At 47.7% G+C, this 72,089-nt stretch overlaps 1 long non-coding RNA gene and 1 pseudogene across 1 annotated transcript; one reads left to right on the forward strand and one right to left on the reverse strand.

Annotated features, from left to right (window-relative positions):
• The first annotated feature begins 22,785 nt into the window (after nucleotides 1–22,785).
• On the forward strand, nucleotides 22,786–34,200 carry LOC149355239 (uncharacterized). Its single transcript, XR_016291483.1, has 4 exons — nucleotides 22,786–23,058; nucleotides 24,089–24,182; nucleotides 24,726–24,801; nucleotides 33,895–34,200. It is a non-coding gene; the product is annotated as an uncharacterized LOC149355239 (long non-coding RNA).
• Nucleotides 34,201–44,297: 10,097 nt separating this feature from the next.
• On the reverse strand, nucleotides 44,298–46,281 carry LOC149355240 (uncharacterized; annotated as a pseudogene).
• Between the last annotated feature and the right edge of the window lie 25,808 nt (nucleotides 46,282–72,089).

The following is a 72,089-nucleotide window of genomic DNA, read 5'->3' on the forward strand; positions in this document are numbered from 1 at the left end:
CGCTCCTGCGGCTTTGATCCGCCTGGTCCTGGGTGTGAAGAAAGAAAGGACGTTCGGGTTAAAAAACTTTCCCGGCGGCCATTTTACGGCCATGGGCCTTTTTGACGCACAAGTTCAAAGCCTTTTGATGGCTGGAGTACACCGCTGACTACAGGTTAGATTACCGAAGGCACCACAGTCCTTTTGCTATGGGGTTAAATGCGAAAACACCCCTGTACTGAAATCTCGATGCAGGTTGACGATCTGAATCTGGAGAAATCTTGCCGAATCTTACCGCTGCAGATTCCCTCATAAAACAGGCAAGGTAGATGTAGAGCGGTAGCGCTAGTCCCCTAGTAGCTCATGAGTTCAAAATTTCGCGACTTATGGTGCAAAACCAGCACATTCTTCGAAGTATACAGACAACTAATGACGCCATAATTAATAAACGTGACATCATACCTAGGTTATTTTTTGTGGAAGAAAAAAATCTACGCCTGTATCAAAGTTCAGGGCGACACACGAGCGGAAAGGCTTTCGTCACTTGATCTCTCCCCCACTTCTGTCTGCGCATGCGCTACGACGGAGGCACGCGTCGTGTGCTTCTCACGGCGCCGTGGCCCCAAAAGCAGTTCGCGCTGCTAGCGTGGGCTACAAGTTCAAGTCATGTGCTTGAGCATTCTACTTGAGCAACGTCGGGGGAGAAGGCTCAAAGAGTGGCGCCCTCTGCTTCCACTGCGGCGTTAACTGAATATGCATCTAGGTAATGAAGCTGCCGGATCGCTATGATGGCGTTGCAAAAGAAGTGACGAAGGTCTACACAGAGTCCTCCCCTCTTCTTGGCGTCTCGCCACGCTTGTTTTGTTCTCATTTGCTTTCGTTTGCATTTCTTCGCGGAGGGCAAGACTGCGCCGCTGCCATCTAGCACTGCGCGCTAGTGGTAGTGGCTTACGAAAAGTAAAATACAAAAACGAAGGACGGAATGTTGCCGGTCGTGGCTATTGCTTTAAAGGGCAACTCCGGCGATTTTTCAGCAATTTTATGTTAATGGCTGTTTTGTATTCCGAAGAACCTCCTGTAATGTGCACGATAAAAGGTTTTCAAAAGCAACCGCAAAATAATTTTTAAACAGCAAAAAACGCAAAACTCGAAACCGAAACCACAAAACCGAAACCGGAGAGGTGCTTTCGTGCGGTATTGACTGTGACGTCACTAGCGGGTTCGCCGCGCTGCGAAGTTCGGAGCCGCGCTGTCGACATGGCTGAAGCGCGGAGAACAGCTTTTCCTAGACCAGCGAGTCTTTAGAAGACGACTCATTAGACGATTTCGGACTGGAAGAGTCGCCTCTCAGGTATGATCCACTGCCGCGCGAGCTAGCCGAGTCACACCACAGGCCGCGTCACCTGCAGCATGGAGGCGGTCTGAACTCGGAGAAGTAAGTATTTTAGTCATTTCTCGTGCATGCATTTGTGACACAGTCGTCAGAACAAAAGTTAATGTGATGCTCCCGCTGATAGCTGTTCGTGTGGCGAGAGCCGGCCGACCCAGCCTGATGAAAGAATCTGCTGCCGAAACGTTGCCGCGGTGCACAACGTCCTTACAGGGGAATACATAGCCAAAAGTCCTCTCTTTGCGAAGCTTTGTCTCGACGGCGAGCTTTTCGAAGTGAATTCACGCCAGCTACAGTTCTACAATCCAACATACTTTGAGTACGCTCTCCGTGGTCCGCTTCCTCTTGACGGCCGCGCTTCGTTCAGCTGGCCGCTGCGATGGGCGGTTGTACTCGAATAACGTTGGCACCGAATCTGCCTTCAAGCCCCGGTTGAACGAAGCCTTAGCGAGTCCAAAGCTCCCTCGTAGGTGCACACTGTCTTCATAGCAATCTGGCGCGAAATGTTCCGAGCACAAGCGGGAGTGCTTCCCGGAGACCAGTTGACACGCCGGACAGCTCTCACCCAATTGTCGCGAAGGTTCTTATCGCTAGGAAACCTATGGTAGATCACGCCCATTGTCACAGATGAAGAATTTGTGCACATCAGAAGTTGCCGTACTCTGATGTGCGTACACATCACTCTGTCGTACACATCACATCAGGAGCGTTGAGATGGCGCGAAATTGCACAGGTGGTCGAAATAATTCTGGAGACCTCCACTACAGCACCACTTTCTTCCTTTATTCTTTCACTCCCCCGTTACGTCCCGGTTCGGGTGTCCGTTACTGCGTCATTTACTTTCCTCAAAATCATTTTTCAGTTTTCCCCTGCACTGCCAACGCCAGCGCGCGCCCGACTAGCTTGACACGCCGCCCCGCCAGTGACGTCACAGTACAGGGTGGCCTGTAGAAGTTGCTCCATCAATGGGTGCCGCTCGCGTCGAGGAGCGCTTGTCTTCAAAATTCGCTTGCGAAAAAACTACGCCGCATTCAGGTGCGAAATTTTACATGAGATATCAGACTACCATAAAGAATACAGTCTTAAAATTTCATTTCGATCGATGAACATGGAAAAATCGCCGGAGTTGCCCTTTAAGAACCGCAGCTGCGGCCGGCTGAAATGAAAGGAACAGGGAGAGGATTTTAAGGAACGTGGCAAGGATTGGGGCCTATACGAGAAGTATTTATAAAAAATAAAAGCCCAGCAAGTTCGCGCCGCTCGTGTGCGAGTGCCTGACTGTTCGAAGTACAACCGCGCGCGAGCGACCAGCGTATTTACACAGCATAAAAGGGCACTGTTTTATACACGTGCCAAGCCGCGCGGTCGTAGTGTCCTGTCGCTAAATAGTCGCGCTTGTGGCACATTTCACGAGCAGACGATGTGGTGCGCCAGCCCGCATATCGTCCGAAGTAGCAGGAACGGAGCGCGCACATGACGCGCTCACTATCTGGCGATGAGCAAGCGGGATGTCAAGCCCACCTGCTTGATGAATGCACAGAGGCACACAGGCTCATGGGTCCATACACTGCCGCACAGCCACAGGGCCGCCTAGAAACTTTCCGAGATGATGCCCAGCGCCCTATACGCAACGAGCATCTCGCGATGCGGATCTGCAAAAGCGGCACAGCGCAGGAGTAGGGGATCCAACACCTCGACTTCACCGCAATAACATGAACTTGTCGCCGAGTGAATGTCCGTGGCGCCCGTCTTTCCCCGGGTCACACGCAGCCGAAGCCGCATTAGACGGATCATCGTGTGCTGGAGACGCGACGCTGAAGAGCGCACGCCGACAAAGAAGATGCGTACTTCTTGCACGATGCATGGGTCCGAGTGTTTTTGACGCCATTGAGAACGACCAGATGACGTCAGGAGACTGCTAATAGGGATTCTCTAGGTTATCCCGGCCACCTTGGTTGATATCCCGACTCATAGTGACAACGAATACGCGTGCCCCGTAACATTAATTGGCAGACAAGAGTACACTCTCACTGGACTATACCCTGATGTGATCGGTGATCGGGACCAGGGTCTTCACCGCATTAGGGCGAAGCAGCCAGACTACGGAGGGAAGCCTTCGGGAGGAATAGCAAAGCTGGAAGGTTTATTTTACATTTTGTACAGTAGCAAGTAGACCAAAGTCAGAAAATGGGGGAGGATCATCTGGCACACCGCAGATTGCTGCTTAAATGCCGTTCACATTCCCCAGGCAGACCAGCTAGGGAATCTGATCTCTGGTTGAGCGTCCAATGGGCCGCCAGCGTCTTCTTAGGCTCCGCCTTCCCCACGTGGCACCGCACACCGCACAGACACACACACAAACGGGCAAGGAGGAACTTGGCGTCTCTCAGTCGCGAACTGTTTGACCAGGCCCAAAGGTCGTTGCTGCTGTGTGATGAGCTTGATCGATGGGGACGCGAGCGCTGACCGCTCACACCGGTGACCTCTTCAGGGACAAATTAGCCGTGTCGCCCCTCCGCTTGTCGGATCCTCAGGGCGCACAGGGTAATGAGTTGGCGGCGCCGTCGCCCCCGCTGTAGTCGCCACTGGGTCCCGTCCGTCGTTCCACGGTCAGTCCGGGAGAAGCGCCGCACTCAGCCTTCCCGGCGAAGGGGATTAGACGCCTTTGTGTACGCCGACGCCGTCGCCAGTAGCTGCCCCACGCAGTGTCTCTTTTGTCTTCCCCGAGCAGCAGCGCTTGGGTCGAAGTGGCCTGATGGCGCCCGGCTGGCTCGCCTGTTTCCGCTGCCAGTCCCCAGGAGCGCTGTCTGGCACCAGAGCCGCATTCAGCATCGCTGGCGAAGGGGATTTGAGCCTTTGTCCACCGTCGCCAGAAGCCGCCCCCAGGCACCCTTTTCCTTGCGTCTTCTCCGAAAAACAGCAGCGCTTTTGGCCGCATACCTGATGGCGCCTGACTGTCTCGCCGTTCTCCGCTGGCTAGGCCTCTGATCATTACAGTCCGTCCGCCGCCAAGAAGACGTCACGAAGTGGTTGCAGCTGATCGGTGCACCACGAATGTACGTCAGTGTCCGAGTCCTGCTCGACAGGTCGGCCAGGAAGCCCTGCACATCTTGCAGGTCCTCGAAACGGAGCATTAGTGATCAGGCCTACGCTAAGCCCATACCTCCAGCAGGGCAGCACACGGCAAACCTCAGAGAGCTGCCAGGTTTTCGGATAAGGTTAAACAAAGGCTGTAAATTTTGATACACACCACAGCCCTCGCTCGAAAGCGCATGCCTGGAAAGCTGGCCTACCGGACCTAGTTGAGCCAATTTTGTTCTTTTGTAATGGAAGCCACTCGCTTCCGAATTTTGATCAAAGAAAACCGCCCCAACTAGTCGACAAAGAGAACAAAACGGTGACGCTTCAGAGATGCAAATGCGGAGAAAACAATCCAAACTGTTTTTCTCGGGAACTTTAAGCACTTCCAATAGGGCCACGGAGAAAACACGTGCTGAGGCCCTCGCGTTTCATTTTTCTCGCCCTCTTTGTAATGGAGTTCAACTCGTAATTGCCACTAAAATTACGAACGTGCTTACTTCCCTTCATTTGCATGACCGCATAGTGCCGTCACCTTTGCTCAACCTTGCAAAGCTTCCCTCAATATCGGAGCCCAACTCACATTAATCCGTCTAATCCTTAAACAAAGAGACTCCGGGTGCTTATGCCAGTGTCCTACAATGGCCCGTCTTTCCAGTATTTCCGCGTGACAGCGGACGCTGCTATACATAAGCACTACCTGTGCATTGTCAAACAATTAGCATTAAAAGAAATGCAAGACCACTGCTGCAAAAGTTAACAATGACCATACCAAAACTAAACATACTCAAAACTTTTTCGGCAGCAGCAAAAAAAAAAGAAGCAGACAGCAGAGACTCATTCTCAGAATCTGCTAACTACCCCCGCCGCGACACGAAGGGTCCTATTCTTCAGCCGCGCTCGGCGCGGTCGCAGACTAACAGTAGCTTCGGCCGCCGAGACCCGACAAAAGCCGAAGGGCTTAAGTGCGCGTTCACCTCTTCGGGCTCCAGACGCCACGCGGCATTGATTTGTTCGGCACCCCGGTCGCGCGTCTCCACCACCTGAGCAGGATTTGAAAAGAATCCGGGAGGGGGACGATCTAAGAAAGCAATGACTAGGAGCATTCCCCCTTCGATTCAAGAATGGCCTGCGACTGAAACGCGTTCTGCTGCGTTTCTTAGCGCGGTAGCTGTGCATGCTTCCCTGCGCCCTGCTGCAAGTTTTCCGCGTCCTGCAACCGCAGGGTCGCCACAATGGGTCGGGTGGCCTTCGCTTTATCTGAACCCTTCCTGTCGGTCTTGCCCTTGTGCGGTGTCTATTGCACCTGGCGTGCCGCGGTGACCGTCTCGGCCGATTACACTGTTGGCCGGCATTTAGCCTTACAGTGTCTTCGGCCAGTACTTTCTCCTTTGTCTGGAGAGCACCCTTTGGTTTGGCTCTTCTTGCGCGCGGCCGCCTTCTGAAAACTGCCTTAGCAGATCGGCCCTGCGCGCCTCCCTTTCTAGCGGTGTCCTCACCCTCCGCGTCTTCTCTCTGACGCAGCACCGAGCCGCATTTCCCACTTGATTTTAAACAATGGGCTCGTGCTTTCGGCGAGTCACTGCATGTCGCAGTATCGAACTGTCTCGTCGGCACTTTACTCTTTCCTGAGCATAGATTGCTCTCCTGAGGTTTGCTGTTCGAGCTTACGACACTAACGCTCTGGCCTGCAACTGGACCTGAACCATGCTGTTCGCCTAACATAGCGTTTTTTTCCTGTGTGCTACCCTCTCGATCGCAGCAATCAACCTCACTTCTCAACAGAGCATCCGCCTCAGGGTTAGAGACGGCCGCCTTCTTCCCGGAAAGTGCACGCTCCTCTGGGCTCAAAACCGCCGCGCTGCACCTTTCCTTACTGCTAGCATTAGTGCCCACATTATCCCCTGAGCCCTCACGGCTTGCCGATATGCACTTTTCGCTAGCCTTAGTGCTTACACAATCCCCCGAGCCCTCGCGGCTGGCGGATCTGCACTTTTCTTCATTTCTAGCTTCAGTGCCTACACTATCCCCCGAGCCCTCGCGGCTTGCGGATCTGCACTGTTTGCTAGAATTTTGACCGAAGTCCTCGGTCCTCGCTGCCGAAGTGACCCTTCTTTCTGGGACCAAATCTGCCCCTTCCCGGCACTTCTGAGCAGCTGCCGTGTCTTCCGGCGACTGAGCGGAGCTCCAAAGTCGCTCGCGGACACTGTCGTGGTGTAGCCTACCACAGTCACTTTGGGTTTCGAGATCGACCTCTGCGGGAATTCGGACGTATCGGAGGAGCGCACTTCTAGCTTTCGCGTAGTTTTTCGCATCCTCGTCTGACAGGCGCGCTAATATGTTGGCGACTTCACACGGGAGGAAAGCCAGCAGCATAACGGACCAATAACCCTGGTCTAGCTGCTCCTCCGTGCAAATTCCTTCAAAATTTTTAAGGAAAGTCCTGATGTTATCGCCTGTCCTGAAAACACTTAATCGAGATCGAATTCCTTGCATTTTGATCAAGTTAAGTTCACGTGTGATTTCCCGCAGCTCTCTTTCCCGCTCTTTTCGAGCTACTTCATCCCACTCTCGCATCTTTTGATCGAGCCGTTTTTTCTCGATCTCCATTTGCTCTTCGCGCTTCCTCTTTTCTTCATCCCACTCTCGCGCCTTTTGATCGAGCCTTTTTTTCTCGATCTCTCTTTCATGCTCTTCGCGCTTCCTCTTTTCTTCATCCTCTCGCTTCTCTAGTTCCCGTGCCTTCTCTAATTCCTCCCGAATGTCCTCCCAACATCCGACTATCTCCTCCGCGTCTGCACCGCTTGCCTCAATTGCCTCAATTAAGAGCGGTTTCCTACGGATCGACCCACAATGGATGCCCAATTTCCCGCAAATCAAAACCAGGTCCGGTTTGCGCAGCTTTTTCCAGTCCATGTCTGCTCCCAGGCGACGGCTAGTCTCTACTAGTGGTCAGAGAAGATTCCCAGGCAATCTCTGGAGCCACATTCCATTACCTAGGTTTACAAATGCCAAAGATGTACAACCTGGCAAAACTCAAAAGAGACAAGACCGTGCACTTACCCATACTGGAGCCAGGACGCCGCGCAGACCATCCCACAGCTGCCAACCAGTTGATGTGATCGGGGATCGGGGCCAGGGTCTTCACCGCATTAGGACGAAGCAGCCAGACTACGGAGGGAAGCCTTCGGGAGGAATAGCAAAGCTGGAAGGTTTATTTTACATTTTGTACAGTAGCAAGTAGACCAAAGTCAGAAAATGGGGGAGGATCATCTGGCACACCGCAGATTGCTGCTTAAATGCCGTTCACATTCCCCAGGCAGACCAGCTAGGGAATCTGATCTCTGGTTGAGCGTCCAATGGGCCGCCAGCGTCTTCTTAGGCTCCGCCTTCCCCACGTGGCACCGCACACCGCACAGACACACACACAAACGGGCAAGGAGGAACTTGGCGTCTCTCAGTCGCGAACTGTTTGACCAGGCCCAAAGGTCGTTGCTGCTGTGTGATGAGCTTGATCGATGGGGACGCGAGCGCTGACCGCTCACACCGGTGACCTCTTCAGGGACAAATTAGCCGTGTCGCCCCTCCGCTTGTCGGATCCTCAGGGCGCACAGGGTAATGAGTTGGCGGCGCCGTCGCCCCCGCTGTAGTCGCCACTGGGTCCCGTCCGTCGTTCCACGGTCAGTCCGGGAGAAGCGCCGCACTCAGCCTTCCCGGCGAAGGGGATTAGACGCCTTTGTGTACGCCGACGCCGTCGCCAGTAGCTGCCCCACGCAGTGTCTCTTTTGTCTTCCCCGAGCAGCAGCGCTTGGGTCGAAGTGGCCTGATGGCGCTCGGCTGGCTCGCCTGTTTCCGCTGCCAGTCCCCAGGAGCGCTGTCTGGCACCAGAGCCGCATTCAGCATCGCCGGCGAAGGGGATTTGAGCCTTTGTCCACCGTCGCCAGAAGCCGCCCCCAGGCACCCTTTTCCTGGCGTCTTCTCCGAAAAACAGCACCGCTTTTGGCCGCATACCTGATGGCGCCTGACTGTCTCGCCGTTCTCCGCTGGCTGGGCCTCCGATAATTACAACCCTGAGCCAAGCAGGCCATTTGGCGCTTCGAGGCTTCAAAACTTGATAGCAAGGACGCCCTCTGCGCATATTTTTTGTGGAGACTTCAAAGCTCGCAATGACATTCGAGGCAGCTCAAATACGTGTGCCCGGGGTGCCAAGCTGTAAAACTTCTCTTAACACATTCAATTGAGCCGCTAAATCATGGCAGCATAAACTACCTTCGAGGCCTGACAAGAGCCAGCAGCATCGACCTTGCATCTGTAACAAGTTGAGTTGCCCACAGCTTTGGCTGGTGCGCCGATCTGGAAACACGTGGAGGAGTCCATTACCCAGTCCTCATATCAGTTGTCCACTTGCAGAAGGCCATAAGAAATTTCTTATAAAATCAACAAAGCAGGATGCATACAAAGACGCTGTAAGCAGAGGAATTACTGCCACGACTCGGAATGAGGAATTGGTATCGACAATGGCTCACCTCCTGAGGGCAAGTGCACGAATTGCAGGTAAAATGATAGGCAAGCTTCAAATGAAGAGGCATTTCAAAGGCTGAAAGGAAAGCTTCGCGCGCAAAAAACCTTGAAGAGCTTTGCGCCTTCCGACGGGCACAAAGTCACATACGACACTCCCTGGATAAACTCATTCGGCAAAGAATGCGTCACTTTTCTTCTACGCTGGATGTGGGCCGACCAGCAACCAAAATTTCGCAGATGGTTAGAGGTATGTACTCTCCACTCGAACCGCTGTACCCTTTCGCTGCACTCTCTATGCGAGAACGCAAATCCCCAAAAGAAGTCTGTACAGAATACGGCAGAATACGGCAGTGGGGTCACGGCCTTCGACGCTCTCCGGAGATGGTCAATCAGGCATCACACAGGTGGGAGTGCGAGCGTTGGACCTGCCTTTCACAATTTAATGCTATCCACAGCTATCGCGAAATCAAGGAGACGCACCTCTACGGGTCACGATGAAATGACCTATGACGATAACGGAAAGCTACCCCACAACTACCGTTTTCGCCTCCTGGAATATTACACTTCTTCCTGGGTGACTGGTGAGCAGAATGGAAGCTGGCGAAAATTGTGAATGTTTTGAAACCTTGCAAGCAGCAAACAAGCTGTGCGTCTTTCCAACCCATCGCCCTACTCAGCTGCGTAGGTAAGCTTATGGAGCGAATGATCTGTAAACGCCTCACTTGGTTCCTCGAAAGCCGCAACGAGTATCCCCAAGAAATGAACGGATTCCGTCAAAATATGTCTGCGACTGATAATGTCATCGCCCTCGTCTCGAGAGTAGAAGAATACCTTCATGCTCGGTGCACCTCGACAGCCGTCTTCATTTTCATCAAGAGGCAGCTTCTGACTCTCTTTCTCCATGAAATCCTCGCAGCCTTGGCCAGTCTTGGACTCGCAGGAAAGCTATACAAGCGGATTGGATGCTATTTAAAATAACGGCATAACTTCATGGCCACTCCAAACGGTCCAACACTCATTCACGCATTAGAGAGGGCCGTACATCAGGGAGCGGTGCTCAGCCTTTTCATTCTTACCCTTATACAATAGCAAGCAACCTTCCGCGAGGAGTACACATAACGATATATGCAGAAGATATCTGAATCTGGAACGCGTCACTTTCGCACTATATTGCGCTGCAACGTCTTCAGAAAGCGTTACTGCACACCTCGATGTACCTGGCTCCCTGGGGTGTTCGCTTCTCGCCAGAAAAGTGTTGCCATGGCTTTTACAATAAAAACGATGACCCAATTTTCGCTCCTCCTTTGTGGATGGTCACTACCTTGTGTACGATCTCCGCGATTCCTAGGTGTTGTGGTAGACAGTAATCACTCGCGGTCACCTTAGATATAAAAAAAAAAACTACTCGAGAGGATAAATGCAGCATCGCAAGTTTTTAGGCACATGGCGGAACACGGTTGTGCAGCAACTGCCGATGAATGGCTCTGCTTGGTTCTGCCTACGTTGAAGAAACCTTGCGGTACTGGCTACCGGTGCTTCAAAGATTATCTCCAACAAGCAAGAAGACTCTCGAGGCCGTGTATAACAACTGCCTGCGGATACGCTTAGGCCTCCCAACGGATTTCTCTGAATCAGGCATAGCAGCGGAAGCAGGCTGCGTCCTGCTAGATTTGACTGTCTCCCAGGAATATGCGTACCCTTTCCCGCCATATCCGCCAAGGGAAGAAGCATTTCCTACACCGTGTCCACTTAATTTACTTTAACTCTGGCTTTGGCCAAGTTGTCCAGTTCCTGCCCCTCCCTACTATTGCCACACAAACTACCACCTCTGACCATTCTTTCTGGACACTCTCGCTTCCAAAGGTGAAGAGGGTTGTTCCAGATGTGAATGCAAAAAGCCGCATGCCGCAGGCGCCGCTTCAACAAGCTACTCCCGCCTACTTAATCGACGATTATACGCAGCATACCCACATCTCCACCGACGGTTCAAGTACTCAAGCAACTTCCTCCTCTGGCCTTTATATGCCTTCAGTAAGCCCATGACCTTTCTTACTGGCTGCAGATATCGTCTACATCAGCTGCGCTTCACGGCATTAAAGGAGCTGCCTTCCATATCCTGCGCCAAACCCCCGGCCGTTGTGTTAACTTTACCGACACCAAAGCATCACTGCAGGTTCAGTCAAACCAGCTGAAGAAAACCAATCATCAGTTCGTTTCTATTGACAATGGATATCTGCATCATTTGGCTATTGCCGCAGGCCACTCCATAATATTTCAGTGCATACCAGCGAACTGTCGTATTCTGGCCAATAAAAACACAATTGAAGCGGCCCGTAAATGCCTGGAGCCAACATCGGAGATACATTCAGACTTTCTTCACGATATCTCATACGTCCCAAATGGCTAAAAGATTTGCTTCCGAAAAAAAGTATCGGCTCTCGAGCTTGCCGAAACATCACTACGAATTTCTTCACTCAATCGACCCACATCTCAGATCAAGACTTCCATCTAGTATTCCTCGCCATCTGCAAAAACTTTATCACCGACTTCGCCTGAGCGCTGCATTGACAAACACTTTGCGATACCCTTTCGGTGAAATGAACACTCCGCTTTGTGAAAACTGCGGCTCGATCGAAACTTTGGTGCATATCCTGCTTGAGTGTCCAGCGTTTGCTGACGAGCGTGCGTACTATGAATATTGCAGGGAGAAGCCCTCCCCACTGGAAACAATAGACAGTGTTGACCAGATATTTAGGGGAATCCCCCAAGGTGGAGTAGTTATAGATCAATTATAGATCGAGTTATAGATAAATTCGCTCTCGCCCTACCATAAGCTTGCCGTCCCGGTTAGCTCAATTGGTAGAGCGACTGCTCCGGTGTAGCGGTGGTCCCGGGTGCGAACCCCAGACCAGGACGAATTTTTCTTTAACTACGAAGTTTCTGTGAAAGCTGTATAGCTTTCCTTTGTGGCCGTATGGCTTCGCTCGGGTGGACGTCAATGAGTAATTACTCCCTTATTACAAATCTACTCCACCTTGAGGGATTCCCCTAAATATTTGGTCAACACTGTTCCCACTTCGAGTTATACATCAATTCGCTCTCGCCCTACCATAAGCTTGCCGTCCCGGTTAGCTCAATTGGTAGAGCGACTGCTCCGGTGTAGCGGTGGTCCCGGGTTCGAACCCCGGACCAGGACGAATTTTTCTTTAACTACGAAGTTTCTGTGAAAGCTGTATAGCTTTCCTTTGTGGCCGTATGGCTTCGCTCGGGTGGACGTCAAAGGGTAATTACTCCCTTATTATAATAGACAGTGTTATAGGTCCCAGCCATGCCCTATGTAACACAGACATGCAATGACCTTTGTTTACATATTTAAATGACGTCGGATGCCTTGACGAACTCTAAATTCAGCCTGCATGTTATCCTCATGCAATCTTCACGCCGTGAACTTTGTTAGCCCATTTATAAGACTATGCACTTCATCATCGCATATGTTACATCATTACTCTCCGCTGCACCGTAGTATGCATTTAATGGTCGCATTTTCTCTTATCCGCTTTTTGTTCTTTAATTTTACCTTATTCGCACCATTCACCTTAGGTATTTATCTCCCAAATTTCCTGCGCCGTGCAGAGTAGCCTGCCAGCGATTTTTAAACGCCGCCTAAATTTTCTTCTTTTGCATTCAAGGGCTTCTCTCTCTCTCTGGAACGGACGATGCAGATCCCGATTAGCCCTGCCTGCGTAGGTATTCCTGTCCACGGGGGTCTCGGACTTTATACAGATACTGATCCCATAGAGTCTGTGCAAGTTGGTCCCTATTACCCTTGAAATTTTGAATTGCTCGTTGCAGATATTTTTGTGCGCGTCTTAGTTGGCCATATGAAGCTGCGGAGCAGCCTCTAAGTATTGCGACTGGACATTTGCCTAGCACCAGAGTTACAACGATCCACCCACTTAGAATCGCTGAGCTGGGCAGCATACTCAGCCGCCTTTTGGGGGAGGTCGTGTAACTGCATGAGCGCCCTGTTATGTTTCTGACATCGCCATCTCTTAGTGAAGCTGCGCCGCGCTTCCCAAATATGAAGGAGATAGTTGTCCACATCCGTCACCTTACCTGTGAGTTGTGTTTGCTTCTCGTGTTTGTGTAGGGTTTGGAGGAGAGTGTGGGACCAGGAAGAATAGTTGTTTTGGAGAAGACTGTACGGGGGCAGGGAATGACGGAAGGCCACCCAGCCTGGCCTGCGCTATGGTGAGGGGTAGGGGCGAGTGTAAGTGGTAGTGTTCATGCAGTGGTCACTGCCATGGATGACCTCGGTGTTAATCCAGTCGGCGCTTCTTATGTTGTGGGTGAGGGTAAGATCGGGACAGGTGTCCCAAGTTACAGAGATACCCACACGTGTTGGATAGGCGGAGTAGTATGGAGAGTAATACCCAGTGTGAAGATCAGTTCCGCAAGCTTTCTGGCATGCGACTCCTCCTTGCCATACCCCACAACCCAATGGGGGTGTAAAAAACACCCGCAATCAGAAAGGGGTCGCGACTTGCAACCTTTTAGCGCTTTGCTAAAGATGTCCGAGAACGTAATGTTCTTAAGTTTAAGGGGGCAGTAGGGTGCTTCACCTAAGACTTTACACAATTTCGAAATTGACTTTTTGAGTTAGAAGAGCGCATTTTGTCTTAGCATTGTCAGCGGCATACTACGTTAGAATACAGCTAAGATGTGCGAACTACGAGAATGGCTAACAAATATTGAGTAGTTAACTTTTTATCTTTTACTGTTAGGCTCAATTATTGAGAACCCTGTAGTGCACCGTTATTATTATCTATATGAGTTTTTAGAACTTCGGAAACGGAGTTACCCTTGGCGCTGCGGACCAACAAATTTTGGCTATTTCAGAGTTACATGCACTGGAGAGGTTGCTTTGCCTACAAGCTACTCGAAAGCGCATGTATTTTGGCGCGATGTCGCCAAAATTTGCCCTGAGGCTCGGGTCCCTCAGGGCGCACCACTGGGCCCGCCGACGACGACTGCGCAGAAGGTGGGTCTGCATGTGCAGAGCGTAACATTTTGTATTCAGCAGCTAGCAGAGCTGCCTGCGCGCGAAGCGCCACCACCTAGCGGCAATTTTCCGGAATTGTCCAGAATTTGGCAGGAACTGATGTTTGTTGCAGGTGGGAGAATTTTTTCTTGGGTACGGTATGCCTCATTCCGGAGCTTTTTCGGTTCCTTGCATAAATTTTAACAAGGAGTGTGCAATAAGAATCACACTAATGCCCTACGTGCTGAAACGCCATATGCCGTAGAAGGCCCGGTAATCGCAGAAGATAAAAAGATAGTGACGGGTATGCTGTAAAAATGATAGTTACGGGTTTTTGCTACCTAACAACTATTGCTTTTGGTTCAGGCATGCACTGAGTTACTGAGCGGTACAATACTATTTCATTAACGAAATAGTAAAAAAATAAAGGAAGGCTGGCTATACAGTAAAGAAGTAGGGAACTATGCGTTTATTAAAATAAGATCACGCCAGCGCCGAGAACTGCTTGGGGGCCGCCTTGAGGATTGAAGCAGACGACGCGGCTATAGGCGCGTCGCCTACTGCCCACGGCGCCCCGGCAGGAGGAAAGCGTACCGCGACGCCGGAAAGCGAACGTCCACCACATCGGCTCCAGCGATTTTCACCCGGAAGGCCGGAAATTTTCTGCGCACCTCGGAAACTTTGCTGCCATCTTTCTAAAGTTGCCCGGACTAGGAAGAGACCAATTACACCCAGTAAGGACCTTTTGGGGGCATTTCATGCTCGATTTCCGATTCCTTCCCGTGGTAGCTCCGCTTAGTCTAACGAGAGCTAGCGCCAGCATCGCCTTGGACGGGAATTTGCCGCCGCCGCCGGCCAAATCTGCCGCCTCTACTTTCCGGGGTTACAATCCGTCTACCCTGTCATGGACCCAAATCACCCCTGGCGCTGCTCACGACGCTGCGGAATCGCCTTACGCTGTTTCTGACGAGAGCCCCTAGACGTTGCTTGCGATGCGCATGAGTGGCCCACGCCCCAAAGTGGCTGCCCCTGCCGCCTCCGAAGCTGACGTTGCGGCTGGAATTACTCCTGCTACAGAGGCCGGCGCGAGCGTTCAGCCGGTACAGGTGCCGTCGCGGCGTCCGCGCAGGATGCTTTGCTTCGAGAAGGGAGATATCACTGCAGTGGTGAAACCGGGGCCACCGTTGACTTCCGCCCGAGCAAGCGAGCAAGAAGCGAGCAAGCGAGCATCTCGTTTAACCGTAGTTTCTGCATCAAGTTGAGGTAGCGGGCGAGTTGCAGCTTGGCTTTTAAACACATATTATTGTTGACCACAAGGTCACTGAACCTAAACTGCAGATCTAGGAAAGGGGAACGTTTCCGAGGGAGCGATTATTACTTCCCGGCTCTGCTGAACGCGCCACGAGTGAAACAGCAGCATTGTGCGCGCATTTTGCTGGGTTTCCAGTGCACAATGATTGAGTCACTATCCTGTGGTCACATGCCTCGCAGTGGTCGGCCACTGCGCTTCACTCATTTTGACATCAACTTTGTGCTGCTTCCTCGTTTCCTTGGAACACTTTCTTGCCCCAACCCACAACGCCGGGTACTGAGAACAGGATTTTTAGCACACAACGCTTTGAGCCTTTTCTTTTGGATGGCGCTCTTTCGGGCGAGCCAGTGCACGTCCGGTGGTGGTAATTGATTTAAGCATTGTTCGCAGCCCTTCCTTTCCGAGAATACGAGGCGAGGTTGTGCAGGCGCTTTTTACGCATGGCCTGTATATGCGTCTTTCACGCTGGCGTATGCTTGTGCTAGGCGTAGAATTTTTTGGTTGTGTCTTTTTTGGTTTAAGGTGATACGTAGAATGAACAAACTGTAGTACCCTTTTCTTTGGAAGTCAGTGAAAAAATAGTCGTCATATTTTTTCAGCATCACGGAAAGCTGTGATCTGCACTCATCGCAGCGCCGAATCCGCATCAGTAGCTTCTCCAGTCCTGGAAGTGTCGTCACGACCTCTGGACCAATCACGGGCGGCGGCGCGCCGCACGGAGTGCCCCGCAACACAGGCCGCATATTTGTGCTAAAAAAGGCAATTCGCGCTTGTTTCTGCCTTATTCGGGTTCGATATTCGAGCATAAAGCATGACAAACTATAGGACGCCACTGCCAGCCTGATTTTCAAAAAATGTGTTTCAGTCTCCCTTTAACGGGTTGAATGACCGCTTGCGACTAAAAGGGATACATAATTTTTAAGCGTTCTAATTAGGGGTGTGCGAATATTCGAAATTTTCGAATATAATTCGAATATTATATTTTTAGTATTCGCATTCGATTCGAAATCCAAGTATTTGTGTTGTCTCGAATATTCGACCCGACGCGAATATTTGTATCTAGTCGAATATTCATTGTGAGCACCGGCGTTCATTTCGGTCCGCAAGCCCTATTGACAGAGACATAACAACAAGGCGGCGCCCAGAGCAATGCGCATTCCTTCCTCCAAGGGCCATGCCGTAGCTGACTGCGCTGGTGAGCTTCTTTGTGGCTATACCTGCGAAGCTGGTATAGTCAGAGCTGTGCACGAAGTACCTCGCAATACGTGCCAGTTCAGTGCCAAGTGAGAGGGCATTTTCTGTGGCTGGAGGAGTCGTTTCAGCTAGAAGGGAACTACTTCTGCCTGATCATGTGGAGCAGCGGGTTTTCCTTCACGACAACCTTTTATGTTCATCCCAGGAACGAGCGTTCGTGCTGATGGCAAGCTAGCCTTAATGCTGTGTACCAACCATTTTCTCTGATATTTCCACTCTTCTAAGAATAATTAGGGGTGTGCGAATATCAAATTTTTCGAATACGAATCGAATACGAATACTTGGTTACGAATATCGAATCGAATATCGAATAATCAAGGACAGATGCATTTAACCACTACAAAACATTATTTGAGCAACCAAGAACATCACAGTTCTACTATCAGTGATGAAAAATGAACACAAAAGATGTGTGTGGCTGCACAAAAAGTATCAAAGTCTCGAACATTACTCATAAAAGAGTGCAAATATCAGAGAAGATGGCTAGTACACAGCATAAGTACAAAAGCGCGTTGCTGGGATGAACATAAAAGGTTTTCGTGAAGGAAAATCGTCTGCTCCACACGGTCAGGCAGAAGTAGTTAGTTCCCTTCTAGCTGAAGCGACTTCTCCAGCCACAAAAATGCCCTCTCACTTGGCACTGAACTGGCACGTATTGCGAGGTATTTCGTGCAGAGCTCTGACTATACCAGCTTCGCAGGCATAGCCACAAAGAAGCTCAACAGCGTAGTCAGCTACTGCATGGCCCAACGTTACGCATTGCTCTGAGCGCCGCTATATTGTTATGTCTCTTTTGATAGGACTTGTGGACCGAAATGAACGCCGGTGCTCGCAAAAGAATATTCGGCTGGGTACGAATATTCGCGTCGGATCGAATATTCGAAACAACACGAATACTTACATTTCGAATCGAATACGAATACTAAAAATTTACTATTCGAATTATATTCGAAAATTTCGAATATTCGCACACCCCTAAGAATAATGTTTGAGACCGATACTTTTTGTGCAGCCACACACACCTTTTGTGTTCATTTAATCATCGATAGTTGAACTGCGATGTTCTTGGGTGCTCAAATAAATGTTTTGTAGTGGTTAAATGCGTCTGTCCTTGATTATTCGATATTCGATTCGATATTCGGAGCCAAGTATTCGTATTCGATTCGTATTCGAAGAATGATATTCGCACACCCCTAGTTCTAATGCAATTTGCGGTTGTAACGGCAGAGGGGCGTCATCCATCACCGATGTGTCTGGCGTCATGAAATGCACGCTAACTTTGATGCTCTTAGCAATTACAGCCGTGAAATGTGCCGCCCTGCTCTTTAAACTGTTGTGCGAGTCGGGCATCGTAAACTTTTGGCCCCGGATGGACCTCTGAATCGCGCATGCGCACAGGAAGCAAACTGGGCGCTCTCAGAGCAGGCGAAAGGCAGTTGCGTTTTTGCGGCGTATCTCTCATGTGGCCGCGTCTGGCGCAGAGCAAGCGCCATGGGCCACAAGAGCTCGGTTGGCCGGTTTGTGGAGTCGAAACAGCAGAGCCCTTACAACCGGCTTTTAAAAAGTGGCGTAACGCTCATCCCAAATTCTTTATTTCCTCCATGATATACAGTCGTGGACAAGTTTTTTGGGGGCGCGTATTTGCGAGTGAAAAATAAATTCTTCTTTGCCTCACTAGCCATTCAGACCGAATACATTCCGATGAATGGAGCGCGCATGCCGTCTCATGCTTCTAGGCTTTTCAATGACCTGCTTTGCCGGACCACGTGGCGTTAATTTTTTAGTCCGCGGCACCGCATTCCGCGAACTTTTCGCCATGACAGAAAAGCCTTTCTAGACAGTGTGATTAGAATGGATTTGCTTTTAAGTCGGCAAGCGCGGCTTTTGAAGCATCTGTGCAATATATTCGAAATGCTGGCGATGCACAACAATTAAGACAGAAATCAGGGCTCGAAGAAAACCTTTTGTGGTCTGTACTTTGTCGGAGGCTGTACAGCAACCCCCTCCCCACCAACCTCTCCTGACGGTGCCCTTGTCGAAATCCCTGATTTTACACATAAGGTTACGTTGAACATACTAAAAACTCCTGGTTCGCCCTTGAAATAAACTCTAGCATGAACGGCACGCCGCACATCACCGCCAAGCGGAGAGGAATGGCGCAGGAACCTCTTTTTCAAACTCCGATCAGAACCATTTGGATAGTACAAACAAGGGCAGCTGTATATTCTTTCCACCCCAGAGCACCATAGAATTCTATTTGATTATAACCGTATTAGAAGAATTACAATTCTTTTCAGAAACCAAAGGCTCATGAAATAGAATACATTAGAAAGCGCGTTCTTGACATTAGTTTTAAAGCGTTGGTAATTAATTCAACATCCGGCCGAAACAAATGACGCTTGGTAGGCACAAAAAGGTCTCCATAGCGGACACGCAGGCCCAAATATTTTCAAGTAGTGTCATTAGAACGCGCATTTGGCGCAGCTCAGAGGGCTGCTAAATTCGACTTGGAGATAGCGACGCCACTATTACTCGGAAAAGGGCGGTAATAATGATATACCTCGTTCGTAAAAATCATTAAAGTCCCATATCTGTTGTTCAGACTTATGTAGTTGTTATAAACGCGGATGTGTTCTTTTGCAGCCAGCCTTGGGTTAAACGTTAGGAAGTCTGCGCTCACCTGTACCTCGTGGAACGCCGCGTTCCGAGGACAGACGTCGACTGGTTTGTGGACAGCAGCTGCCCTTTCGGCTTTCTCCTTCCTCTGTTTGCGCACCGCCCGGCGAAGAGCCTCGTTTTCTTCACGGACTCGAACTACCTCTTCCAACAATTCGAGCTCTGCGTACAGCATCCGCAGCTGTTGAAGCCGCCAGCGCATGCGCTCAGCATCCCCGAACTCGCTGGACTGCAATGTCGGGTTGCTCCCTTCTTGCCGGACGCCATGCTCTGGGTTCCAGGCGAAATCGTCTAGACTGACGCCTCGATGCTCGTGAGGGTGGCTGGGGCAGGGGCGCTCCGAGTCTAAAGGAGCTGGTCGTTCGGACTGCAGCACACTTGTGCTTCGTATAGCACCCTCTATCACGGATAGGGTTCCATGATTTGGCATAGGCAACTGCCAGTCTGCGGTATTCCTTGGTGCTAAGAACAGATCATAGCTGTTACCAGGTGGTGGATAAAAGAAATCCTCCTCTAAAAACGCTATGTCTGCTTGGTCTTCCGAGCTTGTTCCAATCCAGGGGTCGGCAGGAAAGGAAAAGGTGGATTCTTGACCATTGCGTAGTAGACGAGTGGGTATAGCCATTTCTATCCTGCTGCATGGCCCTGGATCAAACGAAAGTGCAAATTCATGGTTATTACCATGTAGGGGGGTGGATGTGGTGAAACCTAGGCTGTTCATAGGCAGCTCCACCGTTTCGTAGTTTTGTGGAGTTCCTACTTGTACCAACTGATAGTAATGAAATTCTGGGCTTTCGGTCACTCGACTTGGCTCATGCTGTAACAAATTCGCAGGATCGAGCAACTCTTCGTGGGGAGTTCCGACGCAGTCGATGCGACTTCGCCGACGCGATGGGGAATGGTCAGTCACTTCTCCCGGAGATAGCATTACCTCCTCGACATCTGCCCAACAGTAGGGGCCCTGAGCGGGTTCGTAACCATTTTGTTCTAGGTTCGCGATCTCTCCCTCTTTTTCCATTCCTGGCTGGGCACTACGAGACCACTGCAGCCTTTCATCGGGTTGCTTTTCGTTCAGGCGCTCATTATTTCTTTTAGATTTCTTCTTGTTGGAAGACTTTCGGATAGGTATGTTGAGATCCTCGGTTGCAGTTCTTTGAGCAGCGTCGTCCGTGTTGTCTACTTCATCCGAAGACTGCTCACAAAGCTTTGATTGTTCTGGTTTCTTCTTTTTCGAAGCAGAATATTTCGAACCCATCCCAAGCAAATCGGCTGGTTCTTTCTTCTGCCGTTTTATCTCCTGAGCCGTTAGCTGGTCGCATTTGGGATGGGCTGTCTCTTGAGGTTGGCAAATTAAATTGCACACAAATTTCGTCTTTTTTCCTTGGCCATCCTCTGCATCCGAATGTGTTGAGTTCACGGAAAGTGAACGTCGCGTTTCTCTGCGTGATACCTGCGGTGGTACAGAGGCAGCACCACTGGGAAACCTCCCAGCCGTCTGCTTGCAGTGAGGTGTCGCGCCCTCTGGAGCGGCAGTGTTGCCGATGAGTGTTGCCTCTATGTCGAATTTATCGCTACATGCAGCCTCTTCGTGTCGCACACAGCTTGTGCCTGCACTCTAAGAACTGCTACTCCTGCATTAAGAGTAAAAGAGCCTCGCTACTCCTGCAGGTCTCAATCTACTCTCTCTACAAACGAGAAAGAGTGAAAGGTCCTGTTCACTCCTCTTGACAAAAGAGTAAAATGGCATTTCCACTCCTGCATACCCCAAGGGAGTTCAGTGCTTGTTTTACTCCTCCGCCCTTACGGCCATACAATCGTAAGGGCGCGCTAGCTTCTCGGGGCCAGCCTGCCAGCCTGGATGCCGGCGTCAGAAAAATGCACTGGTATGGTTTGTTCACGACCAAAGCTCTGGGATAGAGTATCATTAGCCAATGTCGAGTTGTTGGTAGAAGCGATAACAGCCATACAAATTTCCTCCCATAGCCGCTTTGCTGCTGCTCTGGAGTTAGCCTGGCCTCTGCTATAGCTCCGCTCCTGAAGGGGTCGCGGAAACCGAGCATATATTTATTTCCCTATGACGCGGGGTTCAGAGTAAAACGGTGCCGAGGGTAGCACCTAAGTGCTGGCCAGTTTCGAAGCGCATTCAGCTACAGCATCTATGTGAAATCGGCTAGGTTTAGCGACGACAAGGGCAGCCAGCGAGCAGCGCACAGTTCGTCGCCCGGCGCGATCGCGGGCGCCGTCGTTGCCGAAAGCTCGGCTCGCTCAATGATTCGCTCCGTAGCTTGCGAATCGCGCACGCAAGGCTGGAAAATCGAGCAGCGACTGGCCTGCGATTGAGCGAGCCTTTATGCCCACGTTTGCAGCACAGGTGAACAAATTTAGCACACATGTATGCATGGAATATCGGCGGCGTTGCGCCGATTCTTAAGCTCGTCCTCGACGCCATCATCACCGTTCGGGTGGACCCGAACATATCTTTATTTCACTACGAGACATAGTTCACAATAAAACGTACTTACAATGCAAAGAGTAGCACCTCAGCGCTAGCCAGTTTCAAAGCGCTCTCAGCTCTGGCATCGAAGTGAAACCTCCTAGGCTTAGCTACGAATACGGCAGCCAGGGAGCAGGCCGAAGCTCGTCGCGCGGCGCGCTCGCGAGCAGCGTCATAGCTGAAAGCTCGGCTCGCTCAAAGATTGGCTCAGAAACTTGCGAATTGTACTCGCAAGGCTGGCAAATCGAGCAGCTAGCGGCTGGCCTGCGACTGAGCGCACGTTCGCAGTACAGGTGAACAACAATTAGCGCACGAATGCTTGGGATACCGGCTGCGTTGCGGCCACGTTAAGGCGATTCTTAAGCTCGTCCTCGACGCCATCGTCACCATACGTGACACACAGGCTGAGAACTTGAATTCGAGTACGTGCTAAAGTAAGCTGCTCGTATTATTCGGAACAATCTGAACTCGAAAAGACAGTTGCTTCTGTCGGCTTCCATGCATGTGGGCTCTTGCTAGTGAAAGTACACTCGAACAGGATGCGGCGAGTGCGGGCCGCTGTTGCATACAAGCTAAAGTGTGAAGCAAGTATCGTCGTAGTTCCGTAACGCAGTTGATATCACAGTAATCCGCTTGTACGGGTCACATTTAAGCTCTGTTTCATGTAGATCTCCGTCGACCATGCCAGTGTCGCGTAGAGTAATGCATCGCAGCTGCTCTTTGTCCTACCGCTCGCGTCGAACATATCCTTGATATGGACCAGTTTGCGATACGGTGCGTTTCTTTGCCTTTTTTGTCGCATTTAAGGGATTTTCGCTGCCGTCAGTCGAAATTGCATTCCGTCAACAGCGTCGTCTGCGCCGTCGTCTGCTAGGACACCCGGGGATGGGATCACAGGATCGCAGCTTCTACAAACGACATGTCAGCAAAAGTATCTAAAAGCGCTTTGGTATTCGCATTTAATAAAGAAATAAAATGAAAAAATATAATTTGTTTTTGTTGCGAACACAATTCAAATATTAGTAATAAAAAAAGCGCATTTGTAGGTTTTTTCAACGAAGCAAAACTGCAGCCGTCGTCACGTTTTGTGTTATTTGGGTTTTCGTAGCATTGTTTGAGTGCTCGTGCGGTGGACGTGTATGAAGAACACAAGTGTGTTTTGGAAACCAACGACGAGAATTACGCCCTATCAACACTGGTGGTTTTGAACGGGTAAAGCCCTGAAGAAAGGTAGCGCTACGACTTCTTGTCATCTGGAGAGGCAACGAAGAAGAATGTGCGGTTTTGCTAAGCCTTGATGAGCCGTCTGAACGGTGAGTCCCGTGTACGTTTCTTTACTTCTGATCTCTATTCGCACGCGTTATTAGTGTGCGCCTATATAGGGATGGCAGTGCAGGCAGTCTGCGTGCGGTTGCCTCAGCTATAATGCGTTAACGCCGATTCACACGACGGTCCGTTCGCCCGCGGCCCGCGCACTACGTATTCATGCGTCACCACATTGAGAGGCGCGCTGTCGGCCGCGGCAGCGGGCGAACGGAAAATCGTGTGAATCGGCCTTTACCAGAAAAGAACGGGCGTATAGGCCGCATGGCAACTGTTGCTCCATAGTCTCTATCTGCGTTTAGTACTCGGGTGCCGCGGTAAATAAAAATGCCACCAGTTATCACAACAGAGTTATGCGGTCGCTTGCTAGCGCTGCGAAAAACAACAAAGTTTACTACATTCCAATAGCATAGATTTGTGCTACGTAGGAGAGGATGATGAGCGTGCAGTGCCACGTTAGAGAGCGCTCTTGCTAGGCCAGCTGCGGACAGACAAGGGAACTGACAACGGTCGAGTTGCCTCGCGGCTGGTGCCCGTCGGATTGATTTGTGCTACTTAGAAGATGACGATGAGCGGCAGTGCCGCGCGACAGAGCACTCGCGCTAGGCCAGCTGCCAACAGACAGTGCTCAGTGTGTGTACTCGTGGGATTAGTGCTTACGCCTTAATATTTGTCATACAATTTTTTCGGGGACAATGATCGCGTGTAAAAGGCTGGGGCATATCCCTTGCCTAGTCATTTGTAAATTTTTATCTGTGCTTCCCCATGGAACAGAATTTGACACAGTATTATGTCAAAGTTAGATCGTTCTTGCGTCTGCCCTGAGGTGTAGGTGTCGATGCTTCCTCGCCTTCAGATTTTGAGAACTGTTTGGGATGCAACTGCGCACTTATTTAGGATTTCAAGCTTTTTGCTATATCCCTCGTTTGTGCGGCCCGCTTTCAAGTCGTTCGCTATATCGGTGATGGTTTGTTATTGATTTTCACTTTCTCTTATTTATTCTTGGTTGACTGCCACCAGCTGTGCTGCCGGCGATTCTCCGCGCTCGGAACTATTCCCAGGCACGAGACCCTACCCACAGACCTCCCTGCACCACACTCACCAGTTTTCTTCGGTATTTTTTTCCCTTGCTCTTACTTGCATTGCCACTAGGCAGTTTTTATTTCTGTGCAGATTTGTTAAATGCAATACCAATTTTAGTTTCATGCTGTGATGTGAGATATCGTGCTTCTTGCTAATGAATGCATGCCTTTTCCATCCTCTCATCATTTGCGCAAAGCAGACGGGTCTACTGGTCGCTACGTTCAATTTAAAAACACCTTCGGTGCTGCTGCAAAGCACCCTAGTAGTAATAAAATCCTGTGCATGCTATATTCGAATAGTTACGCTCTTTTCATCATGCATAAAAATAGTGGTATTCCAGCCTGCTCATCTTTCTATGCGGGTGTGACAGTCATGTAAATCTACTGAAAAAATGTATATCGGTGCATCACATACAATCTGTTCATTTCTTTTGTCATGGGCCCTCTCATTGCTTTTTGTGTTCCTATGTTACTACCTTATTCTAATTTATGAAGCAGTAGACAATTTCTTCTCTTGTCATTCATGACATTGTTACGGCCACTGACAACAGTTGCTCTGACATATTTATTTGCAGTTGCCAGCTGCCAGTATCTACTGGGCCATTCGTGCTTCCAGCTTTTGGCTGTGCTATCTCTCCTCAGCTGTTTGTGGTAGGTATTGTTTTCCAGTGATGCATACCTTACCTGCCTATTTAGAAAAATTTCGTAGACATAGGCTCACAGCCGGGTTTAGAAATGCATGCAGAGCTCTACGTGCACTTAGCAGCAGTACCTCCCTGTATAATCACATGAATCTGATCCTGAATTACATGAATGTAATTACATGATCTGTATGAAATAGTCGCTCATGAAGCTTTTGACTGCTGCTGTTAACATAATGGAATTTACACTGCTTCAGGTGCAGAGACTATTTCACACATGTTGCCTCTTATGCATATGTGCCCTCTGAAAGGACGAACATATTCCTTTATCCCTTTAAAAAACATTGTGTTCTATCATGATGCTTTACCGGTATTTCTGGTGTATAGACCAAAATGTCACTCAGTATTGTAACATAAAGCGGGAACTCAGTTTGTCCAATGTTTTAGAGGTAACATGAAGCGGGAACTGAGTTTGTCCAATGTTTTAGGGGTCCTAAAACATTGGACCAACACAGTTCCCACTCGAGTTATTGATCACTTCGCTCTCGCCCTACCATAAGCTTGCCGTCCAGGTTGGACAAATTGATAGAGCGACTGCTCCTGTGAAGTGGTGGTTCTGAGTTCGAACACCGGACCAGGACGAATCTTTCTTTAACTACGAAGTTTCTGTGAAAGCTGTATAGCTTTCCTTTGTAGCCATTTGGCTGTGCTCGAGTGGATGTCAATGAGTAATTACTCCTTATTACAGATCTTTTGTCAACGCCAAACTGATTCAGTAGCAACAAATAGTAGAAGGGTAAAAGCATGCTGCTCCCAAAAATTCGTTAAGCATGTTATAAAATGTATGCTGTATTGTTTTAACTGCTGCAAAGAAATAACGGTGATGTTAGATGCCCAGCCCCTATTAGGTAAACATAGCTCGCAATTAACACAGTGGATGGAAAAGAAATATGGACTTCAACCCTCACGACGACCCTCACCCCAGTAAAACAAAAAGTGCCAGTGTTGCCATACTTGAGAGCTTTGCTCTTTAAAATTGCAGTAGACTGCTACTCAAAGTTGACAAAAAAATGCGTCTCGTTTTCTGCATGTGCATTCCACAGTGCTGGTGCCATTTTCACTGGCCATTGACATTCAGTTGCATGATGTGCACCCCGCTCCTCGAGTTGATTTTGTTTGTCTTGTGAACCTGCCGTCAAAATCAGTGCAGGTTAATGCTTCCCCAGTTGATCTGCAGTTAACCTTGTCCTTTGCCAGCTGCTGTCACCCTTTCTCCACAGAGAAGGGCGGTGGGAGTCCAAGCCAGGTGGAGTTGAAATATTTGACTAGTAGTGGACAGGGATCCTGCGGTTTGTTGAGTACACAGGCAAATTGGAGACTTATGGAAGAATTTTTTTACCAGCCAAAAAAGACGCATACACAAGACAGAACCTAACAGGACAAGGGCTGGTAAAAGCCGTAGTCCTCTGTGGTTCTCTCTTGTGTATGCGTGTTCCTTGGCGGGTAAAAAAATTCCTCCGTAAGTCTCCAATTTGCCGGTGTCCTCCACAGATTGGAGGATCCCTGTCTGTTACTAGTCAAATTTCATTACTCCACCTGGATTGGACTCCCACTGCCCTTCTCAAACTTTTGAAATCCTGTTGCCCTAGCAGATCATCAGCTGTCGGTTGTATTACTTTCGCTTCAGTGAAATTTGACATGTAGCGGACAGGGATCCTAGAATTTGTGGAGTACACAGGCAAACTGGAGACTTATAGAATTTTTTTACCAGCCAAGGAAGACGCATACACAAGATTCGTTGTCTGCGTTTCACAACTGAAAGTTCTAAATGCGTGCAAAAGTGTATCGTGCATTCGCACGTATTTTGAAAACTCAATTTCTGCAGCATTAGGTTTTCGGAATTGGAGCTGTAGCATTGCCGCCACAGAATCCCGCTCGTTAACAAAGCGCACACTAATTTGCTAGGTATATATTCGGTATACCGCAACCAGTACACGTCACTGTTTGGAAGGTTCTGTCGTGAAATTTCTGATTGTGCAAGGTAGCTTTTCTTTTAAATTCAAGCGCTCTCTATTTGCTTTTTCCTGTGCATATTCATCGGTCGTTTCAATTCGGAAGCGTTGGTGCTGCAAGACGTGCATACGGAAGCTACGTTTGTGCACAAAGCTCCTGAATTTTTGAAAGCGCAGCTCTGACAGTTCTCGTTGTCATAAATAAGTACAAAGCAGCCTAATCTTTTTGGACACACCATTTCATGCTCTTAGCTGTTTCTGAGAAACAGGCTGCCTTTTTTTCTGTTTTTGGTGTGAAACATTCCTAACAACTTCTTTCTTTCTCGATGCACAGATAGCCTATGCATACACGGGCAGCTTGATTGCAATATTTAGGGCAATATTTATAACAGGTGCAGTGAGCCTTGGTGCATGTGGACAGAAATTAAGCTAGGGTGGGGTGGGGTATTTTCGCACAGGGTAATATTATGCGGAGGGTTTGGCGTATTGAAACCGAGTCTTTCTGAGCTCTTATTAGACGTCCCAGCACCAGGACAGTAGTTGAGGCTTTTCTTCTTTGTTGTCTAGTCAATGGTTTCCATCACATAAAATAGCCTTAATTCTAGCTATCCCGTGGCCGTCTAACAGAACGATGCAGATATACTGAAGTGATCAGTGTTGCATAAAAGTAGTGAGAACATTGCAAATGCAAGGCAACTTCATTGGTTTGCAGTGCACTAACGTGGCAGTCAGAGAGAATTACACATTACATTTGCAAATCTAAATTGTGCATAATAGTATGGACTGGCACGTAATGTGCGAAGTAATCACAGTTATCTCGTTCATGCCAAATGCTAGTGTCAAACATTGTCAGTATTGCATATTTATAAAGAGCAGGCATGCTGCGCCTAACTTGTCGTTGGATAGATTTTATTACTATGAAAGCAAAAAGTTTACACATGGCTGTCGTGTTCTTGCGTGGGAAGTAGTATTACCTTAAATGAGTATAAACACCAAATTTTTGGTTATGTGTGTTCTTTGTAGTGACGTGCTGGGCATTCGTATACATAGAATTGTTGCATAGTATTCGTCTCCAATCGCTAAATAATTACAACCAGGACAGCAGCTTGGGCATGTTGGTTATTCATTCTTGATGGAACAGCGCAAAACATCGGGACAAGAGACAAGCGCTGACTTACAACTGGTTTTTATTTCGAAGAAACATTGCTTCTTATACCTTCTTCACCCTCTCAAAAAACACATGCGTCGCAACCATATCGTTCAAGCGTCCACAAAAAAGCATAAGACAAATAATCACAGATATTTATAATCACATTTTTAACATGTCAAATTCTTTCTTAGTCAAAGTAACAGAGGCGTGCTGACACAATCGTCGCGCAGACTCGCTATCGAAGCTGCCTCGATTATTTCCTGGACTAACTGGTCTTTGTGATTAGCCAAAGCTTTGCATTTTTGGAAAACCGGTGCACAACTAGTTGAAGGGCAATCTCTGCAATGGATTCCCAGGTTCCTGCAAGCTTGCTCGAAATTATTTTTGTGTTCTAGCAGCCTTTCATTCATGCACCTGCCAGTCTGCCCAATGTACTGTTTACCGCAAGTCACTGGCAACGAATAAACAAGGCCTTCGGTGCACTCCACAAAGGGGGTTCGATGCTTTATCGTGCATCCCTGCTTCTTTTTGGTCGGATCGGAGTTGACTCGTCTACACAGACTTTTGAGTTTATTAGGAGCAGTCATCACTACATTCACGCCAGCTTTTCGACCTATGCCCTTCAGGCGATGGGAAATATTGTGAAGATACGGAATTGCTACTACCGGCCTCCTTTCTTTCTGTTTCTGTGCATCATCTTGCTGCTCGGGCCTAGCCTGCATCAGGTGCTTTTTCATCTGCTTGGCAACAGATACCAACAGGTGCGAGGGGTAACCCGAGTTGCCAAGCCGTTCCGCCTGGCGAAGAAAGCTCACATTCATTTTGTGAACACAGGATTTCCTCAAGGCATTCGTGAAGCACAAGTTCACAATAGCCCTCTTGGTCAGCTTAGAGTGAGCTGATTGGAAGGGCATTGGCGCTTTCTCCGCTCTGGGCTCATAGGCCCAGCAGGCGTGCCCTCTAGTGAACTCAAGTCTCAGGTCTAAAAACCTGAGTGACCCTTGAGCAGGAAGCTCGTGCGTGATAATAAGTGGCTGCAAAGCCTGCGCAAAGCGACCCACCTCCTCCATTACTGCTTCTAGCGTATTCGCCCTTTGGCCATCACAAAGAACTAGGTAGTCATCAACGTACCTAAATACCTTTTTAACACTAGTACCTGCAAGGGTTACGTTCAGGAACCTGTCTTTTCGTGCCAAGTACAAATCACTGAGTAGAGGCGCGATACATGAACCAATGCAAACACCGCGTTTCTGGAGATACACTTTTTCCTCCCAACAGACGTAAGTTGACCTGAGGTACACTGCTAATAGCTCCAGGAACCCTCTAATAGACATTCCGCAGGCGTTTTGAAATGCAACAGCACCATGCGTATCTATGCATTCTTCTACAGACACCATCAGCTCGTCATGCGGTATGGAATAATACAAATCTTTTACATCAACTGAGCATGCGGCAAAGGCACTGCTAGAATTGTCAGTTAAAAATCTAGCTATATCGTCCGAAGATTTCACCTGAAATGGGTCGTCAATGTTAGTAGTTTTAATTTTGCTTGCAAGAAGACACCAAGAATCTTTTGCCACGTCCCTCCCTCAGAAATTATTACCCTCAAGGGCCAGTCCGGTTTGTGAGTTTTTACAGTGAAAAACGCGTCCAAGTTAGACTTCTTGCAAGTTTTTATGCCTCGAAGGAGGTAGTCAAGTTTAAGTTCTTTGCATAGCTTCATAGCAGTTACCTTTGCTTTCCTAACAGCTGATGTCTTGTGCTCGTCAAAAACAGAGCTGATGGTTTCTAACGCCTTAGTTTTGTACAAGTCCTTGGAAATCACAGCAAAGCCCCCCTCTTTGTCAGAGGTCAGCAACGCAAGGGAATTGTCTTTCAAGTACCTTACAGTACGTCCCACTGGGAGATTCCTCTCGCAGAGCTGGTAGCGGCCAACGACGTCGGCTCCGTCTGAAATACACCTCGCACTGTCCGACTCAAGGCTTGCCTTGGCAACGCGCCGCACCATGGCAAGAAGCTCCGGTGTTGTCTTCTTCGGTTGGATGGCAAACTTAGGCCCAAGGCTAAGCACCTCGCGGACCGGTTGTGGCAGAACATGCACACCAAGCGTGTGGATCTTGTTTTCTTGGCTTTGTTCGGTCATGCCTCTTCTCCTTTCATTGTAGTCAGCGCGCAGCAAGGTGCAAGGAAAGTGCAAGGTGTATTTCAGACGGAGCCGACGTCGTTGGCCGCTACCAGCTCTGCGAGAGGAATCTCCCAGTGGGACGTACTGTAAGGTACTTGAAAGACAATTCCCTTGCGTTGCTGACCTCTGACAAAGAGGGGGGCTTTGCTGTGATTTCCAAGGACTTGTACAAAACTAAGGCGTTAGAAACCATCAGCTCTATTTTTGACGAGCACAAGAAAGACATCAGCTGTTAGGAAAGCAAAGGTAACTGCTATGAAGCTATGCAAAGAACTTAAACTTGACTACCTCCTTCGAGGCATAAAAACTTGCAAGAAGTCTAACTTGGACGCGTTTTTCACTGTAAAAACTCACAAACCAGACTGGCCCTTGAGGGTAATAATTTCTGAGGGAGGGACGTGGCAAAAGATTCTTGGTGTCTTCTTGCAAGCAAAATTAAAACTACTAACAATTGACGACCCATTTCAGGTGAAATCTTCGGACGATATAGCTAGATTTTTAACTGACAATTCTAGCAGTGCCTTTGCCGCATGCTCAGTTGATGTAAAAGATTTGTATTATTCCATACCGCATGACGAGCTGATGGTGTCTGTAGAAGAATGCATAGATACGCATGGTGCTGTTGCATTTCAAAACGCCTGCGGAATGTCTATTAGAGGGTTCCTGGAGCTATTAGCAGTGTACCTCAGGTCAACTTACGTCTGTTGGGAGGAAAAAGTGTATCTCCAGAAACGCGGTGTTTGCATTGGTTCATGTATCGCGCCTCTACTCAGTGATTTGTACTTGGCGCGAAAAGACAGGTTCCTGAACGTAACCCTTGCAGGTACTAGTGTTAAAAAGGTATTTAGGTACATTGATGACTACCTAGTTCTTTGTGATGGCCAAAGGGCGAATACGCTAGAAGCAGTAATGGAGGAGGTGGGTCGCTTTGCGCAGGCTTTGCAGCCACTTATTATCACGCACGAGCTTCCTGCTCAAGGGTCACTCAGGTTTTTAGACCTGAGACTTGAGTTCACTAGAGGGCACGCCTGCTGGGCCTATGAGCCCAGAGCGGAGAAAGCGCCAATGCCCTTCCAATCAGCTCACTCTAAGCTGACCAAGAGGGCTATTGTGAACTTGTGCTTCACGAATGCCTTGAGGAAATCCTGTGTTCACAAAATGAATGTGAGCTTTCTTCGCCAGGCGGAACGGCTTGGCAACTCGGGTTACCCCTCGCACCTGTTGGTATCTGTTGCCAAGCAGATGAAAAAGCACCTGATGCAGGCTAGGCCCGAGCAGCAAGATGATGCACAGAAACAGAAAGAAAGGAGGCCGGTAGTAGCAATTCCGTATCTTCACAATATTTCCCATCGCCTGAAAGGCATAGGTCGAAAAGCTGGCGTGAATGTAGTGATGACTGCTCCTAATAAACTCAAAAGTCTGTGCAGACGAGTCAACTCCGATCCGACCAAAAAGCAGGGATGCACGATAAAGCATCGAACCCCCTTTGTGGAGTGCACCGAAGGCCTTGTTTATTCGTTGCCAGTGACTTGCGGTAAACAGTACATTGGGCAGACTGGCAGGTGCATGAATGAAAGGCTGCTAGAACACAAAAATAATTTCGAGCAAGCTTGCAGGAACCTGGGAATCCATTGCAGAGATTGCCCTTCAACTAGTTGTGCACCGGTTTTCCAAAAATGCAAAGCTTTGGCTAATCACAAAGACCAGTTAGTCCGGGAAATAATCGAGGCAGCTTCGATAGCGAGTCTGCGCGACGATTGTGTCAGCACGCCGTCTGTTGCTTTGACAAAGAAAGAATTTGACATGTTAAAAATGTGATTATAAATATCTGTGATTATTTGCCTTATGCTTTTTTGTGGACGCTTGAACGATATGGTTGCGACGCATGTGTTTTTTGAGAGGGTGAAGAAGGTATAAGAAGCAATGTTTCTTCGAAATAAAAACCAGTTGTAAGTCAGCGCTTGTCTCTTGTCCCGATGTTTTGCGCTGTTCCATCAAGAATTACAACCAGATTTCTTTTCTTCCCTGTTTCAATAGCATAGCAATTGCTATGACATCAATGTTCAGTATAGGTTATGGAAGGCACAAAAAAGCTACTATATCGCTACTTCATCGTTTTAATTAGTTACAATGCTAAAGCCAGCCTGCCTTAAGAGTCGGAATCACAATGAATGATGAAGCCGCAATTATATTGCAGTTTTCCTCATGCCTCCCCTGGCTTATACTGACCTTTGATGCCATTGCCATTGCTCAGTTTTTAAAAGTGAAGCAGGAGAGAGAAGATATTTAATTACAAATTATTTAGCAGTCATAGGCGAATACTGTGTGGTTATCCGTGCATCGTAATGCCTTATGCATCATTAAAAACAAAAAAAAATGTGCAACTGAAATTTGCTCGGCTGCTGACCCAAAAGACGCGGGTTCGATCCCGGCCGCGGCGGCTGGAATTTCTTTGGAGGAGAAATTCTAGAGGCCCGTGTACTGTGCGATGTCAGTGCACGTTAAAGAACCCCAGGTGGTCGAAATTTCCGGAGCCCTTCACTACGGCGTCTCTCATACCCTGGGTCGCTTTGGGACGTTAAACCCCATAAACCAACCCAAACCAAACTGAAATTTGTTGTCTGCCTCTTTGAGATGAAAAATTTTGAATTTTTCCTTCACTATTTTAGAGCATGAAATTCAGTTAATGGTATCTGAGAAACAGGAATTGCAACAGCCATTTCTCTTCAGCAAGAAAACTGTCATTGGTTTAAGTGTTTTCCCGATTCAAGGTTACTCTATATTTTAAACTGCACAATGTATTATGTGACAAGAACCGTCAAGCACAATAGGTGTGGTTTTAGAAATGACTGGAAGTGATAAGGGAATACATTTACTTAGAGCAGGTAGTGACCGCTGATCCGGATCATGAAGAGTAATAACTAGAGGAATATGAATGGGGTGGAGTGCATATGGCAGGTTCTCTCAGATCATGAATGGCAGTTTTTCAATACCCCTCAAGAGAAAAGTATACAACAGCTGTATCCTACCGGTATTCACCTATGGGGCAGAAACGTGGAGGCTAACGAAGAGGGTTCAGCTTAAGTTAAGGACAACGCAACGAGCTATGGAAATAGAAATGATAGGCGTAACGTTAAGAGATCGGAAGCGGGCGGAGTGGGTGAGGGAACAAACGCGGGTTGAAGACATCCTAGTCGAAATCAGGAGAAAGAAGGGTGCTTGGGCAGGGCATGTAAGACGAAGGCAAGATAATCGCTGGTCCTTAAGGGTAACGGAGTGGATTCCAAGAGAAGGCAGGCGTAGCAGGAAGCAGCAAAATGTTCCATGGGCGAAGGTTTGCAGGAACACGGTGGACATAGCTGGCGAAGGACAGGGTTAATTGGAGAACATGGGAGAGGCCTTTGCCTTGCAGTGGGCGTAGTCAGGCTGATCATGATACTTGCAGAAGAGCTTGCTCATGTTAAAATTTTCATTTGGTAAATATGTGCTTGTTTTACATGCACACAGCTTTTGAAAGGACTAGCATAGTGATAATTGTATTGGGCTTCATAAAATTGTAGCTCTGAATGAAGGTTTGCAATGAAAGGTGTCTGCACTTGGTCACAATATAGGTACACACTAGTGGCGACATGACACACACGATCAGTACATTCTAGTTGTATTCTTTCTTTTTTTTTCATGGGGTTATATGCAGGATAGTATGAAAAGGGCATTGGAATTGACTCTTACTTGCATTATTTTCATTCATATTTGCAGGCACCCGGTGAAATGCACTCATAGCCAAAGCTCCTTCACTCAGCCGAGCAAGCTACGGCATCATCCAGCATCTTAGTTTCTTTTGAGCGCTTACAGCTCACTGCGGTGGATTTGGTAGATGGGTTTACTTTGCTTTTGGCAGTGTTCTTGGCATTTAATGTCAAGTACACCCCAAAAACAAAGCGGGCTTGTCTGCTGCTTGAGACACTAATGGGGCTTGATCCTAGCGAGCGCCTCCCGAGCGTGTTTTGGGCAGCCACAGCAATCACAGCAATGACTTGAGAAATAAAAGTTATCAGTGTTGTACATTTGTGTCATTATTTCTTGAACCATTGTTATTCCCAACGCAGACAGAGCACCATACTAATGTGCAAACTGTAGTGTAGCCATAAAGTAGTTGTATGAGCAAAAATTATTCTACTCAAAGATTATAATCCCTTTTGCTCATTACTCTTTTGTAGATGTAGCGCAGGTGGATCCTGCAAAACATATGACCAACTTGCTCTGAAGAATATGTGAAATAAGAAAATTAGTACGATACATTGAAAACACGTGAAACTCCTTTGGAAGGAGTAATATAAGATCTGGGCTGATACTCCTTGAAGGAGTATAGTCACTCTAACGAACGGAGTCCTGGAACTCTACCTGAAAGAGTAGTAGGATGCTGTTTCAATGTGGTAGCTTTACTCCCTCGGAGGAGTGCCTGTACTCTATTGCAGGAGTAGTACAGTACTCCTTGAGTAGGTGTTGGATCACTCTTTGTCCAGAGGGAGTAATTTTATTCTGGAAAAAGGAGTGGAATATGGGACAAGCGAATACTCCTTCAAAGTGTGTTCTGGGCACTCCTCTGCACTCCTTTAGTTCTAAGAGTGTGGCAGGCAAACGTAGCTCTGAGACCCTCGAGGCCGGATTGGTGTCTGCGCAGGCCTTTCTTGTGGGCTCTCATGTCCGTCATCCCCACTTAATGTCCAAGAGCATGGATACCTGTCTTTCGGCGCTTGTTCCGTTTTGTCGCCGGCGAAGCAGCGATCCTCTGCTGAATCTTGCGATGCGTGCCGCTGTTCAGGAACAACAGGAACTGTTGGAGCACTTAAATGCGGCATGTCACTCACGTCTGCGACCTGAGAGGACAGCAATCTTAGTTCACTCCTGTGTTCAGCGTCCATGAGCTCTGCGCTCAATTCAGGCTGAAGCAGGAGAGAAGCCGCTGATGGTTGACTCGAATCTTCGAAAAAGGTTTGAACTGATTCCGGTTGGTCACCTGTGGGAGTCCCAGCAGTCACTCCAGTCGAAGCGCATATTCCCTTTACAGCAGATTCAGCATCTGAAGTCACCGTGGATTCTGAGGAGATGCCGCCTACCGACCGGGTGTCGCCATCTTTGTTCAGTTGTTGGGTACACCCCGTGATTTTGTCTTCCCGGCACAAGGCGGTGCAGGATGAAGTTGCTGAGAATTCTGATGCTTCCGCGTTGAGCGGGGTGGTTTCATCTTCGAGACATGCAGTCTCTTCACCTGGTGGCAGCACAAAGTCATTTCCGAGAGAGCGTCGCCGCGGTTGCTGTTCCTCCGGCAAGACGAACGCTGCATGAACGGGTTGCACTGATGGAGCTGCGTCGTTCGGCGACGCTATCACGTGCAGCTCCATTGCATCTTGATCTTCAGAGGTTTTTGCCGCCGTCTCCATGTCTACGCCCTTCGAAGTTGTTGCGGCGTGACTGCGATAGCTGTCATGGTGAGCAGCCGTGACAGAGGCTAAACATGGCGCCCTTCCAGCGCCGTCGGCACGTGCATTAAAATGGATGCTCTTCTTTTTCTACCACGAAAAGTAACTTCGTCTTTTACGCCCTCTCAAGATTACCTGCATTAAATGTGCAGGGCACTAATATATATTTAAAAACTTTTTTTTTGGCTGCTGGAAGAAAAATATTTTTTCTCCCTCTGTGGCGTTAGACACCTTGACCGAGTGGAGCGGGAAAGCGTCTGCCGGCAACGCATGCGCAGGGCATGAAAGTGGGCTCTGCATAGAACACCGGGGCCCTAGACGCGTTCAATGGGACGCTGGTTTTCTTCGATGCAACGCCCGGTCGCACACATCCAAAGCTTCCGGCTTGGCATGGTGATAATAAAACATTGAAACCAGCATTGTGTCTTATATCGTCGGAGGTATCGCTCGACATTCGGTTCAGCAGCGTTGTCCCCCTCTAACTTTTTCTTCTGCAGCCACGATTCATCAGCTAAAGGCCCTCCCTGTGTTTCGTGCTGCGGAACGTCAAGCGACTCGCTTACGATCACGTGTCATCCCCTGCTTCATGTTAGGCTGGAACATCCATCTCCCGCGCCTCAGATACCGGAAGGTATTCAGCTGGTGTGTATGCGTCAAAGTCCTCAGTCAACATTGCGAATATGATTCAGCGCCTCTGCTGACGGCCTGCACGCCCCTGTCACATAGAGTTCCATTGGCCAGTCCAGCCATTCAGAACGGAGCCGACGAGCGACACTGTGTTCCTACTTTATATATGTTCTGCCGTCAGGTGACGCCGTTGCCGTAGATGAAAGGTGAAACGAACTGAAAGAAAGAAATTGTTCAGAAAATATGGCTCCTTCACATTATCTGCAGTTGACTTGCTGCTAATGAAAACGCAGAATTACCTACACGGTCCAGACAAAAGCCGCTTGAAGCGCTGTCTTCAAAATTAATTTTAAATGAGATGGGCGCATATGTGCACAGGCGTGGAAAAAAAGCAATAAAGACATGAAGCAATGAATGACGCAGCTGTTGCCGCATAAAACAATCATTTATAACCAAAGTGGTACTAGTTTCTTGAGTCCTGCGGGTGCTGCGTTTTTTTTTTATTCTCCTGAAGTGGCAGATTTCCTAGTTGGCTGGAGCCAGCCATGAAAGTGTTTCTGCAATGTGAAGTCTCATGGAGCCTGTAGGAGTAATCTGGTGCTGGAATGTAATGGCTTGCGACTAGCGCACTGGAGAGAATTCCGAGAGGGTGGCGGAGATGTCTACCCTTCAGTGGTAAATACTCGTGATGTAGTTCTAGGATATATCAAGCTCGTTTTGGGTAGCCACCGGCCCCGTAAATTGTTCCCCGTGTGGATGCACGATTGGGTGGACCGAGTCCCGAGAGAACTGGCGCCAGGCCTCTGGCAGAGAAGTGGCAGGAGCCCAACCTCTGGCTCTCAGCGCCCTTGGTGTTTCGACATGCCTCATTTGCAAATCTCCTTGTCCCCCACCTCCTTGCTCGGCCTGGGTGCTGAAAACCGCGCCACTTGGTGAGCCTTTCCTGTGCTTCAAAACAATTTTAATGACAGAGGAAAAGCCAGATATCAGGAGCAGCGTATAGGACTGGAGTAGTACGGTGAGTAGAAAGCGCTCTCTGCTGTGTACACGTTGGCAGGAAAATCTTGACTCAGAATTGAAGATTTTTTTTACTCTTGTGTATTGACTCCACTAGTGATTTCTTCGGCCAATACTGAAAGATGAAAGCATTGACTTAAATTCTCAAGTTCCCATGAATAAAATGCCTACATTTGGTATGCCGCGGTTTTGTATGCCGCGGCTGAAGATTTTATAAAGATACAGGTATGAAATCGTCACCACCAGCACATCCTATTCAATAGAGGAATTAGCATATGAAGTACGGTGCAAGCAAGCCGAAATTTTTCGGCACTGGAAGAAACAATTTTCTGCAGTGTACAGTGTCTGTGAATCTCTTGAGGGTCTGCAGGAGCTACAGCAGCACTCATAGTACCATAAAACAAGTTCTGTTTTTTGCCCTCAACAGATTTTGCCATGGTTTGTGCATAATCGATTATAAGCAGTGAGAACCCGGTGAGGAAGAAAGCATGACAACGCGCAACCGGCCCAGTCGCCGCCGGTGGTCGCGCGAATATCTTATAGGCATAAAGCCTGTAGAAGAGCCCCGTCACACGGATTAGGAATTCTCTCCTTCAGTATAAGGTTTCTCAGCCATAGGAACAGTCACCGAACTTAACAGGCGCGCCGAGACAACGGGAAGACATCGACGGAATGTCCTCAGAATGCCTCATTGAGGATATTCCTATATCCTCCAGTAGTCCCGAAGTCCCGAAGTCCCATAGCCTTAGCCGCTTTGGGACGTTAAACCCCATAAACCAACCAACCAACCAACCAACCAACCAACCAACCAACCAACCAACCAACCAACCAACCAACCAACCAACCAACCAGTCCCCAAGTCATCCTCACGCACTCCAAACGGGTTCTTTATTGTCCGTGAAAAGCACATCGACCGTGCTCAGGGTCATATTTCACGAAAATTTTCTGGAACGTTCCAGGACGCACTCCGGAATGTGTTCTCTCATGTTACGATTAAATTTCAAGGAAGATCTTGAGCCGTGCTTGGCTTAAATAACTGCTAACAAAATGCTTATCTGTCATTCACTGTATTCTAGTCCCCTGCAAAAGAGTGCACTTGTGCAACAGAATGTTTCAAAAATTGTCAGCAACGAGCACAATGATATGCATCACTCTCAGTGAAATTTCCTGCTGGTGTCAGTGCTCCAAGAAACCTTGAAGTTGTCTGAATACGAAACAGGATACACACGGCTATGAAAGTGCTGTTCACATGCATATAGAAGACTTAAATTTACTCAAACTACTGTTGTAACCGTACTTCGGACCACGTGGGCCCGATCAAGCCGCTACCGTGAACATTCATCGAGGCCTGCTGTTGTAACCGTAATTCGGACCACGTGGGCCCGATCAAGCCGCTATCGTGAACATTCATCGAAGCCTGCTAGCTCCAGTCGACTACGGTTGACGAAGACGTTGCCCTTCCACTGAGAGCCATTCTCAGCCCCGCTCTATGTAAATAATGTAAATATGTGAATACAGTTTTTTCCTTCACTTCCCCTACTCCCCGTCTCCGGCCCACGTTTCCTTCCTCCTTCGGCACTGCGGCGGTGCTCCTGGACCCGATGCCTGGTGGGACGCGCTTCTAGCATCGACAAATATATCAACTGGTTGGCAGCGGCGGGATCTTCCACACTTGGTCCTGGCTTCAGCAGTGGTGAGCGCTTGAAAAAGGCCTTAGTCTTGGAGATAACGCTGCGCAGGTCCTCACCAGTTCGAAGGCTCCAGAATTCGCAGCGCCAGCAGAGCACGCGGGTGAAGAGGGCAAACGTGGCCCTGTAACCCTCATAAACTCTCACGGTAGTGAGCCAGAGCAGGCTGGATCACAAACTGACAATGAGGCGAACGCCGACGACTTATCCTGTGACGGTTCCGCGATGGCTAGTGACGCGCCCCGCAAACCAACAGCGAGGGTTTCCACAGAGCGGCAGCGTATAGAGGTGGCCAAACGGGGAATGTTAATGAAGGGGAAAGTGCGGCCCTTGTTAACTGCTCGACTGAAATCCGAACCGCGTGGCCGCCCCAATTTGGCACCTCGGTGCTCAAGAGTTCGCACCCGCCCCGTGGGAACGCAGGCCAAGAGAACGCAACGCGCGAACCCAATCCGAGAGAGACGGATACGCTGGCACGGCATTCGCACTCGTCCGTTCCCTTCTCGCGTTCTGCTTTCTGAGCGTCAGCCAAACTTCAGAACCGCGAGACTTGGACGAGGAACAGTTAAGGGTCCCAAGCTGAAATTCCTAGCCTTGTGTCCTGTTGCACCTGCTAGAGCAGCAATCCGACCGCGGCCGCGCAGGGGGCGGCTGAAGAATAGGAAGCAGTAAATTCCTCTGATCGCAACGCCGTTTGCAGACGGATTCGAGGAATAATCCCGTCTTGAGTTGAATGCTTGTTTCTTTTGTTCATTTAACTCTCCTGTACAGAAATGCAAGCTGGAATTCCTAGCATTATGCAATGTCTCATCTGCTAAAGCAGCTGTCGGACCGCGGCCGCGCAAGGGGCGGATATGACGCATAATCTCATATTGAGTTTAATGCTTGTTTTTTGTCTTTTGCTCATATATCTCTCCTGTACAAGGATGAGAGCGAAACTTTGGAGCTTGGCATTGCGGGAATCTGTTCACATGCGTTGCAGAAACGTAAGAGATAATGGCAACGCTGATGGCCTCAGCCGAGGCTTTCCCGTGTAATGCCCTTTCCTGACTCCCCGGACGTTAATCCGCTATGCAAATTTGTATTTTGTCTTTTGCTTTAGCGAGAATCATTTTTGTCTGTTTGTATGTGTGTTCAGCAGCTCCACCTTCCCTTTGTGCTCTCACGGGCGGTGGCTTTCTGTGACATACACCGTGCTACGGCACCCCCCCAAAATTTTAGAAAATTTTTCCCTTTTGACTAATCAAGCTCTGTGTATTCTGGTTTGGTCAAACTTGGAAACTTTCGGAGGAGGACGTAAATTTCACGCGACAGCTCATTTTTTCTAAACAGACTTTGTCGACCGAAAACAGCTTGGCAGTTCTTAAAGTCGGTTTGGCGCTTTCTGCTGGTTGGGCTGTGTACCTTGCTGGTTGAGCTCGTTACAGCTGTCAACGAAGCAGGAAGAACCTTTGGGCCCAGCTGTGACCAAAAGCCGAACGGACACAACTCCAGGTCTCTGCGCGCAGCAGCGTTGGCTGCAACCACTACGAGACCTCTTCGGGCGGCGGACGTGCTGTTGTAACCGTACTTCGGACCACGTGGGCCCGATCAAGCCGCTACCGTGAACATTCATCGAGGCCTGCTGTTGTAACCGTAATTCGGACCACGTGGGCCCGATCAAGCCGCTATCGTGAACATTCATCGAAGCCTGCTAGCTCCAGTCGACTACGGTTGACGAAGACGTTGCCCTTCCACTGAGAGCCATTCTCAGCCCCGCTCTATGTAAATAATGTAAATATGTGAATACAGTTTTTTCCTTCACTTCCCCTACTCCCCGTCTCCGGCCCACGTTTCCTTCCTCCTTCGGCACTGCGGCGGTGCTCCTGGACCCGATGCCTGGTGGGACGCGCTTCTAGCATCGACAAATATATCAACTTCCCCGCTCTATGTAAATAATGTAAATATGTGAATACAGTTTTTTCCTTCACTTCCCCTACTCCCCGTCTCCGGCCCACGTTTCCTTCCTCCTTCGGCACTGCGGCGGTGCTCCTGGACCCGATGCCTGGTGGGACGCGCTTCTAGCATCGACAAATATATCAACTGGTGGCAGCGGTGGGGTCTTCCACACTTGGTCCTGGCTTCAGCAGTGGTGAGCGCTTGACTTTCTTTAAGAATCTGCCAGGCTTGATAACTCTGGAAATTTATCACTACCTGTAGATTGTTTTTCTGCACGTGCTCGCTTAAGCAGTTCACGTAGCAGCTTATTTTATGAAAGTCCTCGTTCGGAAGTTGCCATGGATTTGAGCAAGCTAAAGAAGCCAGAGTTGATGTTGCTGTGTGAAAAGCTGGGTATTGAGGCCAGGAAGAGTCACAGAAAGCCGCAGCTGATTGAGGCTATTAAGGAATGTGGTGCTAAGGAGGGAGACAAAATTTTGGAGACCTGGGAAGTCATTCAGGAGGGAATCAGGAACGCTAAGGAGGAGGCCGACAGGGTTGAAAAGGAACGCAAGGAGGAGGCCGACAGGATTGAAAAAGAACGCCTTTACCGCAAGGAAGCCTGCTAGCTCCACTCGACTACGGTTGACGAAGACGTTCCCCTTCCACTGAGAGCCATTCTCAGTCCCGCTCTATGTAAATAATGTAAATACAGTTTTTTCCTTGACTTCCCCTACTCCCCGTCTCCGGCCCACGTTTCCTTCCTCCTTCGGCAATGCGGCGGTGATCCTGGATCCGATGCCTGGTGGGACACGCTTCTAGCATCGACAAATATATCACTACGTATATTTGTAAATACACACCATAGCTTGTGGGCACAGGCTAAGAGCTCGCTATGTGAATATGTTTGAAGGCAGTCAAAGATGAAAGCTTTCCCATCTGTAATGTTAAGGGCAGCTGTAGTTTTCTTAGAGTTTCGAAACCAAATCCACGCTATTTAACTGGGTTGTTCCTTTGCAGGGGACTCTCGGGAAGATTCAAGCAACAGCGCTGGAGCGCACCGTACCGGTCGCTAAGCGTCCATCTACTGTTTTCACAGGGTGTATGTTGCCGTCAGAAAGCTGGAAATAGGGATTATTTTACGCTTTTCCCGGATTTCTGTGCCCTCAGGAGCACCTTGTTCGTCTGCTTTACGATAGGGACTTCGAACTTCCCGCCACCTCGGTCTACCAGCCAACGTTCCGACGACGCTATCACGGACTATCAGCGATTGCACTACTGTGCGGACGGAGTTGCTCATTCCAGCAGCAGCAGCAGCAGCCGAGCGCTTCGAAGCGGTCCCTGAGCGTCCATCTGCTATTATGCGAAGCATATTAACGTAGGTTTCGGGCCTTCGCGCGACGCCCGGCGGTGGCCACCATTGACCCTGAAGTGGGGTCACGTGACATGACGTCACGTGATGACGTCACAGCGGCTGCAGATGGGGCCTCATATCGCGCCGTCGGTCGCCTTCCGGCGGTGGCCACCATTGACCTTCAAGTGACCTTCAAGTAGGTCACGTGACATGACTTCGCGCCGTCGCGCGCAACGCGGCGGCGGCGCCACGATCGCTGCATCACGTGATATGTGACGTCACGCCAGGGACGAAGCGGGGTGCGCCAACACCACCTAGACTCTTTTTAAGGCCTCTCCACGTTTGCGTGACGTCACCGCACTGCGACGGCCCAGTAGATTCGGCTTCCGCGCTCGCACGCATTTCGCGCTTTTCAGAGTGCTGATTATGTCTCTCGAAAAGAAAATTACTTTTTTTTAAATCGTGTTTTGCTTGCCCGCAACCTAACGGTACGTTTTTTTGTTCTTGTTTATTTCAAAGTATAAGCAGTTACATTTTGGCAGACTGATTTCATATCAAAGCGCGCCTTTCGCATGTGTGAAGATACGTTCGTAATATTTTTTTTATTTATAATGAACAATGCAGAGGACTTTCAGAAGTCGTACTTTATTTTCAGATGAGAAACACGATCAGTAGCAGTAGGAGGTAAGGAAACTGTTGCAGCACTGAATCATAAAATGCAATAAGTGAAGATAACAGCAGAAAAGCTGTAAACAGAAAGCAAACACAAGAAAAGATGGAGAATATACATTAATACAACGCAAAAACTGGTTCAGAAAGTTAATAAAAACTAACAAACACAGTCACAAGCACACACGGTAGTCAATTCTTCAATGTCTTCAATTTTCTTTCTTTTTCTTTTGCTACCTTTTCAACTAAAAGTTGATCATTTTTTCTTTTGCAAAGGTTATTTAGAAGCGTGTTTGCAGCTGCACTTAGGACATAGTGCATTACCAACTGCGGAGTGTGCCCATTCTCACACACATCAAAGTCAATGCCGTCGTTTATCACATCATGTGTGAGTGCCAAGAGAGCCTCTTTTTGATTTGGTAGTGCAAGAAATTGTGTCGCATGCTGTTCGCTTCTCAGTTTGTCAAGAACTATCTCAGCAGTAAGAACAGCATTTACTATGGCAGGCTGTGGAAACTTGAGACCACCACGAGTCATGGCCTGGACTAATTCCCCACCTTCTACTTCAATGTCATCTTCTAGCATTAAATTTTCTTTGCAAGCCATGCATGACAGCTTTTTGAACGCAGCGTGGGCACAATAGCCAGCAACGTAAGTGGTTGCTGGGAGATTTGGCGCCTTCTTCGCATAATCGTTGTCCGTTACCTCAATGTCAAACACTTCAAGTATTGCATCGTTTACTGCCACCACATCTGTTGCAGCCTCAAACTCCGGGAACTCTAGAATGTTCTGCAGACGAAGCTTTCGCTCCGACTCGTAGACTTGTCTTATAGAAATGTGGTATTGCGCACCGGAGAGTTGGCGGTACTTGCCGAACCTCTCTTCCAAACAATCAGTCTGAAACTTTCCTAAAAGTACATACTTAAAGTTCATTTCCTCTAGGCAATACCTGGTTACCTTTACTAAGGTGTCTGTCGTGAGTCGGAGCGCACTGTGAGTCTCTCTCGTAAGTATGCCTGCGTCAAATTTGAGAGACTGCCACAGATCTAGCCACTCTACTATACTTAACAGAAACTGGACCTGTGGACTTGACACTGATGTAATCGGTGACTGCAGCTCATCACGAAGTCGAATTCCCTTGTTGCATGTCTTTACATTTACAATGTTCCACCACTTTGTTATTGTTTCAAGGAACTCTGCAGTGCCAGACACATGATCGAGATCAAGTCTGGGCCCACATGCTCGCAGAGCTGCTGCCGTAGACGGGCTGAAAATCCTTAGTGCGAGCTTGACATTCTGTCGCTCCATATTCGATGGGTTCAGAGATTTAGATGAAAGCGTTGGTGCTGATTTAATCAGCTGACCCTGTTCTTTAGAGTGAAGTTCTCGAAGTGTTTTAAATGAAGCTGTAAGTATAGGTGGGTTTATGCTAGGTCCTGTGGGGCTAGGAAAGAACATGCATGTTCCAGCATTTCGCTGATTAATCCAGTTATTCCTGACGCATTTTATTAAGTGTACAGGGTCAATCAGAAAAAACAGAGGACGTTTGGAGTCTGCAGGGTGTGGATACACACTCTTAAGTTTGCAGGGGGCCCCAAAAAGTGATATTGTTTTCCGGTTGATTGAGTTATTGTCAGTTATGACTGCGATTATACGCAACCCAACATGCTCTAGCTGAGTAATGATGCTATGCAGAATAGTGTGAAGCTGCTGTGCGTTGATGCGCTCTACTGGCAGTATGTGCACAACATTCTTCTGACGCGAAAGCAAGCTTTGCATCATAAAAACATGGGCTGTTTTTGCTGCATTAGGGCTATTGGAAGCTGCACCAACAACTGCTCCTCCCTTATAATCAAAATAAGGCTGCAGGTGGATTTCGTCCATCATGAGTACTACAATTTTTTCATGCTCCTTCATTGCTGCGACAAGCTTCTTTGCATAAGATAGGAAAGAAGTGCTTTGCTGCTCAGCTGCCGGGCTTACGTTGTAGGAGTTACATATACGACGTATTGTAGACTGATGGGGTAGTCTAAGGTTTCCGGAACTACGAAGGAACCTATAAGCATGCGGAGAAACTGTAAATAAAATGCTTGAGAATACCAGCAACTCTGCAGAATACCGGGATGACCTGCTATGCTTGACAAGAAGAAGAGAAACTTGCTCTTTAAAAAAACTAACTGCATTGAGTTGTTCAACATCTGCCACTTCACAATTTGAGGCATCTTCAAGCAGGGAAAGTGACAACTTAAGCAAACCATCAATTTTTTCTTCGTGCTTAGACAACAACTTTCCGTGAAACGACTCTACAGCATCCAGCAGATCTGTCAAGCCACGGATATCATGTACTTTGTGAGGGATAGTATCTGTGCCATCAATCGTAGTCAGCTGCACATTTCGGTAATGAACTTTCACCATGAGGTCCTCTAAGACCGTGACTGACGACAAAACACAAGGGACGTCATCAACAGCAAGACTGAGAAAAACGACGCAGGCAGGTCGAGAAATAACATTCCAAAATTCAGAAAGCTTGATTTGAGGAAGGCACTCCAGTAGAACTTGGAAAGTGTCAATCTTGTTCTTTGCTTCTTCCTCCTCGTGTGTCTGCAGTGACATGGCGATGGCATCTCGTAAAGAAGCTTCTTCAAGACGCATCCTCTTTTCAGCGGGTGCTTCTCGGGACGTAGTGGCGGGCGCGGAAAGGTACGCTGGACAGTTCTGGAATACACTGGGAATGGCGTCGGAGCTGAGACGAGCGATCTTCAGTTTTGCCTCGACGACATTGCCCGTTTTTGAGTCCACGTACTTAGTAGTAGTCCGAATGTCTGACTCTTTAAAGTGCCGCTCGCAGACCTGCAAAGCCCAGCGCAGATAAGGTCAGCATATTTAAGATGATTAATTCCATGGGTGCAATAGCAATTAGCGCAGTGAAATATTTCATCTTTAGAATATTTCCAACTCGCCTAGCCACTAGGCCATGTTGTAGCGCATTATGTACACACAGCTACGTCGCGGAATAAATATCACGATTTTTTGACTTACCACTGAGCGCTTTCCGGGTTCGAAATCAGCACGTGGAATGGCTTTCAACCATCGCCTCCTTCTGTAAGCATCAGCTGGGAAAGTGAAGACGCGCACAGGCTTTTCTCCATCGTAATTCCCGCGGCAGCCGGGAACACAACAGTGTCCTGGCATTTTAACAAATGGCCCAGGAACTGTCACACGCACACACCACTTTCACAGACGTTTCCCAGGATTGCACTTCGAGTATTCACAGCTGGCAAGGAAGCTTCAGCAAACGACAAAGAAAGAAATAACAGCGGAGGAACAGCATGTAACACACGTGCAGCACATGTTCAAGCACGACGGTAATGATGTTTACAGCAATCGCGATGTCTCCTTTCAAATGATTGCTTTCAAGAATTTACAAAAAAAAAACTGCATAAAGTAAGCTTTTAAAAATTAGACAGTTTCTAGAAATGCGAACGAAGATTTTTACATCGAACGAAATATTTTTCATGTCTTCTAACAGTCAAATTCTTTATCTTCAATTTTTTATACGCAAATACGCCTCGGAGTACTCTGCTCTTGAACGGTTTGAAACAGCGCGGGAGGAGAACGGCGGCAGCGGCCGCCAGGAGGTGCTGCCGCAGCGGTCAGTCGTGGCTGCTCCCGCCGTCGTAGTGCGGTGACGTCACGCGTCGGAGGAGGAATCGTGGAGAGGCCTTAAAAAGTCTAGGTGGTGTTGGGTGCGCCCGCCGTCGCGTCAGTCTCTGTGCCCGCAACCGCGCCAGCGTCTTTGCGCCGGGCGTGTATGCGGTCAAGATGCCTCCAAACGCTAAGGAAGTTAATAATAATAAAGTACGACGATTAACCTAAAACCACGTCTCCGTTACTTAGCCCCATCCACACTGAGGCAGCTGCTTAACATGCTTCGCATCCACTGGGCTTAACCTTGATAAGCCTCCAATTTTTTAATAGGTTGGTTGCTGTGCCGTTTTACTACTCAGTCGCTACTTTTGCCCTGCCGCTGCTGCACTGTCAACTGCGCATTAAAATTTTGATCCGCGTTTTCGTTTGCTTATTCTGTCCGCCTTCGAAATGACACGTTGTTGTGCTTGTAGAAATACAGTGATCAATGACGAGAGTTTAATTTGCGGTGAATGTGAATCGCCATTTCATGTAGAGAAGCGTTCTTGCATATGCTTTTAAAATAACCTGGCACAGAAATTTTGGAAATGTGATTCATGTAAAGGCCCAAGCAGTAAAGGACCAGCTCCTCAGTAGAAGCGAGCGGATGCGGAACCGATCTGGAAATTTGCTGATATAAGCGGTAAACTAAAATCGCTCGGGGACTTTCCATCTAAGGTTGATGGCATCAAGGAATCTGTTCAAATGCACTCCGACTAATTTTGAGACCCTCAAAAACCGCCTAGGTTTTGGAAGGTCTTAAAGAGGTAAAGCGAAGAATAGCACTCTTTCAGAGCTGTGTTCCTGGGGAAGTGTCACAACTACAGTCCGATTTTGAAGCTCTTGAGTGGCACAGCAGTCGTTATAATATTGAAATGCAGGGTGCATATAGTGGATCACACTTGTCTAAAGTGCTCGGATGGCGTGGTGTGGAGCAAATGAACTGAAATCTTTTCTCATCTGGTTTGCTAGCGGCAAGGCGCTGGCGCCTGTGCGGTTCACGTCTCTATTCAGCTGCTATCCAGCGGAAGCATTGTCAGTGAAAGTCAATACCTGCTTCGTTATTTCTCTTCATTCCCCCCCGACCGGAACCTTTCAAGAGCTCTACAGAAGTGTCATGGACTCTGTACGTGATAGTGACAGTGAAGACCTGCTCACCAAGGTTAACGACGTAGGAAGAACGCTCGATGTACTGGTTCTGGACTGCCAGGATGTTGTGGCACTTCACAGACTACCAGCCAAACATGAAAATACTCGTGTTATTATGTTGCGCTTTGCGCACCAGGAACTGAGAGATGCCTGGCTGGCAAAACTTAAATTGCTCAGGGAAAGTCAGGATAACATGCATATGTATCAGCAGCGCGAACACCACACAGGAAGAAGAAGGAGAAGAAGGTAAAGAGCGCTCTTTACCTTCTTCTCCTTCTTCTTCCTGTGTGGTGTTCGCGCTGCTGATACATATGGATCGCAACCAACTAGCCCGACAGATGGTGTTAACATGCATATATGTGAAAGTATGACAACTCGCTCCAGAATGCTGTTTGCAGTCGCCGAAGATTGGGCAAAGCAGTCAGGGTGCATGTTCGTTTGCATACAAATGATAAAGTTTTGGTGCGGAGGACTACGGCGAGACGGCTGCAGTGATAAGACGTGAGGAGGACCTTCAAGGCTTAAGTTCTTAAACGGCGCCTTAGTACCACCTTTGGGTTTTTTGCTGCCAGCATGGTTCACTTAGGCCATTTTACTTGGGACGAATGGTTTGGTCCTCTCCTTACTCGTAAGAAGGGACTAAACTGCTTACACATGAATGTACAGTCAGCAAACAATAAAGTAGAAGGTGAACAAAGTTCTTTTATTTATATCTACCCATGCTGTGACGCCAAAATGATTAGCGAAACTTGGTAAAACAGTTATGGTAATATTCTTAGGCTTCCTAAAATGTAAACATTGTGTTTTAATAGGTCAGACAGACGTGGAGGGAGCGTCTCGTCACTTGTGAATCGGTCCATGTCACATGAAATTTGACACTACGCTAGTCGCCGAGCCATTTCGCGGAGCCAAGGAAAGACCCTACTGCACATGCGCGAGGAGCAGTGACGTCACACGGCACACAGCTGGCGCGCCGCCGCCGTCGCTGCGCGGGTGACTCAGAGGTGCCACCGCCGCGCTCGCCTGTTGCGCATGCGCAGTAGCGGCGCATAGCTAGCGTGCCGGGGCCGCCGCCGCTGCCTCACGCTCTCCATCGCCTCTCTCTCTCTCTCCTCGTTGCTTTAGCAATCCTCCATTTTTAACCAGAGCTAAACCACTGCCAATTGTTACCAGAATTTTCTGATATTACACGTGACTAATAAATATTTGTTGATGCCAACCGAATTCTTCTTAGTGTATATTTTCGTACATCTAATGGGAATCTCTTGCGGTTCTTAACTTGTGTGGATCATTTTCTCACTTCGTGAGCGAGACACGGCAATGCGTCATAATTGGCGGCCACTTCAGTATCGATATGATGCTGGTAACCGCCAAGGAAATGAATTTTAGAGAGGAATTACTTCTAATGGATGTGCTAATATTATAGAGTCAATGGCTAGAATTTCTCCTGCATCTGAGGCTATTCTTGACGTTTCTTTTGCTAATTATGACCTGTAATGCCCTGACAGTATATTTTAAGCGATTCAGTAGGTAATCATATGCCAATTTGTCTGTTTGGTAACATCGAATGCCCTGATCATAGCATGAACAGAACAGGTACCACCTTCCAAACAATCACCCAACGTGATTTAGGAGTGCTCCAGTCAAAAATTACGCAGGCGTGATGGAACGAAATTTTCCGTGAAAGTGATGCCGAGAGAGCTTACAACACTGTCATTGGTAAATTTGTTCCTATATAAACAATGCACTTTGTTTCTGAGGAACGCATGTGCCATAAGAATATTATAAAGCAATGGCCAACTAAACAACTGTTTAAAAAGATCAAAAAGCGTGAAAGGCTCTTTCCAAGGTTCATTTCGACAAGTGAACCTTACCACTTGAAAAAATTTAAGGTGTTCTGTATAAACTCTCTGATGAACTAAGGATAACGAAGAATGCATTTTATTTACAAGAAGTTTTGTCTTCTGCATGAAACAATGGTAAACTGCGGAAGAAGATAAATTATATTACTGGACGCTAAGAAACAGTTGAGCGAATAGAAAAATTTACATATGACAACTGGAGAGGTTATGGTTAATGCCCTGAATAATTATTCTGTCCACAGAGAGCGTGTGCTGTCATTAGAGTCGCCAGATTTTTTTTTGCTTTTGAACCAACACACAAATTTTATAGCCTTGTAATACTGCAGACGTTTGATATTTCAGGAACTTAATAATGCGTACATACAGCTGCGATGCCGATGGCTTACAGATACGACCAATTAAGCGTGTAATCGAAGAAATAGCAAACATTCCCGTGAATATTTATAACGTCTGCAGTTCCAAGCCACATTTCCTTCTCTTATCATGATTGCGAGAGTTGTAACCCTGCTCAAGAAGGGTTATAAACTAACCATCTGAAACTGCCGTTCAATTTCTGTTTTCCAAAATTCTCCTAATGTTTAGAAAAACTTGTTGCAAAGTAGTTATCAAAGCAAAGCACCTACTTTTTGCAAAAGCTCAATACGGTTTTCAAAAAATTTGTCAACAGAACTTGCGCTCCTTGACTAAATGAATTCTTCCTCTGCAATGGTGAACACAAACTTTTGACGACTGTTATATTGGCAGATTTTACCAGGCTTTTGGTTTTATTCATCCCAATACATTGTTTCACAAGGTAAATCGTTCTGCGAGTTCGTGACGTTATTCCATGAATACAACGCGAAAAACGAGACAATGAAGAAGGAAACAACGCTGTGTCGTGTTCCTACGTGTTTCTTTCTTTATTGTCTTCGTTGTCGAGCTGTAGTCATGCAGTTCTGTTTCAAAACCTTGAAAGAAACAGTGCAACAGGTCTTGCATTAGAATTTTTTAAGTGTGACCTCACAATCAGGCAGCAATTTGTATAAATAAATTAATTTAAATCCCATATAGAGGTTATAGGTTCAGGCGCCTCTCAAGGGGCATTCTTGGTCCGTTGCCCTTCCCGTAAATAACGTAGCCTATATACAGAAAGAAGCAAAGCTCATAATGTATGCTGACGACACCAACACATTTACGTCTTCTTCCTGTCCTGCCATGTTAGTGCAGCAATCAAATGTATTTCTTTATAAGTTGAGCGCTTGTTCTAGAGAGAATTTCCTCAAAGTTAGTATCAGCAAAAAAAAAGCAGTTATTTTCCCACTAAAAGTACATATATTTCAACATTTCTAAACTTAATATCTAGCTCGGCACAGACTGGAATTGTTAATCCTTGGCATGTATCTTTCATGAAACCTACTGTGGGAGGATAAAGTTTATTTCGCTGCCCAAAACGTAAGTCGCACTGTAGGCCTGTTGAGCAGGAATACATACAATTTCCCTGTGGCAGCAATACTTTTAATTTATAATGCATTATTTGCATCTCATATGCACTATTGCCATTTGGTGCGGGGCTCGACAACTGTAGCCAATATTAACCAACTTCGATTATTCCAGAAAAAATTCTGTCACCATTGGAAACCTACTGTATATACAGCAAACTGAACCTGTGCCAGAAGATTATATCTTTCTTAAAATTCAGCAAATATATTACAAAAGACTATTGCAACAACTTTATTTCAGTTCTCGGGGACAGTACATGATCTTCACTGAAATATCAAACTTGGACAGCCGGCAGGAGTGCGACTAACTCTTCATACAGATGTGTGAAAAGTTCGCAGGTGCCTAACTAATTCTGATTATCAAATGCTTCAGTGTCGCCTAACCAAACTTCTAAGCAGTTTTCATAAGGCAGGCATAAAAATTCTCAACCTAACACCGTAGAAATTGAAACCGCTCATGAAATGTTACCCCTAATTAATATGCTTCACCACTTCCTGTGTATTTTACGCGGCATTATTATTATTTCTCTTTTTGTGAACCAATCACGACTTTTTTATCTTTCTGTTATATGCGTTCTTGCTTTCACCGTATTGTGTGTGATCTCTCAACGTAAGGAAGTGCTCCAGAAAGTGTGTGTATGCCTTCCACTGCTTTTGATTGTACGGGGGTCGAGGGCTCCTCAAGCTGCTTGCATGAAGCTTTTACCTCGGCTTCCTCCATCCCTGAGAATAGGAAATAAAGAATGAATGAAAGGTTAGTTTGTAGGCATTTTACAATTTTGCCATCTGCAGCATTGTGCGTCATCTTTGAACTTTGGAGAGCAGGACGAGAACGTAGAATGACCAGGAAAATTATATACAGGGTGTCCCAGCTAAATGTAACCAAGCTTTTGAAAAAGATGAAGTGCCCTGCCCCAGTGAGACCAACTGAGGGTTGTTGCTAGTTGCGTGTCCTAGTCTGCAGCATTTTTTTTATTATGCAAACGTAATTAATTAGCAGAGACTAGTCAGCTAACTTTTTAATTATTGCCTTCAGGAAGAAAGTGTCAATGCAGGAGTGTTAGATCCCATAGAAAAATAACCGTCTGCCGTGTTTGCAACCAAGTACCACTGATACAGCTTCTTTTATTTGCGTTAAAAGAAAGCCCGCGAAATACAAAAAGAACCACGTGATACGGAAGCAGTTTCAGCGCTCCCAAACGACCGGTCAAGCAACGACATCCGCTTATTTTGCGATGGTTGCGAGATATATGCCAGCAACTCTCGCATGGGTGCTAGGGCGACCGCTTCTTCAGCGTGTGACGGTGCAAGTTCGGCGGCACGGCCACATGCCTATCACTCGAGGCGAGGTTTCGCGTGAAAAAGCGCTCCATGCGAGCCGCGCTTCACTTCCATGAAAAGCAGCGCCCGCTTACTTTCTATGGACGCATATGCAGTTCCTGGCGCATATCTCGCCACCACCTCAAAACGCCGAACCCTGTTCGGGACAGCGTTGCAAACATAAGCGGATCTCGTTGCTTGACCGGTCATTTGGGAGCGCTGAAACTGCTTCCCTATCACGTGGTTCGTTTTGTATTTCGCGGGCTTTCTTTTAAGGCAAATGAAAGAAGCTGTATCAGTGGTGCTTGGTTGCAAACACGGCAAACGGTTTTTTTTCTATGGGCGTGTTTCACGCCAGCTACGAGCGTGAAACACGCCGCGTCGCGCTCTGCGTCCACGCGTTGCAACTTTTCAGGGAAGAAACTAATGCATGCGACCTGCAGAGGCTTAAATTTACATTGAGGGGTAAAGCGCTAGTTCATTTACAAAATACCTTTTATTTTCATGCTTCGCTTAAGCGTACCGGGGAACGTTTTTCTGCCACATGTTCAGAACGGCACTGGCCGCCAGGAAACATACTTTGCCCAGACTATTTAGGGCCGCTAATTTACGTGCAAGGTTGGTAATTGTACTGAATGTATGTTAATCTTCCTCATGTTAATCCATGGGGGCACAATTTCTACAATTTTTATTTGTGGAGCTTAGTTGAAATGTTATGTTGGACCACGACTTGGGTTGATCGTTGTGTGAGGGCGAGCATCGCTAGCAGCGGTTCACCGCTGGCTGTCTCAGTAAAAGCTGGCATAGACGAGTTTTCTCGACACCAGGCTTGCAGCGCCGAGGCAGACAATCTCAAACAAACGAAGGTGGTCAGTTGGCTATCGTCTTTGATTTAGGTTAATTAAGGCGCCCAGCCATTTCGATCAAAACAACTCTGGCCATCGAGGAAACCGTTCGCACAAACGCGACATGCAAAGCTGGAAAAGAAAATGTGCTGCGAAGTAGGCGAGGGGCGATTGGAGCGCGTCCCGCGGCGGTCACGAGTCTATGTGCGATGTGCGCACCGTTGCCTTGACTATGCATACGTTATTAACCGGCTAAGGAAGCCGAGTTCTTTGCAGCTAAAATAAAACACCTGCGTTCCGCCTCAATTTCTTAGCGTAGCTCGGTTAGGTGGGGCCTGTCGTGTCTTTTTCTTCCTCTGTGCTGGTATTCCCTGAGGCAGCACAGTCAACGCATGTATGATTCCCCATCGAGCTTCCGTTGCTGCCTCACTTCGTTCTTCGTTTCACTCTTCTCCTCTCGAGTGCGCTGGGCGTTGTACCTGCGCTGCACGGCCGCTTTCCAAAGGGAGGAAAATGTCCGGCAGTAATAAAAATGGAGAAGAAGCGTACAGGATAAACACGATCACTGAAGAACGTTCTCTTTTTCTGCCGTTGAGAAAACATATATACGGAAGTACACACTGAGGAAGCATAGGAATATCGATGACTCTGAATTTAAATTTTTTCTTGTTGAAACCGCTGTAGGCGGCCTTGTGTTTTTATTTTATTTTTATTTATCAAATACTGCCGGCTGCCCTTCGGTGGCCAAGGCAGGAGGGGATACAAACAAAAGATAATAAAAAATACACTCTTGGCGTTCACATGAAGTTACAAAATGAGCATTTCATAATCAAAAGAACAACATCAAAAGAACTTAAGCAATACATGGCAGGCATGCTGTGCGGAGAGCAGATATGAGCAGCAAGAATTGTGATGACGCACGAAGAAAACACATGCACAAAAAAAGACAAAAGGTACAGTAGAGTGCTAGGCATCGCTTTGCCAGCTAACGGAAGGAGCACTTTCTGCAATGCTTATGTGCGCGAAAAATGAAGCAACGATATGGCGAGTTATGTGACATGATTTTTTAGAGCAGTTGAAAATGAGTCGATTGATGGCATGTTCACTATTTCAGGTGGCAGTGCATTCCAGTCTGCTATGGTTCGTGGAAAGAAGGAGAAGCGGTGCGCGTTAGTTCTAGTTAGTGGCATAACAATTGTTTTCTCGTGCTTCCATCTGGTTAATCTGGTTCTGTTAAACTGTATGTAGGTGTTGACATCCATTTTTGTTCTATTGTTGATTATGTATAAAGCATCTGCAGCCGATGAATCCTACGTCTTGTTTCGAGTGTTGGAATACCGTTTCTGTCCCTAAGATTACTAACAGATATATGCCGGCCATACGCGTTATAGATGAATCTTATCGCTCTTCTCTGGACACTTTCAATGGCATTGATATCTGATTTAGTGTGTGGGTCCCAAACAATATCGCCATATTCCAATAAAGGTCTTATTAGTGATATGTAGGCCACTAACTTGATTTCAGATGTGCAATGTTTCAGGCGACGTTTCAACAGCCAGAGCTTCTTAGTCGCCGCCGACACAATATGCTTAATGTGGCTACTCCAGTTTAGATTTGACGTAATATGGATTCCCAGATATTTGAACTCAGTGACGGTTTTAACTGCGACATGGTTTATTTTGTAAGTATAGGCTAGCGGGTTCTTTTTGCGAGTTAAGGTCATTTGAGTGCATTTGGAGATATTTAGTTTCATGTGCCACGTAGCACACCAACTATTAATTAAGTCCAAGAAATCATTCAGGACGAGTTGGTCAGCCGGAGTCTGTATCCTAAGGTACACTAGACAGTCGTCGGCGAAAAATCGACAGCGAACTGATGAATTAAACTGCAGGTCATTAAGGTAGATAAGAAAGAGTAGCGGGCCAAGTACCGAACCTTGAGGAACCCCGGGAATAACTGATGCTAGATGCGAAGGAATATTATTTATCTCAACATACTGGTGGCGTTGTGCGAGATACGCCTGGATCCAGTTCGCGATTTGGTCATTTTTTAGGAGACTGCGTACCTTTGACAATAAGTTACTACAAGAGACTCGGTCAAAAGCTTTTTCGAAGTCGAGGAAAACTATGTCAATTTGCTCACCTTTATCTAGTAGCTCCACCAGTTCATTTGTCGTGTGAATAAGTTGAGTTACCGTCGACAGACCGCGGCGAAACCCGTGCTGAGCGCTAGAAAAGACGTCATTAGCTTCCAGAAACGAAGATAAGTGCTTGAAAAGAATATGTTCCATAATTTTGCTACAAGAACACAATAAAGAGACTGGTCTATAATTCGTTACACTGAGTTTGTCGCCTGATTTATGAATCGGTACTATTTTAGCAGTTTTCCAGTCTGTTGGAATTTCTGCTTTCCGCAGACTTTCATTAAATATAACAAAAAGATACTTCGCGCACCACTCTGCGTATCTGTAAAGGAACATATTTGGTATGCCATCTGGGCCTGAAGACTTCTTGTGTTCAGGTTAAGTAGGGCTGAAAATACACCTTCCTCAGTGATGATGAGATTCGGTACTTCAAAACCAGTGTGATCAAATACAAGTTACATGAAGCAAAGATCCCCTTGGAGAAGGAGAAATAATTCTCCCAGGCGTTTGGTAAGAGTGAGGCCGGATAGAACACTGCGCCTGTTGGAAATAGCCGACTTTCGGAGTTAAGTGGCGCAAAACCCAATTCGTGCGGATGCAATGACAACTGGCTGGTTATCCCGGAGCTCCGGAATTAATCCTCGCCGCTGCACCTATATTTTGTTGAAAGCAAAATGCTAAAACGCCTGCGCGCTTAGATATTGCTGCACTTTAAAGGAGTATAGACACCTAATTTTGATGGCCTGTTGTATTCTTTACAATGATGCGGAAGACAATACTACGCAGGAATCACCATGTGGTGTTCCCCTCCTACCTCTAAATTATCTTTAATCGAATTTTTCTACCATGCTGCTTCGGTTTCAGCAGCTGAAGGACGGCTGTGACGTTATATGTGACGTGAGGAATCGAAAAACTGGGACATAATCACTGCATCATCGTTTTAATTCGCTATAGTACTGAAGCCAGCCTTCGTCAACAGCCGGGATGATAATGATTGCAGAAGCAATGCTTGTATTGCTGTTTTTATGCCTCATGTGACCTATAACCACATTTTGATGCCCCATTCACCGTTCGGCTGTTGGAACCGAAAGAGCATGATGAAAAAAAATTCCATTGTAAACTATTTAGCGCTCATAGGGGAATAGCACGTGGTAGTACAGGTATATAATGCCTTACGCACCATTGCAAAGATGAAAACACGACCGAAAAGTTAGATGTCTATACGCCTTTAAAAAACTTTACGTTGTGACAATTTATCCCGAGCCTGCAGCTACCGCTTGCCGTCTAGTCCACTGCGTTGGTCTACCAGAGTAAGCGCCATCAATGAATCCGCTTAGCAAAGCGATTCCTAAATTGATGCAATCTATGCTCAACTACAGCAATAGTTTTAGCTGTGTATGGTTTCTGCATTTGCCACTGGTCGTTATGAGGAAAGTCGCAGCGCAAAGCTTCGACTGCTTTCTTTACATTCTGATCGTCAACCAGTGGCGTAGCTTTAGTACCGGCGAGTTTTCGTTTTCAACCTCCCATATAAGTGTTGGTAATGCTTCCTGGGGTCACTCAAAGGGTGCTGTAATTCTTGTGTCTAAAAGACCGACTGGCTTAATACGACTCCTGTGAAGGGATTTAAAAATTGGAGAGGACACCTAAGCTCCGCCTTAAGGGCATGACGCGTAGAGCAGTGGCTTAGGCTTGCCATTCTGCGAAGTTAGACATTTTTTAACGCATTTGTCATTTTTTTTCAAATTATTTCTAAGAATTGATCAATACACGCTCTAAATTTTCTTACCTAGCACCATCAAACATCGTCTTTTCATTCTAAGCGTTTTGACACCTTCGAACCCCCCTTTTTTAAGTTCTTTTATATTTTCATTTCTTTAATTAATCATCATAATCATCATCAGCCTGACTACGCCCACTGCACCGGAGAGGCCTCTCCCATGTCTCTCCATCTAACCCTGTCCTGTGCCAGCTGAGGCCACCGTTTCACCGCAAACTTCTTAATCTCATCCACCCACCTAACTTTCTGCCGCCCCCTGCTACGCTTGCCTTCTCTTGGGATCCACTCCTTTACCGTTAAGGACTAGCGGTTATCTTGCGTTCGCATCACATGCCTGGCTCAAGCCTATTTCTTCCTCTTGATTTAGACAACGATGTCATAACCCGTGTTTGTTCCCTCACTCACTCCGCCCGCTTCCGATCTGTTAGTCGCGCCTATAATTTTTTTTCCATAGCTCGCTGCGTTGTCTTTAACTTAAGCTGAACTATATTCGTTAGCCTCTACGTTTCTACCACATAGGTGAGTACCCGTAAGATACAGCTGTTGTATGCTTTTCTCTTGAGGAATATTGGTAATCTGTGACTCATAATCTGATAGAATCTGCCATATGCACTCCGCCCCATTCTCATCCTTCTAGTTAGCTCCTTCTCATGATCTGTATCAGCTGTCACTAGGTGCCCTAAGTACACATATTCCCTTACGACTTCCAGGCACTCGCTGTCAATTTCGAACTCCTCTTCCCTCGCTAGACTGCTGAACATTTCTTTGGTTTTCTGCATGTGAATTTTCAGACCCACCGTTCTGCTCTGCCTGTCTAACACATTAATCATTCTTTGCAATTCATGTCCTGAGGGGCTTAGCAAGGCAGGTTCATCAGCGAATCACAGATTATGTAAGTATTCTCCATTAATTATTATTCTTATTGCCCAACTGTACCTAATTCAGGCCTGGGAATACCTCCAGTAATAATACGGCGAATAGCATTAATGATGTGTTAATCATTTCATTAACTCTTCATCGCCTATCGCAAACCAGTAAATCATCAATCACTAGAACCAGAAATTACCATGATGCGATTGTTTTTACGCAGCACCCGATCATTTCCGACACGTGGTGCGGACTACGCAGACGGCTTTTCGACCGAACGAGCTGTATATGCTGTCGCGTAAAACAAAGCCCCTATCTTCTTCCCAACCAGGACCAGGCGGGTCCCAGCCAAAAGGGGGACAAGACAGCACCGAGTGCTCATCACTCCATGGGTGACTCAGCGGCGGCATTTCGGCGCCAAGCCTACAGCAGCACCGTCCGTTCTTGGCTGACCATTCCGCACCCACCCGCTCCCAGGACGCGACCCCGGCCAGCTCTGTGTAGCCTGATACCTAAATAAACTTCAAGTCCCCTCAATAATTTATCTTTTGGCTAGTTCCTGGGAACACGGCCGGCGCCTGAGACACCGAGGCCTCAACTGTCTTTTCTGTTTTGCAGTGACAGCTGTATTGGAAACTGGCGGAGCTGACGGGACAGCGCTTTTCGTCCTCTCGTTCAGTATGCACTAACCAACCCGTATCTGCGCACTTCTGGCATAAAAGATACACGTTTTAAGCACACCGGAGACGTATTAGCGAAGACCTATACCGGTTTACCTGACGCCTACCGCGCATGCGCTCACACGGGTGGGACCAGGCGGGGTCACTGCGCGTGCGCAGGAGGCATCCGAGAAGCCGGTACATGTATCCGCTAGTAAGCTCCCGGTATACTAAAAACGTCTAATATGCCGAGAAGTCACGCCTCGGCTCAGTTTCGGCTATGCTCGTTTCGACCGAGCCGGTCACATTTAGGTTTAGCCGGTCGTCAGCTACGACTATGACCAATACTTGCCGGTCCTCATACTCGGCAGTGTCTACGTAGACCACGTCTTGTCTTGCTCGATATTTTTTCTGGAGCGCTTTGCGGTATTTTCTGCCTTCTTTCTTGATGGTATTCCGGATGCATATTCTTCGGAAGCGGGAGAATGTAGTGTCCTTTCCTGAGCACCGTCTGGATGTCGATCTCTGGTTCCCCTCGCACTAGTTGGGGATGCTAGTCTTAGGAGTACGCTTCGTCCCGTTGAGGACTTGGCCTGCCTTTCATAATGGGAGAGTCGGTTGGCCTCGATCACTTCTGCCAACGTATTGCGCGCCCCAAATTTCATCAGCCCATCTGTAGATGTATTAATGGGGAGGCCTAGTGCTGTCTTCACGCTTTTCCTGATGATGGTGTCGATCCTGTCCTTCTCGCAGTAGGTTAGATGCAGGTACGGGACTGCATAAGCGATCCTGCGGATAACGTAGGCTTGTACTAGTCTTAGCAGGTTGGCTTCTCTCCTCTCCGACTTGCGGTGAGCGATGCGTTTGTAATTAGTCGCATCGTTTGCTGAAGTAAGCTCTAGAGTTTCAAAATTGTTTCATCATGCCGTCCTTTCTCTTTTAGCTACATGCCCAGGATCCTAATCGTGTCCACCCTTGGAATAGGTGCTCCGCCAGCCTTTGGCTCTATCCTCGGCTGCTCCCTGTACGATCTCCTGCGTGGTGGCTGATACACGAGCATCTAAGGCTTTTCGGGAGAGCATCTGAGGCCTTTATGAGTCACGTATTCTTCGACCGTCTTCACGGCCATCAAACGGTTTCTTAGATTTCCCCATCACTGCCTCCCGCGACCCATGGGGTAATGTCGTCCGCGTCCAAGCTGTGATTAAGGCCTTATATACTCTTAAGTTTTGCACTCAACTTTTTGAATCCACGTTGAAAAGCAGGGGAGAGAGGACCGTGCCTTCGGGTGCTCCTCTGTAGCACAGCCTGAACTTGTCTAATTTATACTCGCCAAATTGGATACTCGCCTTCCGGTTTGATAAGACCACCTTTTCATAATAATAGGCCCTTTCGCCTATTCGTAGGTCTTGTAGGTTCTCTAAAATAGCTTCATGTTTCACATTATCAAAGGCCTTTGCCAGATCTAGGCCGAGGATAACTCTCGTGTGTTCGGATTGTGCTTCAACTGTCTGGTGCTGGATCTGCAGCATGACGTCCTGCGTCCAGAGTCCAAGTCTGAAGTGAATCATTGGTAAAGGTATAACCAGTTTTCGTGCATAAACTTGCTGAATCTAGTCTCAATAACGTGCTCCAGAAGGTTTCCCACATTTGACGCCAGAGATATGGGTCTTAGGTTTTCAAGCCGCAATTTCTTCTCGGGATTGGGGATCATGACGACCTGCGCCGTCTTCCAAATGGTAGGGCGTTGAGCCCGTTGCTATCACTCTTGCATACAGTTGGCTAGGGCGGCTATAAAATCGTCATTCGAAGACATCGAAGAATCAGCGGCAATGCTCAACGGAAATGTAAAGGAAGCAACCGCAGAAATGCGCGAAGAGGCTGAGGTACACTGCAAAAAAAAAAAAAAATTGCACTGAACTTTTAAGGGTGCATTTGCGCGTCTTTATCTCGCATTCTTGCAACCTCTCAAAAGGTGCAAAGTGTGCTCGTCGCACCCATAGTAAGGGTAGGATCGTTAGAGTTGCACCCTTTTTCCGGCTGTTTTACAGTTTCATACCTTTGGATTGTTTAAAAGGCGCTGATCATTTTTGTTTGTTTGGGGGGGGGGGGGGGGTTGAACTCTTTATTAAGAGAAGCTAAACATTTCCTATGAAAAGCTGCCGACGACTGTCTAACTTAGCAATACAGTTACAGCATCTCCATGTTTAATTATAACACCCAGATACGTCTTTCACGGTGTGAAGTGTGCATGATGTTCACGGTGTGATTTTGATGAATATATTCAAAAAAGTTAAAGGGTTTGCTAAAGAAGGCGGACTTCCAACAAACCAGCTCTCACAGTCACACGATGCTTTAATGTCCCATATATTTTTGCCAAAGGAACATAAACAGGCATAGGCTTAACTGGAATGAGTCAAGCAAAGCTACTGAGGAGACAGAGTTGAACACAGAAGACGCCATTGCTGCTTACAATACTTACTTGCCATAACGCGCATAATTTCTACAGGTTTATATGCGCCATTTCAACGAGACCATGTTTGGAGTCAATGATGCTTAGCACTTTAGCTAGAATAATTCAATTAATTATACCAGTCATAGCTGCTCGCATCAAGGCTGCAGCTATCATTTAATGTAAGGCTCGAAGAGCTCAGATCTTTTTAAAGGCACGCTTGATTGATGCAATGTTGTTCAAGAAGTCAAAGAACACCCTTACGCACCCATGTTCCCGAAGGGTCTACAACACCCTTGCATCCATGCACTTTTAAGGTTACATCGGTGCATTAAAGGTGCTAACGTACTCAGCGCACCCTTTAAAAAAAAAACAAGAAAACATAAAGGTGTGGAAAGGGTGCCGTCATTAGCGTTACACATTTAAGAGTGCTAACTTTTTTACTGTGTAGAGGAGATAGACAGCCATCTACTGCACCTACGGCGAGCCAAGAAGGGACTTGAAAAGGAACTCCAGCAACAAAGGTGGAGCAGAACAGTGCGCCGCCGCAGGCCCGACTCCATAAGGAGATAGAGGAATACTCTTTTCAACTATGGCGACCAAATAGAGAATCCACCTACAGCACCATGGATAAATGCATAGGTCTGACAAAGACCTGGCAGCTTCTACTCTGCCTCTTGAAGCTTGAGGGTTGTAAGTCGGCGCAGAGGCAAGATGTTCAAAGAATAGTCCACTCCTACGGCGGGACTGAACAGCAGCTTCTTGAAGAGTTAAAAAAAATTGCCGCCGATTGCGTAACTTCCTAATGCGAAATTTGAGCGCAGCTCATCAGCTGTTTCAGCTTTTCGATAGACTGATGCAAAGAATTATAGCATATGTATGTACAATTAGAGACAACTTGTTATTTTTCACACATTTTCTTTCTTCAAGAAACACGCCACTAAAAGTTCTTGATTGTCATGAACGAAGCTTTGTGGTCGGAGAAATCTATGGATATACACTCGACTTGCTGCACCAATGCCTGGTTCTCAAAGACAAGGTCTGTGCAAATATTTCGCGAGGTTGTCACAGCCTTTGGAGGCGTTACGAGTGAGAGGAACGGGATGTTCTCCCGCGTAAGTGGTAAGAAATTCCTGCTTGTCTTTATATCTGCACTAATGCCCCCACCCACCCTGCCACCCTGGCAGGTGGCGGTTAATGGTTTATCACGAGAGTTTGCTCACGGTTGTCAGCGCTAGCGCATGTAGCCCACATCTCTCTCTCATCACCCCATATACCTATAAGCGCGATTCAGGTGTCCACTGACCCGTGGAGCCAGCTATGCGCACTTCCTTTCGTTAAAATGATCGTAGTGTAAAACGTTGTCAACGCCAACGGCAATGCACGGAATCCGACGGCCTCTGATTTCAGCGCCGCAGTTCTAATACAACGTTGTAAATGCCTGCAGCCCACATCTTTCTCTCATCGCCCCACGACCTATAAGCGCGATTCAGGTGTCCACTGACCCGTGGAGCCAGCTATGCGCACTTCCTTTCGTTAAAATGATCGGAGTGTGAAACTTTGTCAATGCTGACGCCAACGAACGCCGATGGCCTATGGCTTCAGCGCCGCGTTTCTGGCACAACGTTTTCACTCACCCCACGTACCTATAAGCGCGATTCAGGCGTCCACTGGCCCAGGGAGCCAGTATGCGCACTTCCTTTTTTTAAAATGGCACAACGTTTTCAATGCCAACGCATGCAGCACACATCTGTCACTGCCGCCACGTAGTTTAAAGCACGAATGAGGTGTCCACTGTTCCAAGAGGAACAGAGCAGTTATGCACCTTTCCTTTGCTTTCCGAGCTCCCGCTCCATAGGTTTCGCAGCTTAAAGCGCGACTAACGTGTCCACTGTTGGTTACAACGGACAACGGCGACGGCGACGCCGCGAAACGCATAAACGGGAGCCAAAGAGCTGCGCTCTGAAACACGATAAGTCGGGAACCCAGCTCCGTAGGCTCTCCCAGAATATGGGGGTCCGCCAAACTCGAGATATGACAAACCCATCGAGGAAGCGGAAGTCATGGCTTAAATTGCCCGTATAAAAACAAAATCAGCGCCGGGACTAGACGGAATAAGCAACAAAATGCTCCGCAATCTGTTTGGTGTCTGTAAAGAAAGCACTTTGTGCTTGTAACGGCGGTCTTGACTCTCCATAGTCTACCTCTTTAATTCTTCACTTTCCGAAGTACCTCCTACGTAGGCCGTCTGGATGCGAAACTGCACGGTAGCGCACGAAAAAAATTTCGGCGGGCGATCTGATGGCTTCCAGCAGTTTGCACCCGCTGTGTATTTTGGTGCCACTACACACGGTGGTATGAAATGCAGAAAATGAGCCGTCAACATTTATAACACATATGCAGGTGCATAATTTGTTCGATTTTCGAATAGTCGGTGGAGCATTTTGTAGCAGGACGTTAAATAAGGGCAGAAAAGTCACTTCAGCAGGCGTGCTGCAATCCTTCGGAACTGAGGTCCACCTAGTCGATCCAGTTTACAGCCTCAAGTTTTTTTCCTTTTCGCGTGCATGCCAGTCAAGCGTTCCTTGAGATCGTCAGCCGCTCAACATCTTTGTACACGGTGTAAAAGACGAGCTCGACGGGAGGAACAGCAGGGGCATTTTCGCATATCATTTCGCGTCGCTTAGCTAAACGTGCACTGCACTAGCCACTAAAACGTCGCAAGCATCGCCACTGAATCGTCGCAATGGTGGTTTCCTTTCGCTCCTGCCGCTCGTGCGTATACTGGCGGAATTCTACTGCCGGGCGCGAGAGCGCGGGGTCGATTCCCTGCTTCGTAGGTAGTGTTTGTGATGGAGGTGAAGTGCGAAACGCCCACCAGATTTCTGTGCGTAGCAAAGGCCCCAGGCCGTTCAAATTACACCATCTGCTCCGCGTGGCGGACCTCATATCGCCACAGCATCGACTGATTACACTGCTCTAGCAATGTTTGAATGCAAGCCTATCGGCTTTTTGGCCCAATTATGGGAGCGTGCGCGTTGGGACCGACCGTTTATCTTCAAGAAACGTAATATTTATACTGATGCTCTCGGCAGTAGTGCGGATGCACTGTGAAAAGCCTTGTACCGAATGTATTTCGATAACGAGCTCAGAAGGATGACAGTGCCGCGTCCTCGCTGCTGTTCCGCCCATTCATGCAGTCCTAGCACGCAAACCACGACGTAGCCCAATGCGATTCGGTGTCGACAGCAGTTGCAATCCTTCTGTGCCGTGCACGCTGCGGCACCGAACGATCGCGAAACTCCTGCACTACAGCCGCCGCAGCTTGAAGACTAGACATGCACCCGTGGCGTGGCGCCGTCTGTCTGCATTCTGCACAAGCGCAAGTAGCGGCGAAAAAGATCTGGTCGGGCTTCCGGGTGCAGTGTCACCATCTAAATATAAACACCATGACCTGGCAGAAACCGCGAGTTGGCTCCCGGCATGTTCTTCCGTTTTACACAGTCTCCTGATTTATGGCAGCTATGTTTTCGGTAAAAAGTACCTTTTAGCCATTTCGGGACGGTAATCTACTTGTCTACATTGACTTACTGTTGCTGTTTAGCATCCCTTAAAAAAAAAAACCTTCCTCTCTCTTTTTGTCGCAAAGAATAAAGGAGGTCAGTTAATACAAAACACATACTGACATAAAAGTGCTGTTTGGCTTAGTATGCTTTCATTAAAATAAATACATTATCACCAACGAATTTTTGTCAAACTTTATGTCCGTGGTATTTGGCATTCCTCTCTTTACACGGCCTCTTCCACTACTATTCAGCCACACAATTTTCAGCAGCACTCCAGTTGTGAGGCCGAATTGACTACGGTTTAGCTCTGTATCGCGTCCCTAAACGGGAAATCACTAAAAGCTCACTTGTGATTCGTAAGGTATTCTTGCCTGGCTCTACATCTTAGCGCATCTGTTTTGGAAGTAGTTGGTTGAGAGGTACAGGGCTAAAGAGGATCTATCCCCCACCCCATAATAACTCACTAAGAGCAGACTAAGTTGCAGACAGTTAAAAATACATATCCATGCTTATTCATTCTAAATAAGATACACTCCACTATATGCCGGCCGCATGCTCATGGTGCGGAGAGAGAGCAACACTATACCACACCACATGGGGATGCCAACACGACCCCGCAGTCCCAGTCATACACAATTCCACGCCGGAGCAGTGGCAGCAGGCAGAACTGTTCAGCTGGGAACCCGGAGATCAGCTTTCACTGGTCGAAAGGGCATAAGCAGCCGCCGCGGGAGTCCTATACTCCACCCATGAAGACTCCAAAGTCCCTAGGAGCAGTGTATAAACGCTTTGTCTCTCTCTCTTGAGGGGTAGCTGGTCAACCCTGCTGACGTTAAAAGAAATGACCGGACGTTTATGTTTGTGTTAATGTGTATCTCAGACACAGCTGGAATGGCGGGAAATGCCGATGCAGTTACAGTGTTTATAAGTTAAGGTGTAGGGGCGAAGGGCAGGCGTGTGGCACGAAGGATAGGTCATCCATTCCATCCAGATATATGGGCAAAGTATAGATGAGGGAAGAGGGTGGAGAGTAGACAGCGCTGGAGTAGTGTGGTGCACAAAGAAGAAACCAGGGTAGCGGTGTGCGGTTGAGTGGGTGCGATTTGAGCGAATGATGCCGCTGAAGACGTGACTGGGCCGCATATTAGACGTTTCTAGCAAGCCGGAAACATATTACCGGAGACATATATCGGTTTACCGAATGCCTCCTGCCCACGCGCAGTGGCCCCGCCTGGCCCCAACCATGTCACTGCGCGTGCGCAGTACGCGTCCGGTAAACAGGTAAACGTCTCCGATAATATGTTTCCGGCTTGCTAGAAACGTCTATTTTCTGAACCAGATGAGCTCAGATAGCGGTTGGTTGGTACACACTGACGGAGAGGACGTAAAGCACGTAGAGTTAGTTTTCAATACAGCTATGGATGCAAAACAGAAAACACAGTTGAAACACCGGTGTTAAGTTTAAACGCCGGCTGTGTTCCCAAGAGCTCGCCAAAGCTAAATTACTGAGCTGAAAAGACTATTGCGGCTGAGGCTAGAGAGTTGGCACGGGACCGGATGCTGGGAGCGGGTGGGCGCGGAATAGACAGCCATTCGCTGCTGTAGGCTTGGCGCCCAGACGTCCCCGCTGAATCACCCATGGAGAGATGACCACTTTGCGCTTTCTTGCCCTTCTGGGTGGGACACGCCTGGCCCTGGGTGAGAAGAAGGTAGGGGCTTTATTTTACGCGACAGCGCATACAGCTCATTCGGTCGAAAAGCCGTCGGCGTAGTCGGCACGATGTGTCGGAAATAATCGGGGGCTGCGTAACAAAAATCGTATCATGTTAATTTCTGGTTTTATTGATTCATGACTTATTGGTGTGTGATAGGGGATGACGAGTTACTGAAATCGTTATAATTAACTACTTAATAAAACGAATGAAAAATTGAGAAAAGGGGTTTCAAAGGTGCGAAAATGCTCAGAATGAGAAACCAATGCTTGATGATGCTAATTCAAAAATTTTGAGTGTATAATTGATTAATTAATTGAAACAATTGAAAAGCATGAAAAGTGCGTTCAAAGATGTCAAACTTCGCAGAATAGAAAGCCTAACCCATTACGCTATGGCGTCATGCACTTCAGTCGGAGCTAAAGTCTACTCTTCAATTTTTAAATAACTTCCCAGGAGCCGTATTAAGGCTGTCGGTCTTTTAGACTACAAAATTACAGCGCCCTTTGAACGGACTGCGTACACTGCTGACCGTGGGTTAGATTCCCGGAAGCAGTGCCCGCACTTATATGGGAGGTTGAACGCGCGAACTCCCCGGTGCTGAGGCTACGGTGCTGGTTGACGATCGGAATGTTATGAAAGCAATCGAAGGTTTGCGCTGGGACTTCCCTTACTACGACCAGTGGCAAATGCTGAAACCATACACAGCTAAAAATATTGTGTTAGCTTGAGCGTAGATTGCACTAATTTAGGAATTGTTTTTGTTTGTGTTAGTCAACGCAGTGGACTAGACGGCAAGCGGTAGCTGCAGGCTCGGGATAAATTCTCACAACGTAAAGTTTTTTAAAGGCGTATAGACATCTAACTTTTCGGTGCGTGTTTTCTTCTTTGCAATGGTGCGTAAGGCATTATTATACCTGTATTACAACATGCTATTCTCCTACGATCGCTAAATAGTGTACAATGAAATTTTTTTCTCATGCTGTTTCGTTTTCAACAGCCGAACGAATAATGCGGCAGCAAAATGTGGTTATAGGTCACATGAGGCATGAAAAAACTGCAATACAGTCGCTACTCCCATATTCATTGTCCTTCCGGCTCTTGAGGAAGGCCAGCTTCGGCGCTGTGGTAAATTAAAGCGATGAACCAGTGATTAATTATATCGGGGTTTTTCCATGCCTCACAAGGTATATGACCTCACTTTTACGTCACAGTCATCGTTCCGCTGTTGAAGCCGAAACAGCGTGCTAGAAAAATTCGATTATAAATTATTTACTGCTTGCAGGCGAACACCACACGGTGATTCATGCTTAGTAGTGTCTTCCGCATCACTGCGCAGAATATGATAGGCCACCAAAATTAGGTGTCTATCATCTTTAAAGTTTAGCGATATCCAAGCGCGCAGGCGTTTTAGCATTTTGCTTTCAACAAAATATAGCTGGAGCGACCAGGATTAATTCGGAAGATCCGGAATAACCAGCCAATTGTCACTGCATCCCCACGAACTGGGTTTTGCGTTACTTAACTCCGAAAGTCGGCTATTTCCAACAGGCGCAGTGTTCTATCCGGCCTCACTCTTACCAAACGCCTGGGAGAATTATTTCTCCTTCTCCAAGGGGATCTTTGCTTCACGCAACACAAGACCGCCGACAGCTTTTTCAACAACAAAAAAATAAATTCAGCGTAATCGGTATTACTATGGTTCCTCAGTGTGTACTTCTGTACATTTATTTGCTCAACGGCAGAAAAAGAGAACGTTCTCCAGCGATCGTATTTAGCCTGAACGCTTCCTGTCCACTCGTATTACTGCCAGTCATTTTCCTCCCTTTGGAAAGCGGCCGTGCAGCGCAGGTACAACGCCCAGCGCACTCGAGAGGAGAAGAGTGAAACGAAGAACGAAGTGAGGCAGCAACGGAAGCTCGATGGGGAATCATACATGCGTTGACTGTGCTGCCACAGGGACGACCAGCACAGGGAAAGAAAAAGACAGGACAGGCCCCAGCTAGCTGAGCTACGCTAAAAAAGTGAGGCGGAAGGCAGGTGTTTTATTTAACTGCAAAGAACTCGGCTTTCTTAGCCGGTTAATAACGTATGCATAGTCAAGGCAACGGTGCGCTCATCGCACAAAGACTCGTGACCGCCGCGGGACGCGCTCCAATCGCCCCTCGCCTACTTCACAGCACATTTTCTTTTCCAGGTTTGCATGTCGCGTTTGTGCAAACAGTTTCCTCGATGGCTAGGGTTGTTTTGATCGAAATGGCTGCGCCTCAGTTAACTTAAATAAAAGACGATAGTGAACTGATCACCTTCGTTTGTTAGAGATTGTCTGCCTCGGCGCTGCAAGCCTGGTGTCGAGAAAACTCGTCTATGCCAGCTTTTACTGAGACAGCCAGCGGTGAACCGCTGCTAGCGATGCTCGCCCTCACACAACGATCAACCCAAGTCGTGGTCCAACATAACATTTCAACTAAGTTGCACAAATAAAAATTGTGGAAATTGTGCCCCCTTGGATTAATATGAGGAAACGGACACGTTCAGTACAATTACCAACCTTGCACGTAAATTAGTGGCCCTAAATATCTGGGCAAAGTATGTTTCATGGCGGCCAGTGCCGTTCTGAAGATGTGGCAGAAAAACGTTCCCCGGTACGCTTAAGCGAAGCATGAAAAAAAAAGGTATTTTGTAAATGAACTAGCGCTTTACCCCTCAATGTAAATTTAAGCCTCTGCAGGTCGAATGCATTAGTTTCTTCCCTGAAAAGTTGCAAAGCGTGGATGCAGAGCGCGACGCGGCGTGTTTCACGCTCGGAGCTGGCGTGTGTTTCCTTCCAAGTAGTGGAATACAAGCGGCACTTATTGTGACGAGTTGCCCTTAGGCTGCTGTTTAGTGCCTAGGCAGCGCTCCGTATTTGTTCTTCGTGAATACTGCCACACTTTTTTCGCTTTCTTAATTAGAGTGCCGCCGCGGTGGCTCAGGGGCTATGGTGCTCGGCTGCTGACCCGAAAGACGCGGGTTCGATCCCGGCCGCGGCGGTTAGAATTTCTTTGGAGGAGAAATTCTAGAGGCCCGTGTACTGTGCGATGTCAGTGCACGTTAAAGAACCCCAGGTGGTCGAAATTTCCGGGGCCCTCCACTACGGCGTCTCTCATAGCCTTAGTCGCTTTGGGACGTTAAAAACCCCATAAAAAGAAAAAAAATTAGAGCACTGCAGGGGCTCGGGCCGGTACTAAAGCCCGGGTCTGGAGCAGCCCACAGGCCGGGCGGGGTCCGAAAATGTGCCGCTGTTTCACCGTGCCTGGAGTGGGTCCAGGCCCGGGACTGCAGGTGAAGGCGCGAGCCGGGCTCACATCCGCTCATAAAAAGCCTGGGCCCGACTTTTGATTAATTATTGTAGCGTTGAAGTATACTTGGGGCGTTGTAGCAGCGACACGGATGAAACAGGGCCATTGCGTTGGCTGAGAAAAAAGTTACTTAACCCTTATTTGTTATTCTTTCGTGCCTGCAACACCTAAATTTCCTCGCCTGAAAAAAAAAATGCAGCCAATACGGCTTATCTTCGGTCGGCTGCCTGCAACGCCTCGGAAGTGAAAGAATCTCGACGATAAAATCTGACGCAGAATGAGAAGAGGCAGTACGTCATTTGTAGACCGACTTTCATTTGCGTCACAGTTCAATGTCCTAGTAAATACGGACATGCACGCCTAACCGCGTTGAACGATACTAGGGAAGTTAAACAGCTTTTTTCAGTGATTTAAAAGAAGAAAACTGCTCTCCCTGGTTCTAAAGGACAAAATTCAAGCAAAAAAAACGCCACTACGGTGCATTCCTGGGAGGTCCGTCGATGCGAAACATCCCAGACCCCAAAATCGAAGGCCGCCGATTATTTAAAAAAAAAAGAGAAATCAGCTAGTTGACGACCATGTGAATGAAGTTTGAGTGAAGTGCTTTTCTGAAAAGAAATTTTTGCTCACGTGAGTGCTGCTGCAGCTTCCGCGAAGAAAAAATGGGTTGGAGTTAAAAAATTTTCAGTGAAATGTAAAAAACAGCTTCGAAATTTAGAATATTTACTTTACTTTCTTCTTTCATCTGATTTCATTAATGAAGTCATGCTAGAATTTTCTGTGTTTTCTTGGTTGAGTGAAAACAGCAAAAAATATGAACGAGTGAATGTGAAATCCGGAAGGAATCTTTTACATAAACGTTGTGGATATTTCCGCCATAATATTTTCTTTCTCCTTTCGCCGGTTGCTGTAGCGAATAATAAAAAAATTTGAAATTTTTAAACGGGGCACTTTTCAGCAAAATTACTACAGAATTTTCGAAAAACTTTCTTTTTCCTGACATTCAGACCTAAATTGAGGATTAAGGCTCTCCAGATAAAGTTACTCGACAGGGCTCATAATGCACAACAAATTCATTGCTTGTAATCTAGAAATTTAAAATCGAGATATATCTGTTCGAGGTGAGATAAAAATTTTCAAATATGCAACCAGCCTTCTCAGTAGATACCGCCGAACTATGTCTTCACTGCAGAACGCGCACTGTTGTGCTCAGTATTAAATGCACCGCACGAGGTGTGATAGCAGCTCAGTTCTCGAAGCACAGCGAAATGAATGGTGCTAGAAAGCGTTGGACTTAGCTGCAGATGCAAGCAACAAAGTACACTGAATGTTTGTGCTAGCCAGGTGGTCTCTGACTTAGGGCATTGATTTACTATAAAGCGGAAACCTCACTGTGTTTATATTGGACGCGTTGCAAGCAGTATTGAGCGCAGCAGTACGTGCCGCCATTTGCATGGCACTAATATGAACTGTGGCTCTCTGCTAAGCGAATATCAGCTGTCACATCATTTGTGCTTCAGTTCATTTTGAACCCAATAAAAAATGGCTGAGGCTTAACTTGGTTAACCCTGGTCAGATGCGAAGCATATTGATGGCTAGGCTTGGCAATACATGGCTTTCCTTGGTTGAATACTTGGTCATTTTAATACAACCACTAGAAGCCTTCGTCGTGGGGGCAGACAACGGCATGGCTACAGCGGAACGCCGACTAACCCGAGACGCGCGTTGGGTGGGCGCCTGGATTGCCACGGAAGCCGCGTCCGCCTGCCCGGTGGAGCGAGCGTTCCACCTGCACCGAGTGTGAACGCGCGTTCGAAATGCGCGGGAATGCCGCTCGAGGACATTCCGGGGTCTGTGCGATGGCATCGTTCTCCCTCTCCCAGCGCGTGACGGCGATCTGTCGTGACGTCATGTGTCACGTGGTATGTCACATGGTGTGTCGTCACTGTACCACGTGGTCTGCACGGCGTGTAACCACGGCGAAGGGCTGTAGTGTACCTCAGTCTTCCTCTGTCGTGACGTCATGTGTCACGTGGTATGTCACGTGGTGTGACGTCACTGTACCACGTGGTGTGCACGGCGCGTAACCACGGCGAAGGGCTGTAGTGTACCTCTAGTGATGTGCTTCGCATAATAAGTGTTCTGCCGTAAAGACACAGTTCGGCAGTATGTGGCAAAGAGGCTGGTTGTAGATTTCAAGAATTATTTTTATTTATTTATTCACAAAACATTACAGGGCCCAGAAGGGCATTGAGTAAGGGGGGCAAAGAACGACAAAATGAACAAAAGAAACTAATTAATACAGCATGCGATACAAAAAATTAAGTAAAAAGAAACT

This window comes from Amblyomma mixtum, chromosome 3 (assembly GCF_055824585.1).
Source record: "Amblyomma mixtum isolate Tamu chromosome 3, ASM5582458v1, whole genome shotgun sequence".
Taxonomy (NCBI): domain Eukaryota; kingdom Metazoa; phylum Arthropoda; class Arachnida; order Ixodida; family Ixodidae; genus Amblyomma; species Amblyomma mixtum.